The sequence below is a fragment of the Quercus lobata genome, chromosome 6, assembly GCF_001633185.2.
Source record: "Quercus lobata isolate SW786 chromosome 6, ValleyOak3.0 Primary Assembly, whole genome shotgun sequence".
In the NCBI taxonomy this organism is placed as follows: Eukaryota; Viridiplantae; Streptophyta; class Magnoliopsida; order Fagales; family Fagaceae; genus Quercus; species Quercus lobata.
The window spans coordinates 18,870,325-18,942,413 of record NC_044909.1 but is presented as its reverse complement, the minus strand read 5'-3'; the positions used below and the strand labels follow the sequence as shown (position 1 = coordinate 18,942,413).

The following is a 72,089-nucleotide window of genomic DNA, read 5'->3' as shown; positions in this document are numbered from 1 at the left end:
AAACAGGCAAGGTCAATATGGCTTCAACATATAAGTGCTTGTGTGTTAAAAACATGCAAAAAATAAAAATAATAGTTACTTATGTCATACATTGATGCTACCATTACTTTTCTTCAAAGGAATACTGAGGAAGGTCAAACTGAAAAATAAGCCAGATGCTTAAATTGTAACAGATTCAAACACTAATGCATTAAGAGAACTTATCTATCACAAACCTCAAATATCTTAACTTTGCACCACTCTTTACCTATTCTAGAAGAACTTAGATCCAAGGCATAATACAATAACAAAATTCTAGAAATTTGTGCAAAATGCACTAGCATCTAACACACCAATATGCCAGAATGTATGAAAGGGCCCTCTTATGTTCGTTGGACAGCTAAAATGGCAATTGATCTCCAAATAGGAGTACCATGGGTCATGTGCAAGCAAACCAATGCTCTTGATCTAGTGGTTAGTTTTGCTTCTCAACTAAGACTACTACTTGTACTTATTAGAAACTCACCTACTAATTTCAAACTGTTCTCTTTGCTATATTGTAAGATTCAACTAATTGCATAATGGACCATGTTTTGCTTGTTCATTTAAAAAATTAAACTTGTAGATTAATACATGCAACGGGATTAGATGTGGAGAAACTTTTGGAGGACCCAACTCACCAAATAAGCCATCATTCTAGACAGAGAATTGGACTTCTTAGTATGATCAAATTTCTACATTGTTCCATTTTTTAAGGGCAGGGGGTTTTAGTTAATTAAATTCCATTCAATTTTCTAGAGGAGTGAAAAGGAGCATTAATTCAGCTAGTGGAAACATTCTTGGGTTCAAATTTCACTAATAAGAATCAACAAAAAATCATGTTTGATACAAAAATTAAGTATGTGAAGGTTTTAGCAACTGTATAGTTAGTAAGTCTTTATAGAATAGTATCTCATAAGAAACTAATGGCTAGCTTCAAAAGTTTGGTACTAGGGAGATAATGAAAGTTAAATGGTTGCTTAGGAGTGATGATATCAATCTGAACTAGACTTAGAGGAAGGTACTGTAGCATCCTTATGGCTGTTCAATGATATGCTTCTTTTAAAAAGTAAAGTTCTTGTAGTTCAATTGTATGAAACTATGAATAAAGTACCAAATAGATTTAAGAAGAGGCTAGTGAGCTAAATCTACAGACATAAATCAACATTAGACAATATTCATTTAAAACAAAAACAAAAGCAAAAAGAGAGAGAGAGAGATTATCAAGTGACTAAACAATTTCAACAAAGGGAACCATACATGAAAACCAATTAGAGAGACTAAAAATCAAGCAAAGCTCCACTTCAACTAGAAAGATTTCTAGAAATAGAAAAACTACAAATGGCTTTTAAATCTACTAACCAGTTTCAAACAATTTTAAGGAGAAGAAACTAACCAGAGAGAGGTTTTGAAACTTTAAGACTCATCATCATTAGACTCATAAACATCATCGCTAAGCTCTTCATCATCGATAAAGTCTTGTTCAAGCAATTCATCCTCACTGATCAACGGTGTATCATAAATGGTTTCTTCTTCATTAACTCGAGCCCAAGCATGGTTGTCATTTGCATCATCGCATGCATCATCAGTAGTTATATTGTAAGGGACATTCTCAAGATAGGTACCCACTTCATCATCATCATCATGTGAAGCATTAATACCAACATTAAACATCTCCGTAGGTTTTGTTTTGACCACCACTGCCCAATCTTTATGTCTCACATCTTCCACACAAAATACTTGTGAAGCTTGAGATGCGAATACATAAGACTCGTCAATCAATCGACCACTCGTGTGTATCAATCGTGAAAAATTGACAAGGGAAAATCCAAACTCATATTTTTTGCATCCTTTCCCACTAATAACATCAACCCATTGACATTTGAATAGTACATATCGATACTTGTTAGAGTTGTTCAACTCAATAATATCGATTAGTACATTATAATAAGTAGCACCACCTTCAGTAACAACACAAACTCCACTGTTTTGAGTTTTCCTAGTTGCCTCAGAGTCTTTGGTGTGAAACTTCACACCATTTATAACATAACGGTTGAACTATTTTGCTTTATTATCTGGATATCAAGCAAGCCATATGACTTTATCAGAGAGTTTCTTTTTCTCAGATGCATCCATTGACATCACCTAATATAGACAATGACATTTATTATAAGTATGCTATCTAAAGTGCTACAACTAAGTTTTATATATAAACATTGACATCACCTATTATAAACAACAAAGTTTGATATATATGCTTTACTTAAATAGTTCCTAAACCAACTGCAGAATTTCTCCAAGTGCTGCTTTTGAATAACATCATCGGTTACATGAAAAGAGAAATCAGCCTTGATCTCTACTATGTGTACATTATGTAGACAAACGTGTTAGTGTTAAGTTAGAATATTGTACTTGAATGCCATGAAAGGATACGCAATGACATAATACTTACTCGCAAAATGGGGTGATATCTTCACAATTGAATAGCACATAACAATGTGCTTGGATCCATGAATTTGAATCTAGTGTAATGCTCACCACCGCACCCATGGATTCCTTAACATTCTGTACAGGCCGATTGAATGCAGTTTCAACAAATTTAAAATAGCGTGAGCAGAATGCTAAGTATTCCTTTACTATATACCCTTCTACAATGGAGCCTTCTGGATAAGTTTTATTATGTACGTAAGACTTAAGTCTTGACAAGTACCTGTTGGAAAACCCAAGATCAACAACGGGAAATTGGTGTGAAAAAAAATTAATTAGATAGACAAAGTTACTATACGTGTTACCTCTCTATGGGATACATCCAATGATAATGAACTGGGCCAACAACTTTGGCTTCGCTAGCTAAATGCATGACTAGATGTACCATCACTATAAAGAAAGAGGGAGGGAATATCCTTTCCAACTCACACAATGTCATTGCAATTCTCTTCTCAAGAGCTCCAAGTTCATTCACATTTAGTACTTTGGAACATATCTCCCTAAAGAAACAAGATAAGCCAATTAAAGGCCTACTCACTTTAGGGGGCAAATCCGCGTATTACTATGGGAAAAAGTTGTTGCATTAAGATGTGATTATCATGGCTCTTCATCCCACTAATCTTGCATTCTTTGAGTTTTACTCAACGTGAGATGTTTGAAGAATATCCATTTGGCATTCTTACATCCTTCAAAACTTGCAGAAAACCATCCTTTTCTATAGCATTCATATGGTAGCAGGCATGTGGCATACGTGTCTTATCATTCCCAACCTTTTCCAAGTGAAGTTCACTTCTTATACCCATATCCTTTAAGTCTTGACGTGCCTTCAAGTTATCCTTTGTCTTGCCATCCAAGTTCAACAATGTGCCAATTATATTATCGACTACATTCTTTTCAATATGCATCACGTCAAGATTGTGACACAACATATGGTCCTCCTAATAAGGCAAAGTGAAAAATATACTTCTCTTCTTCCACATAGTTAAGACTTCTTCCCCTCTTTTTCTTTTATTAGGCAAATTAACCGTTTTCTTCTCAAACACATGATCGACTACAGCATCCGTTTGTAACATGATTTCCCCTCTGAATACCGTAATAGGAGCTGATCTCGTATCAACATGCCCATCAAATGATTGTTTTTGCTTACGAAATTTATGATCACTATCTAAGAATTGCCTATGTCCAATGTAACTAAATTTCCTTCCGTATTTCAACCAACGAGACTAACTATAATAGTAACAAGGGGGACATGAAAAAGAACCTTTGGTACTCCAACCTGAGATATCACCATATGCAGGAAAATCATTTATGGTCCACAATAATGCAACATGCATTTGAAATGATTTTTTGAAAGACACATCAAACATTTTTACTCCAACATCCCATAACTCCTTCAGTTCTTCTACTAGGGGTTGTAAGTACACATCTATATCGTTCCTGGGCGAGATTGGACTGGGAATCAATAATGATAGCATGAAAGAAGACCTTTTCATGCACATCCATGGAGGGAGATTGTATGGGATCAAAATGACAAGCCATGTACTATGAGTACTACTCATATTTCCATATGGGTTGAATCCATCAACTGCTAATCCAAGCCTCACATTACAAGGCTCGGATGAAAACTCTATGTACTTAGAGTCAAATGATTTCTAAGCTTCAGAATCAGCAGGATGCCTCAGTAACCCGTCATTCACACGACCATTGGCATGTCACTTCATATGATTGGCTATTTCAAGAGAAATAAATAGTAGTTGCAATCTTGGCTTTATGGGGAACCACCGTAGGATCTTTGCAAGTTTCTTCTTTCTTTTCATGGAGGAAGCATTAGTATTTTGTTGACCTTTAGACTCATTACTTTCCCATCTTGAATGGTTACAATTCAGACAAGCTTCAAGATTGGCATTCTCCTTCCAATATAAAATACAATCTTTAGGACAAGCATGAATCTTCTCATAGCTTAAGCTCAAATCCTTAATAATCTTCCTAGCCTCATAACAATCTTTTGACAACTTAGCATTTAAAGGAAGAAAATCAAGCAAAAATTGCAGTAACATGGTAAATGATTTGTTGGTCCAACCATTAAGACACTTCATGTGGTACAAATGCAAAATGGCTGACAATTTGCTAAAATACTTACAAACTTCATAACAAGGTTGATTATCATCTTCAAGCAATTTCATAAACCGAAGTGCATCTTCATTAGGACCTTCTGCAGGACCTTTTGTGGGTTGTTGCACAATAGGGACTTCTTCCATTGGCCCAGACGTCATATCTTGTATGGGGAACATGTCATGCAACATGTCAGGAAGATCGGCATACTCTATCGGGTTTTCTTGGACATGACTATTAGGAATTTCAGAAGAAGTCTGTGCAGATGTTGATTCCCCATTAAAAACCCAAGGGTTATAACCCTTACAAATCCCTTTTGACACTAAGTGAGCCTATACGACATCTATAGGCCACGAATTTGTATGCACACATTGTTTACACGGACATGAAATCGTTCCATTCGGGTGTGCATGGTTAGATGCAAAATTCAAAAACTATTGGACTCCATCTAAATATTCTTTCGACTTTCTATTCGTAAGTTTCATCCAACTCCTATCCATTGCTATAAAGTGGTTTACAAGAAATACCTATAATGTCATTTCATGAAAGCACAAAGCAAGAGTTAACACACATTTCATTTACACAATTTCACTTTAATTTAAGAAAAAAAATCATCTTTAATCATTCACTTTCAGCTATGTTCCTAACAAAACAATGAATTTAAACACATAGAGAAGTTATCAATACATTTGGTAACTATAACATCATTACTAGCAATAGCCTAAAATGAATTAATCAAATAAAAACAACTCCATGCAAGCCACCTGCTTGTCACAATTCAACAACCCACCACAACCACACACACACACACAAAGAGAGAGAGAGAGAGAGAGAGAGAGAGAGAGAGAGAGAGAGTACCTTAATTATTTCACCAACTTTACTTACTTTGCCAACTATTAGTTGTATCTATGCGAGATCAACGGTCCAAATGTTGCAAAGTGTTAACAACAGGACATATTAGAAATCTTCTACATCAACTTAATTGAGTATGAGATTGATATATCATGCATGACCTTAGAAGGTAGAGTATCACAAATCTATATGATAATCCACTTCATATATTAAGTTACTACTAATTACACTATTAATATCAACATTAACACTTAAGTTAGAAAGATTATGATCCATAGAAGATTTTGATAAGATTGTCTTCATTTGTTTTGAAAAAGTGAAGTAAAGAAAGAGGAGAAAGTTCCATAGTTTCAAGCCCATGTCAACATTCAACTGAGAACCACACAGTAGACCAGCCACAAGATGGCATGATTAGTACACATAGTTAGTAGCTTTCATCTACGTGCAACCCATTCACTCTAGTGCAATAATTGGGCTTGTCGTTCCGTATAAATCGATCCCATAATATTTAATTCATTAACACCTCTTTCTATTTTATATAATCTTTTTATATCTATCAAATTACTATTATTATTATCTATATATATATATATATAAATATAAAACCGAAACTTTTGAAACTCTCACAATTTTCCATGTCAACATTTAATTTAATTTTTTTTCTATTTTTTAAATTTGATTTAAAAAGAAATCTAATTTCTGCCCACCAAATACACGTTAGAAAACCCAATGCCTCTTTAAAACCAAAAAACTAAAAATTCTCTCCTCTTTCTCACACGCTAACATCTCCTTCCCCTAAACCTAAAACTCACCATTTCCTTCCTCCAAAATCAAAACCCAAAACTCAGATTCTCCCACTGTCGCCGCCGCCACCACAGATTGCCGCCCTCCAAGTCTCTCGCAACTTTCAATGTCAGATGAGTACAAATTTGAAGTTAGAGTTCCAAATTTCATCAAAGTAAAGATTCTAATTTGTTTATAAATTTTCTAAGATCAGGTTTGCTATCAAATTCGATGTTGGCTTCGTTGAACCTAGGGAATCCGTTTGTTTGCTGAGAAAAAAGAAAAGGTGAAAGTGAATAGCAAGTAAGGAACTTAATTTTTTTTTTTAATTTACTTTTTCACAGTTCTTCAAAGCTACTACGAAGATAGAAGAAATCTCTTCTGAGTTGCACTTTTCACATTTGCTTATTCTCTGTTTTTCTTTCCCCTATTTGCTTATATTTGATTATCATCTGTTTGCTCGCTGAGAAAATGGAAAACAATATTTTAGTCTCAGTGATTTTGCTTTTAATCACTCAATTGCGTTAAGTTTCTTTTAATTTAATTTTTTAATTTATATTCACGAAGACATGGTAGAGACTAAAACCTTTGAAAATTGATGGCGATGATCATAGTGAGAATTATACCATCAAAAAACGTAGAAGTATTATAGGATTTTCTATATATGTATGTGCGCGTGTGAAAGTAGGGATGAAATTTATGGAGTTATAAAGTTTATTCTTCATGATAGTTACTTTGAATTCTAGATGTGAATTGTAGAAGATTATAAAATATTTAGCTTGGAATTGTTTGAACTATATATTACTTTTTCTTGCTATCTTTTTGGGTTATTATATTGCTTGATTGAATACAGAGGGAATTGGTGGAAATATAATAGAAAAAAGAATATAAATTAAAAACTGAAAATTGAAAACTATATTAGTTTATGCATTATTTTTACATTGATTATCAGCCTGGAACGCATTGAATATAACTTTGGATATTGAGTTGCAAATTTTTAGATACATAAAAATACCTGTGCCTTGCGTAATATACTAATTCTTGCGTGGATAACAAATCAGATAAATAGGTTTCATTGTTAATTCTACATGGGCTTCGTCTCTTGGCATTTTAAAGAATGGTGAGTGATGTTTTTATTTTAATTTTAGGTTTTCCCCCTTACCTATTCTCTTTATTTGGAGTAAATTTGTGGTTTTTTAAAAAAAACCAGAAGAGCCTTACATTATTATTGTTCATTGAGAGCCTTAATAAGGGGCAGAGAGAGTCAGAAAGGGAGAGAAAAATCTAAGGGACTTTATAATCAGACCAAAACTTCTTTGTAAACATTACCAGTAAGTTTTTAATTTTGTTCTATTGCTTTTGACTGTTAAGTATGATTTAGGGTTACGTTTGGAGTGTTTCTTTTGAATGATTAGCATAGATTGATGGGTTTGGAACCGGTAGTAGAGTTTGCTAATTTCAATTATTGGCCGCATTGCTCTCTCTTTAATAATCAAATTATTGCTCTCTCTTTCATATCAATTGAGGGGGTTGCTAATTTCAGTAGCATGGCTTTGTCCTCAATTTCTTGGTTATGATTTTCCATCTTTTTTTGTTAATAGGCAGGATGTGGTGTCATTGCCGAATGGTGTATTTGCCCATGTCTTATTTATATGGGAAAGATTTTTCGGTCCTATCGTGTCCATAATCCAATCTTTGAGAAAGGAGCTTTATATGGTTCCCTATCATGAGTTTTTTCTCCATTAAGCTCTCTACATTTAACTTTTACCCTTCCATACTATAATATTTTTTATTCTTCTTTCAAACTCTTGCTGTTGCACGGAAAAATAATTCAAATAATAGGTTTCAAAGATACTTCAAAATAGGAAGCACAAATACTTCAAAATAGTTGCTATATTGGATTAATTGATATTGTATAAGTAATAATGATTGCCTGAAGATTTAGAATTTTAATAAGATTTTAATCAATACTGCAGAGTTTGGTCAGGCTCCCAAGGGTCAACTTCAAACCCAATGGATGTTTTTTATAGAGGTGTTGAAACAGAGACTTTGACAGGTACAATCTCTTCCACTCCAATATGAATTGCCCATAATATTTTGTATCTATAAATATTCTTCTCTTGGCTTCAACTCAAACTTTTCTCATAAACAATACTTTACTTTTGTTAGTGGGAAAGAAAGAAAAAACAACCCAGTAATCCAATCTGTTCTGTGTTAGACAGCACCTTTAAGATAAAATACCTGATTGTTTTATTCTTATTACATAAAAAAAATGTTTTTTATGCTTAATATCTTTAGTTTGATCTGTATTTGTCTTAATTCTGCTCTTTCTTCAAGTAGCTTTTTCTTCTCAAAATTGCCTGAGTCTTATGCTTTTTTGAATCCAATAGTAGATTTTATGCCAGTAATACCTTTGCTCTTTTTTCTCTTAGCTTTTGTTTGGCAAGTTGCTGTAAGTTTTCGATGAGATCTTTAATACAGTCCTAGAAAAATTCATGATTTATTCTATATAAAAAAAAAATTAACAATTCATAAGATCAAATAAGTCTTATAGTATAACCCTTCGATTCAAATAAAGAAATTCTTGGATCGCCACAATAAGTCTGGGCTCCCCCCCGTTCCTCATTCAGACCCATTTTTTACAATGAAAGAACCTAGTAAATTCCTCTGCAATATCTAATTGTGGGTACGAAAAAGCTTTTGGTAATGAAAGACTTGACTCATATTACAAATAAATTTATGAAAATTCTTTTTTTTTTTTTTCTATAGATTTAGAAAAACAATTTTGTGGTGTCAAAATAAGGTATGTGGTATAAAAATGGAGAATCTATTATATTTTTTTCAAAAAAAATAAAAAAAGATCTTGGAGATTGTGTAATGCTTACTCTTAAACTATTTGTTTACACAATAGTGGTATTCTTTGTTTCTCTCTTTACCTTCGGATTCCTATCTAATGATCCAGGATGGAATCCTGGACGTGAAGAGTGAAGAATAAAAAATAACAATAAAGTTTCTGTGTTTCCTTTCTTGATTTTAAAATGTTCGTAGGATTTTATTTATTCCACATTTTTAACTATTAATTAATATTAATTAAAAGGAAAAAAAAAAAAAGCCTCGTTGAAAGAGAAATTGAAAGATAAAGAAAAAATACCAAGTCATTGACTAAAGCGGAAAGAGAGGGTTTCAAACCCTCGGTACGAAAAACCCGTACAACGGATTAGCAATCCGATGCTTTAGTCCACTCAGCCATCTCCCCCAATTGAAAAAGGATAATTACTAAATTATATTACACAAAAATAGTAAAAGGCTTGAAAAAGGGCCCTCTCTTTATACCTCTTTATTATTCAGTATATAATGATTATATAGATATCTAATTATAGAGACATAGAAAAATATAAAAAATATAGAAAATAAAAATCGGTGATTTCATTTAGCTAAAGTAAGGGCTCGAAAGCGATATCTCAACTCCACTATTCCAATGAATATAAATTTAGATATATAACCACCTAATGCCCCAAGAATATTATATATTATATAAACTATAAACTATAAATTATATAGCAATGAATTTCTTATATAAAAAAAATTATAGAATTAATAAATAGTAAATAGAAAGTAATAATAAATATATAAATTAAAATTAAATAAATAATAAAAAAAGAGTACCTCTTTGCTTTCGTCTGCAAGATCCTTTTTTACTTTTACTTCCACAACCCGGCCCTTGGTCCTGATTAGGCCAGGTTTTTCATTTTTGTTCCAATGAATCATAGAAAAAAATGATTGTTGTTGTTTCAAGAACAGTCATAATAAAGGCAATTTCTATTCCTATCATACATAATAGAATAGAATCCGAGTGTCATTTCTTAATTATTTTATTCTTTTTTATCCCATTTACTTTACTGGAATTAAAAAAGAAAAAGAAAAAGAAAGAGTAGAACCATATATTCTTGCACAATTTATGTTATGGCATATGTCTTTTTTTTATCGTATCCATCTCATTTAAATAACTAAAAAAAGCGTGTTTTTTTAGTTATTTAAATAAATCCTCTTTCCTCAATCTCATTAGTCTCCTTGGCCAAAGCATGTCAATGCTCTAATTTTCATGATTCTTTTCTGATCCTATCGTCTTAATTATGACCCATTTTTTTGTTCAACAAAAGATCCATTTATATACAATAATCACATTGTAGCGGGTATAGTTTAGGGTCTATTTGAATACAATAATCACATTGTACCCAAAACACCTCTAGGATAGTTTTTTGTGCGAAAAAAGTCGGACTTATTTCTCTCAAAAATACAATAGCTTCAAGTCAAGTTTTTTTGTGCAGAATATGAGGTTAGATTTGTGGTGCAAGTTTTGGAACATAAACAACTCAGGGTTAGCTTTAGTGTGAAAACAAACTACCTTATTTTGGTTGCGTTTGAAATTAGAGTTTAAAGTCAGCTTATTTTACTATTAAGCTTATTTTTTGCTACTATTCATGAGTCTCACATCACTTTTTGGTACTATTCATGGATCCTGTGGGGGCGAAAGGCCAAGAAGCCCATATCTAGGTATATGTTGGGCCCAGGGGCCATTGAGAGTGACACTCAGGACCATTCCATGGAATATGATAAGTATTAAAAAAGAACAGGACAAAGGAAGACATGGAAATTTCTAAGAGAAAGCTGCTACTATAGCATTAAATGCTCTACAACTAACTGAACCAAGCTTTTCAGCCTTTACAACCACTTCCAAAGACTTTGGGGAGGGGCTGATACGACAAGTCTCAGCACTATCAATCTAAATCTACACGTGGACAGTGGAAATGAAAGGAAGATAGTATAAAGTGGAGGAGAAGGGAAAAAGAGAAGAGGAACAAATCTGGAGACTAGACTTGTAACAAAGTCCTAAGAACAGCATTTAAGAATCAACCTCCTCGAGTAAAATCCAAGGATGTCTTTCCCTAGAAAACTTATGTTGTCTTTCTTTCTTTATCACCAAAATCTATTGATCGATCATCTAATTCGCTAAGGTCCAAGTTTCCAACCCATTCTCTATATAAATTCATTGTATTGGGCTTGTTAGACCAAGACTCCATACATTTTGGGCTTGGGCCCTAAATTGTGACTCTACAATTGGTGCCGTCTGTGGGAACCTAGTGTTTTAGCGAGTTGAACACTCAACATACCAAGGCGAGATAGCGATATATCGACCATTGGTGGAGGAGACCATTTTGGCCGTGGCGCATGCTACGTGGAGGATTGCTCTGTACGGAACAATATTGGGGGCTTTTAATATCAAGTACATATCTCGTGCCTCCGTCAAGGGCCAGGTTCTCACGGACCTGGTGGCCGAGATCGCTGAACCCTCATCAGATGAAATGACAGCAACACAGCTCATAGATGGAAAATTAGTTGACATGGTCTTGCTGCGTGGGATCCTTTGTCCAGAATGGTACATGTTGATGGCACTACAAATCAAAGATGATTCGAAGTGGGGCTAGTACTATACCATCTTTATAAAGTGCTTAAACAAAACCTAATGCATGCCTGAGTCCTCGGACTAGATGCTTGGGGGAAGTTAACACTATACCATCTTTATAAAGTGCTTAAACAGAATTTAACGCATGCCTGAGTCCTCAGACCAGATGCTTGGGGGAAATTAACACTATACCATCTTTATAAAGTGTTTAAACAGAACCTAACGCATGCCTGAGTCCTTGGACTAGATGCTTGGGGGAAATTAACACTATACTATCTTTATAAAGTACTTAAACAGAACCTAACGCATGCCTGAGTCCTCGGACCAAATGCTCGGGGGAAATTAACACTATGACATCTCTTTAAAATGCTTAAACAGAACCCAAAGATGTGCCTAGGTCCTCGGACCAGACACTCAAGGGAAATTAACATTATGACATCATCATAAATGTTGAACAGAACCTTAGTACACGATGGTCTCCTCGGATCACTTGCTTTAAATTCCACATTCTTTGATGGTTGCACTGTTCGCAGTATAGAGCACACGGTTATTTTCCTGATTATTTCTACATAGTTAACTTATTTAAAGTTAGCGGCCGGGTGCTACTGTCGGTTTTAATAAAGTCAGGGTGACAACTTTTCGTTACCGTTAACAGCATCAATTCTAAGTCCCATTTGAGGAAAAAATACCAACACACCTATTCATGAAATAATTATTGCAGAAAAATGAAAGATTCATAAAGTAAGAAGTGTAACCCTTTTTTTTTTTTTTTTTTTAAATTAAATGAAGGAAAAGTACATCATATACAAAGTGGCTTAAGTAGGCTTGTTTCAAAAGCTAACTATAAAAGAGAAAGCTCATAGGAATGGTAGATCCACAATCTTGTTCTAGCAGCAATCGAGCTAGTATGGATGGTACCGGCGATGAGAAAGAAGAAGAAGCGAAGACACATGATCCACAATCTTGTTCTAGCAGCAACTGAGCCAGTATAGATGGTACTGGCGATGAGAAAGAAGAAGAAGCGGAAACACATGATCCACAATCTTGTTCTAGCAGCAATTGAGCCAGTATGGATGGTATCGGCGATGAGAAAGAAGAAGAAGCGGAAACGCTTGATGGACCCCTCTTCTCCTAACTACAAGATGTTCTGTTATCAAGGCTGAGAAACAGGGAACTTGTCTATCCTTGTCCTTGTTGATTTACTTGATCAACCTTGGGTCGTTTTCACATCTGTGCACACATGATTTATGTCGCTAGGTGAGACCTAAACTTTGTCGCACCAAAAATCTGATACGATTTACACCTACTTTGGGTTTTGGCTGAAGGAGGAGGGACTTCTTTCTTGCTCGGTTGAAAGGAAGGAACGTCTTTGGCCTCTGCTTCCCTTGCCTTAACTGCGTCATCCTAGATCTTGGCGGAATCCTTGGTTTCTGAGGAGGGCTTGGTTTCCTTGCCCTCACCTTTATCCTTGGCCACCTCATTCCCTAGACTTTAATCACCATCACGGTAGGGTCCCTGGGAATGTCTGAAGGGTTAAGAACTTGAGATTCCTGCAGAATTCAAGGATTTGTAGATGAGGAAGAACGGTTCCCCCAAGGTGTCTTATATAGAAGGCAAAATCTAGTGGAAATTAATTCGCCCGAATTTCAAAGAAAGAGTTACGGGCGAGATGAATCCTGCTCAATTTCCAAAGAAATCCTCAACCGTTGGATCTGAGTCACTTCGTAAAGATATTAATGAAGGCGCGCCTTGTGTACCGAAACGTCAGGAATGCGACTTGGATAAACTAAAAGATATCTTGCAATCAGAAGTGGTGTAAAATGGGCGCGAAGGGACTATTATCACATCGAGATCCTTCTTTCCTCTCATGGAGAAGAAAAGAAGAATCCCAATGGGCTATTATGGGGGCGAAAAGCTAGGAAGCCCATATCTAGGTATATGTTGGGCCTAGGGCCCAGTCTGAGGAAGGACTCCTCCTCGGTCAGGCAAGGCCGAGGACAAAGGGAATGGTCTGCCATTGAGAGTGATACTCCGGACCATTCCATGGAATATGATAAGTATTAAAAAAGAACAGGACAAAGGAAGAAGTGGAAATATCTAAGAGAAAGCTGCTACTATAGCATTAAATGCTCTGCAACTAACTGAACCAAGCTTTTCAGCCTTACAACCACTTCCAAAGACTTTGGGGAAGGGTTGATGGAACAAGTATCAGTACTATCAATCTAAATCTAAATCTACACGTGGATGATGAAAATGAGAGGAAGATAGTATAAAATGGAGGAGAAGGGAAAAAGAGAAGAGGAACAAATTTAGAGACCAGACTTGTAACAAAGTCCTAAGAACGGCATTTAAGAATCAACCTCATCGGGTAAAATTCGAGGACATCTTTCCCTAGAAAACTTATGTTGTCTTTCTTTCTTTATCACCAAAACCTATTGGTCGACCATCTAATTCGCTAAGGTCCAAGTTTTCAACCCATTCTCTATATAAATTCATTGTATTGGGCTCGTTGGACTAAGACTTCATACATTTTGGGCTTGGGCCCCAAATTGTGACCCTACAGATCCTAAAACACTTTTTGGTACTATTTATGGATCTCACTATTCTATTTCAGCTAGTTTTTACCTTTATTTAAAGTACTTTCAACAAAAAGTTTTCAATATCAATTTTCAGTTTCAATAAAAAGTTTTCAATTTCAGCTAAATAAATTGTTTCTAAACGGACTCGAAGATGGGAAAATTATTATATTGGGTAACTGGGTATAAACTATTTATATAAATAGGTAATAAATTGCCAAGTATAGAACTGTATACCCAATACATTTTAAGATCTGATTCAAAGCCTGCACAACTTAGACTATAATTTGGAAGTCTCCCACAATATTGCCAAATAAATAAGTTGAGGTTTCTAATACCTCATGACATCTATGAGTAATTTTGATCAAAACTCTTAATTAGCATTTTGTGGGTCACCCCAAAGGGTTTTCTTATGGAAAATGAAAAATTGTTAGGACTTATAAAAACAATTTCTATTTTTTTTCTCTCACCTCTTTTCTTCTAACCCCCCCCCCCCCCCCCCCAAAAAAAGAAAAAAACTTTTTTTCTTTTCTTTCCCTTGTCTCCTTTGACTCAACATAATTCTTGACCTATTAGTCCATGTATTATACAGTAAGAGGTAAATTTTACACATGCAACTCTAAAATTACTCACATAAGTTCATATAAAATTGTATAAATTAAAATTATTATTATTGTAACTATATAAATTTACACAATTACTATTCACATTCACATTTATTTTTCTAATATTTGTTTATTATATAAACAAAAAAGAGAGATAGATAATTTGAGAGAGTAAAAAAAAATTGATAAAAATAAATATTTTAATAAAATATATAATATAAAATAAATAATCTAACATTAACTATTTTAAAAAATATAAAAATTATATGATTACGCTAAAATATATAAAAAATTTTAGAATAAATATTCCAATAAAAACTAATTACACCTGGCTTTCTTAGGTGTCCCAATATGATTACGCTAAAATATATAAAAAATTTTAGAATAAATATTCCAATAAAAACTAATTACACCTGGCTTTCTTAGGTGTCCCAAAAAAAAAAAAAAAACACCCCGGATGGATTGATTTAAAATTTGAAAACATAAAAAAAATGGGGGACTGTGGCACGAAATTACCAGTCGAAGCCACCGCCCTGCCTACTCCTCTCTGGTATCTCTCTCTCTTTCTCTCGTTTCTCTTATTCAGTCACACCGATTGACGGCAGAAGGGCTGTTCCGATTACCACCCGTGATCTTCACACCGATTGACCTAGTCGATTTCGAAGAAGATGATGAAATTCTCTCTGCAATCCAAAAAGCCCTCTTCTTCTGTAAAACCTAAACCCATTATCAAACCCTCCGAAGATTCCAAGCAAGTTCAATTCATTACCGAATTCGACGCCTCTTCCAAAACCACCCAACCCAAAAGACCCATTCCAGTAATCGCTCCCATCGAGAACGAATGGAGACCTCACAAACGCATGAAGAATCTCGAACTCCCGATCTCCTCTTCCGCCGCCGCCGCCGCGCAGCCACTCTCCTTCGAGGCCGCGGCACCTGACACCCTCGATGACAAGACTGCCATATCCTACGGCCTCACTATCCGCAACAACAAAACCCCAAAATCCGAATCCAATGGCGGCGGCGTCCACGAACAAGAACTGCCGCCTCCGCCTCCGCCTCCGCCTCGCTCGGGTGTGGAGAACATGATGCTACAGAAGCTGAGGGATGATTTGCAGAGGTTACCTGAAGATAATGGTTTTCAAGAGTTTGATGATACGCCGGTTGAGGGTTTCGGCAAGGCTTTGCTCGCCGGATACGGATGGAAAGAAGGGAGAGGGATTGGGAAGAACGCTAAAGAGGATGTTGAAATTGTTGTACAGAAGAGACACACTGGGAAGCACGGGTTAGGGTTTGTCGAGAAGGTGGACGAGCCATTTAGGTTTTCTGTTGGGAAAATTGTTAGAGTAATTGCAGGGAGAGATGTGGGTTTGAAGGGTCGAATCGTTAAGGTCTTGGAGAGTAAGTCTGAGGTTGTTTTGGAGCTCTCTAAGAGTGAAGAGAAAGTGCAAGTTCGACTCGAACATCTTGCTGAATTGGGGTCTAAAGAAGAGGAGATTTGCTTGAAAAAATTGAGAGAAGCAGCATCAAATTCGAAAAAGAGGAAGATGGAGACAACCACAACGACAACGACAAAGACCGCTAGCATTAAGGCTTCTTGGCTTAAGAGTCACATTCGGGTTAGGATAATTAGCAAGGATTTGAAAGGGGGAAGATTGTACTTGAAGAAAGGGGAGGTTGTGGATGTAGTTGGACCGAGAATGTGTGATGTATCGATGGATGAGAGTAGGGAGTTAATCCAAGGTGTGTCACAAGACTTTCTTGAGACTGCACTGCCTCGCCGTGGGGGACCTGTTTTGGTTTTGTATGGTAAGCATGAGGGTGTGTTTGGAAGTCTTGTTAGCAAGGATTTGGAACAAGAAACTGCTGTGGTTCAGGATGGCAATAACCATGACTATGTAAATGTGCGGCTTGATCAAATTGCTGAGTATATCGGGGATCCCACCTACCTCGGATATTGATATGTTATTAGTTCAAACAATTTTCGTTATCAAAATCCTATTCCTGTTGAAGGTAATGGTTTACTGATCAGTTGCAACAATCTAGTTAATTTAGTTGCTCTGTGTTATTGTGGCCTGTACTAAGAAAATTTTAACGTTTTCTCCACCAGGGAAATCCAAGGATGAAGCGATGATTGATTATATCACCAAGGTTAAACAGTTGCTGGAAGAAGCTGCCGCATCTGCTTGATATCTTGTTGATGTCTGTGTTCAAATGTTTAAATTGAATGGAAAATAATGTTCTGTAGTTTTCAAACTGGTAATGAGTTATTTCTGAATGGTGTGAATGAATCAGGTTTATCAGGTACTTCTACTAGATGTGGTTATGGCAATTGTACTCGTACTAAGTATGTTTCTTTTGATTATAAATTATGTCTAGTCAAATCCTTGAAACCCACTACAGTTCCTGCTTTAACAAAGCTTTGGTTTAGCTCGAGCTGTTTTGTTTCTGCTTGAATTTATATAAGTGAGTGGGCTGTTCAGGTTGGGCAGCATAGACCTCTCAGATCATTAGACTACAGTAGTCTTCTTCACTCCCACTTTGCTCTGTCCCTCAAGTTGAATATTCCAGGACGGCCTGCAAATCAGATATAAAAGGCCATGACTTTTTTTATAACGCAACATGAGTACAAAGACTAACAATGAGTTAATATGAGCGTACAATTTGGCTCAGGTACTTACTGGTGTTCACTGGTCCATAGAGAATAAGCTTGTTTTCGTTTGTCGTATTCTCTGGCAGGGTCTTGGCTTTCTCTGCATGCTCTTCAAATTCCTCCTGCAATAACCCCATTGTGATCAGATTAGTGCAGTTTGATGCATGAATGCCAAGAGATTAATGAAACAGAAGTCCACCCTTTAACAATAATAGGCATAATGGAACTAAATTCCAGACAAAAGAAAAATGTTTACCAAACCAATTCCTCCATCTTGATGTAGCCAACCACACTTTTGGACATTATCCACAGAACCCCAAAACATAAAAGATTAAAGTCCAAAGTTCCATAGGCAATTTCATAATGCAGCAACAAATGTGCTACAGTCTCACTACTACTTTTGCAAATGCAGCAATGATTAAAGCGAAGTAGATAGTTAATTAAAATATATTGTAAAAGTAAAGATCAAAAAGTACCAGAATAGTAAAAATTTTAGAAAGTCACAAACCATCATTTGGGCCCAACCACAAGAACCATTTTGTAATTTTATTTATTGCGCAACTCGTTGTTGTGTATTATATGGTTTACTTTACAGGAGGCACATTGTTGCAGTCAGTGGGCTCATGACTTTCGACCTGACTATAAGAATCTTGGCATCCTCAAGACTTAGTTTCCTAATGTTCCTTTGGTTGCTTTGACTGTATGTCTTCATTGTTTTTTTTTTTTTGTCATCATTAAAGAAAAATATCCAAAGTTTCAATTTCTAATTTCTAATATGCCGTTGTTTATGTAAGTTTATGTCTTTGTCATATGTTTTTCAGGCAACTGCGACACAGAAGGTCCAAACTGATCTGATGGATATGCTGCACATTCCTAAATGTATTAAATTTGTCAGCACTGTCAATAGGCCGAATCTCTTTTATATGGTACAGATTTTAGTGGGTGTTTGTTTATATATTGCCTTCAATATTTCTGCATTAATAATTTATGAGATATCATTTTGTCTTGAACTATAGGTGCGGCAAAATTCATCAGTTGGTAAGGTGGTGATTGATGAAATTGCTGAATTCACCCAAGAATCTTATTCAAATAATGAGTCTGGGATAGTTTATTGCTTTTCTAGAAAGGAATGTGAACAGGTCTGTGTCTTCTACCTTTTCTTCCCTTCCAGTATTGTGTTCATTAACTGTTATAACTTGATTTGAAATTGTTTCTTACCTGTTTTATATCAGATTATGAGGTGTTTTAGATAGCTTTTGTGCAAGTTGCTCATGTAAGATTTTTTATTGCCACAATTGTTAAAATAATGGTAAAACAAATATAAATAATGAAATCTTGAAAGGATTGTGTTTTCAACAAAATTTAAGCAATTTGAATTGTTTAAATTTTATTAAATGCAAGTTCAAGATACCCTTTTTTTTCCTACAGCTAACTAGTACTAGCTGATGACGTGCGGTGCATTTTGAAACATTTTGCAAGAAATTATCTTATGGTGATATGGTCCATGTATATTTAGGACAATTAGGATAGAAAATGGAAAGCAAAAGGGTAAAAACAAGGAGCCCTAGACTTCACCACCTTAGATTGATTGGAATCACCACCAAGCTTTAGAGAAACATCTTTAATAAGTAATTTTATTCAAAATGCATTTCTCAAAATTATTCCTGAAGCCTTTTTTTAATAGGTTTCAGGAGTACATAAAACCATAATTGCATTCCATAAAATCCTAAACAATATTAATGCCTAAATTTTATTATTTTATTTCAAATAATAAAATTTGAAATAAATTTTGTTGCTCTCCTTGCGTCATTAGGGTTTGATGTTTAAGGGTTTTGGTAGGTTAATCAATAAAAAAAACAAAGGATCTTGATGGGGCTATTGGTGTTAAAATGGTGAATTGAACGAGAAATAAAGAAAGATAAGTCCTAGGCAATAACACCAAGGTTTCCCAAGCAATCACACTCAGGAAGGAGCACTCAGCAAGGAGAAGGCAATGACACCGTCAAAACATAAAATATATGCTACTGAATTTTTATTAATTCAATCTCTTTATATCTCTCTTTTATTGAATACATAAAAAGACTCTTTTATAGGTTGTTTCCACTACTACTTCTAGAAGGACTAGAGCTTCTTTTTTGATAATTTGTTAGTTGGGGGAGGGAGGGATTTGAACCCTGGACGTTTCTGTTGGAACACTACAGTTGAGTTAGAAGGACTAGAACTTCTAAATAACCTTTTCCTAAAAACACTAGGACTCTTAATAATAAATAAAAGTAATTAAGAAGTTCTAAATCAATTAGGAAAAGGACACAAAACATAAAATAAGCCTCATTGGCCTTTGGCAGCCCATTAAGTAAAAATGAATTACAACCGAACAAACAACTTTCTGACCTAATGAAACTTAATACTAAGACAATAATATAATAACTAAAATAGCCTATGAAAGGTGCCAAGAAGGCCTTACATCAAAACTAGGGCACAATTCTTGATAAAAAATAAAAGCCTTTTTGCTGTAAGCATCACACTGGTTGGTCAGGTTTATGATGTTAAATTTGCCCACTCTTGTTTTGTTAGTGGAAGATATTTAGAGAATTCAAGTAAGAAGATTCAAAGAGAGGAGCTGAAAATCTTACTCAGCCCTTAGCCACTATATTCCACATATATTCGAGCTTTGATTACAAGGAATAGAGAATATTCTTGACAAAGACAGACAGTGGGGGACACCTCATAAGTGACACCTTACCAAGAGGATATGCTAGACTCTTCTAGAAGAGTATCAGACACTTCTTTAAGAAGCTTCTAGAAGAGTACAATGCAATGGTACTACTCATACAATGTTAGCTCTCTAATATTGTTTGATTGTCTAGTCTCTAGTGTTTCTCATGAGCCCACACTTTATTTGCTTTATTTACTTCGTTTGTTTTGATCAAGTCTTGCTATGGAATCAAAAGAGAGTATACAATTCAATTATTTATCCTCTGCTAATATGCTCTCTATTACTTCAATTTGTCTCAATGGAAGGAACTATGCACAGTGGGCTTAAGCTATTGAGGCCTTTCTACTTGGAAGGAAAATTTTCACCATCTGACTAACGATCTACCTTCTACTACAAATATTAAGTAGCTTATTAGAAAGTTGAGAATGCACAGATTAGGAGTTCTTTATGGAACGACAGAGTTTAAGATAAGTTGTTGTATATTCATTCACTGCAAAAAATTGTGTGGAAACAGGCTTAGGAACTGCATTCTAGTGTCAATAATTTTTTTTTTTTTTTTTTTTAAAGTAAGAAAGATGTTAATTGAAAAAGCTACTTTATGCAAAAAGTGCACAAAGCAGTCCAAAAATTACAAGGAAAAATAAAAAAGAATAAAGAAGAAAATTAATTGCAAAAAAGGAGAGAACTTAGGAACAAAGGGAAGGAGTCACCAAATGTGAGTCCCCAATAATCTTAAATGCATTTATGATCTTCATTAGAATTACTTCTCCCATGCTCTAAATTATTTCTCTTTGGAAGATTATTGCGTTTAATTTAAGGATATATGAGAAGAGTTCAATCTTTACAAGCTTATCTTTGCTGATGTTAAAACCATGTAAAAACAAAGAGATCATATGCATGTAGCTCAATTTTTTATTTTTTTCTAGTTTGTCTCTGGCCTTTGATCTAGTGAAGTCACAGATTATGGTAAGGACCTTCTTTGAGTGAAGCATTTGGTTGACTTAAGTAGACCTCCTTATGTGATTTTAATACAGTTACACTGACTCGTAACAAACCTGCCTTTGTCTCTATGGGGTGTGTTAGATTTTCTAGGTGTGGTCTTGGAGGACGTGGGGTCATGAGTAAGGGGAAGAAGGTTGTGGTAGAAGACTTGGTTCCCTAAAATGCACTTACTATCATTCTGAGCATCAGATGGTAGACTTCTGTTGGGATCTTTATGGGAAACCACTACTAACCAAGTTACTCTTGAAGAGGAGGAGAATGCTTAAGTGTCTCCTATACTGACCTCAACCACCAGCATACTTTCCATTCTTGGGGAAGAGTAGTCACATTTTGTCTCTGCAATTTCATTTTTTTGTGTCTTTTGCTACTACTCCAGTTCAGATAAATACTCCCATTGCTTGTCTTGCCACCCAAGAACCCTATGTCATTGAATTGGGTGAGATTAATCATATGACTGGGATTTTTTATATCTTGAGCATCTAACTAGTCTTTTTTGCACTACTTTGGTAGATGGCTCTGCCAGTTATGTTTCTGGTTTGGAAATATTAACCTTACTTCCACTTTTTCACGATCTTCAGTCCTATATTTTCCTTAATTTACATTTAGTCTCATTTTTGTAAGTAAACTGGTGTTGCAATATTCTTACCTTTGTATTGCATCTTTTATGATCTCTCACGGTTAGATGACGGTTAGATTGGTGGCGGACTTTATTATCTTGATTTATGCAACTCTTCCTGTTCAAGTACCCTTTATTCATCCGTTTCTTCCCTTTAGCATCATTGTCTTCTCAGTCATCCTTCTCTTTAGATCCTGAAGCTGTTAGTTCCTTCATGTCATCAAGTTGTGTCCATGCAATGTGAAGCGTTTTAATTGAGGAAGCATCATAGATTGTCCTTTGTGTCTAAGAGTGAGTTGTGTCAATAATTTTTTTCACTTAGTACATCAGATATTTGGGTTCCAAAAAGGCAATGAGGGTGCCATCATATTCTCTTTGTATACGTCTTGTGCACTTGGGCTATGCCTGTTTTTCTTTAATGAAATTTAGTTTTACTTATATATATAAAAGAAATAAAAACATCAAAAAGAAATAAAAACATCAAAAATAAATAAAAGATTTCCATCATATTTGGGCTTTAGGTATTTTGTAATTTTTTTTGATACTTCAATTTGTATCTTTATATTTGATAATGCGCGTTTATATTTGATGCAATTTTTTTTCTCAATTTCTTGATGGTCACGGCATGCAATGCATAATTCATTTATATGTTTACATACAATGAAATGGTGTGCAAAAGTGTAAGTTGAGACATTTTTTGGAGAATACCTGTGCACTTTTATTCCATGGTAGTTTTCCAAAATCATATTGGAGTGATGCAGTGCCAACAGCCTCTTATCTTATCAATTGCATGCCTTCCGTTGGCCTTGGTGCTTATATCCCTCGTATTATCTTGTCTCCTGGTAAACTAAAGTCTTGTTCCATTTATCTCCTAAGCTTTTTGGGTGTATTTTCTATTTTCACATCTTAGGTCCAGGAGATGATAAACTTGATCCTAGATCTCTTAGTGTATTTTTCCTAGGTACTCTTGTACTTAGAAGGGATACAAGTGTTATTCCCTTACTCTTTGCCATCATTTTTTAGTGTTGATATCACCTTCCTAGAACTATTCCCAAAAAACTATTTCTAGTGTATAGTCCTTAGTGACCAAGTCCCATTGAGAATTTTCCCTAATTTGGAATCCACTTCTTGATTGCGATTCTCTTCCTACTATGCTGCATAAAGATAACTTTACTTGTACTTGTCATCCGATTTCCTGGATTGTAATATTTGTCTCCACCTTTTGGTGCTTTTATTTCATGGGTAAATTATAGGGTCGATTTTGGTCTCAAATTTAACAAATTTTGATTTGGTCTTTGAAATTTAAAAAAAGGGTACAATATCCAAAAAAGAAGAAGAAAAGAATAATGTCTTATAAAAATTAACACATCATTCATATTATATTTTATTATATTATTTTTCTTTATTATTACATTTTAAAGGTGAAAGCCACCACTTGTTAAAAAAGAAAAAAACCCAGCGTTGATTAACAAAAGAAAAAAAAGACACTATTTGATTCAAAGAAGAAAAAAAACAAAAAAAAAAAAACACATTGAAAGATGTTGAAACCCTTCCTTGAGATACACGTGGAAAAAAAGGAAAAGAAAAAGGAACAACGTTAAGTACACAGACAAGTGGAGAGGGAGTGGCAGATTTGGTGTTTTCTCTCTTACCCTACTCCTCATTTTCTCTCCTAAAATCACCCCAAATTGGGGAGATAAGATTTTGGTGGGTCTGGAGAGAAAATACCTAAGCCTAGCCAAAATCTCTCCAATTTTCCACCCCAACCAAACAACCCAAAAAACCCTTTTCTCTCCCCCATTTTCTATCCTCCCTGTTTTCACCCCAACCAAATGGACCCTAAGTCTATCCAAGAGTCTTTATCATCTATTCCAGGCTGGAGGAAAACATTCCATTAGAATGATACATGGGACATAGTTCCTCTTCCATCCAGAAAAAAAAAACTATTGTTGGTTATCACTGGATGTATACTGTGAAGAACTGCTGGACAGTTCTCTTGTGCATTTGAAGGCTCAATGTGTTCCTCCCATTCTTGAGTTTTTGAAATTTTAATTTTATTGCTTCCCTTTCTATGTTGTTAAATATATGTATGTCTCACAATTGATGATTATAGGTTTCTATATTAATATGAGCATTGTTTCTTTGCTGCAACTTATGGTCATGCACAACTTATGGTTTCTTTGCTGCAAGATATGCAAGAGAGTGATCAAAGAATGACGATGTTACAATTGAAAGACAAAATGAAAATAAAGCACAAGGAACTAGGTTGGTTTATGCCTTTAATTCATTGTCCACTGTTGAATATGAATAAGCTGGATATCATGTATAAGCAGGCCAAGGCAACCATAGATATCATGTATATGTTAGTATTACCAGTATACGATACTGCTGCTATTTGCTCATGGCTGATTTTTATTCAAAGACTTTGCCCATAACATACTTATTGATTACTTAGTGAAGTGGGAAAAAAAAAAAAAGATGAAATACTTATTGGTTTCATCTTTTGAAGATCTGTGCAAGAGTCAGATTTCCAGCTGGGTTGAAGTGTGGTTTGAATTATCTAAAAGGCAAAGGATTAAAGATCATCAGTAAGGTAATTTTTACTGCTACTATCTATCAGATTTGGCTCCAAAGAAATAATAGAATTAATAATAGTAGGATTCTCTTAGAGAGGACTGTACTGTCAAGAATATTAGGGATGTTGTAAGGTTTAGAATTAGTGGTAATGGTAACTGGTAAATTCAAAAACTCCCTGCAGAATAGGGTGTTAGGTGCTGTGTTGACGGTGGAGGATTCCTAGATCTATTCTTTGTTAGGCACTTAGGGATGAGGACGGCTCCTCTTGCACTATACCTATAAAAATATGCAGTAGCCAGCAGGTATGTGCGCAGCAACTAGATGGGCTTCTCGGAAAAGATTCTCTGCAATCTACATGATGGGCTGGTTTTATTGCTAATGCCTAACACTATGTTCCTTCTATAGTTTTAGGTATTAGTAACAATATTTTGAAAGATGTCTTATAAAGCAATGGTCAATGCTCCTAATATTTCTTTCAGGATTGTTTTGACTAATCATAACCAATACATGAAGCTCTCCTCCTTTTGTTTGAAATTCATGTCATTTTATTAATCCTTACATTGTATCTTTTTTCTTTCTTTCTTATTTTAATGCACTGCTTGAAGCCAATACCTTTCTGTCTATCATATGGTAATTTTATTGTATTACAAATTCCCTAGGTTCTGAACTGAAGCGAGAGGAAACAGAACAACTTGTCATAAAGCTTATATTAGATCGTATATTGGTAAGAATCTTCTCTTTTGATCTTATAATTTTTTTAAAAAAAATCTAGATAACTTTTCTTGGTGAACTGCTAAAAGCCATGCAAAAAGTTTTGTAAATTTTATTTGTTAATTACATTCAATGTGCTACATAATGTGGAAAATTACTATGTTCTGAAAAGAGGAAAAAAAAAAGTTTGAACAAAGTAGACCTACTAGTTGATTATGGCATTATGCTACATTCCTTTCTGCACAAATTGTGACATAACTGATAGGATTTTCAATAAGCGAAGGGAATTTCACATTTTTCTAATGAAAATAATTTTACATTAGATTTTGAAGTAGTAGTGACTAACCATTTTTTTTTTTTTTAAGTAAAAAAAGGGAGCTAACAGGTGAGCTCACTGCCCCAGGCCCACTTGAACCCTACTCATGAATGGCGTGGGACCATCCACGCAATTAATGGGGAGTGCCAATACTTGAACTTTCAACCTTGGACTCACAAGTTGAAGAGTTGGAGGGCTTCCTACCACTAAAGCACCTCCGCGGGTGGTGTCTAGCAAATTCATTAGTTTGCCCAACATGGCGAATTTTTATCATGCTAGATGTCAAAGTCTATAAATGTCACCCTAATAGCTCTGCATGTTTTAATTATTGAGCATAAACTATCGGGAATTTTAATGTTCATTTCATACTTCCAAATTTGTTCTATAAACAGAAAGCTAGCCACGACATGAAAAAAATAAAATAAAATAAAAATAAAAATAAAATTTCACTAACAGACACATATGAACCCACAAAGATGAGCAGAGAGTGTAACACACAAAAAGACCCTGCCTACTTTCTTAAGACACACTCATGTGAGCACAAATACACAGAAACATGCAAAAAGAAATGCGTTTCAATGATACCTGGGTTTGTGAGCTTTTGAGTTGAACCTTGGTTAGGTTGGGCTACTTCTATACTAAACAAGCTTACCTTCAGGCTTTAGCTCTGCTTATTAGAAGCAAGTCTAGCAGAGAGTCAAGCCAAGTGTTTGTGACAAGCTTGTGAGCGCTTTGCATTTTTAACCAGATTCTTCCTACCTTGGTCTTTTAAAAATCAAAGTGGTGTGGAATGCTCACTTGTAACTGGGCTTTTTTTGGTAATGCCGTCTAATTGGATGTCCATTGTAGAAAGACATTCTATTTTTCCAATCTATGATTTAATGTATTTTTGTAACTTATGTACTTGATTGTTATGATCCCCAGCTGTATATGTGTCGTGTATACTTGGGTGATACTTTTTTTTTATGATTTGAATAAAATTTACATTACTTACCCAAAAAAAAAATTGGGCTATTTTTGGTCAATAAAATACAGAATCGTTGTCCAGTTATCCATATCTAAAAGATCTGTAATGTGATAAAATCTGCCTTTAAAACCCTGTTCTTTCAGTTAACCAATTGAAACTTTGCCCTTATTTCAACTCTGCATTTATCAGTATTTTATATGGAACCAATGTATTCTTGATGTAGAAAGAAGAATTTCAGCATACAGCTTATGCCACAAATGCTTATGTAACATTGGGCCATTTGCCAAGCAAGTCTTACGCGGTAAGGGTTCTTCATTTTGAAAGAAAATGCTTGCTTATAAGCAGTTAAATTTCTGGAATTGATAGTCTATGAATTCTGTTACTTCAAACCCCTTTCATGTTATTTACAACAGTTATTTGCAGAAGGTAGACATATGTTCAACCAGGGTATTCTTGTTATAAACCTCACCTGTTAGTATCTTTTTCTTGTACCCCATGTGGTACTTCCACTCTCTCTTGATGTTTTTAAATCAGCAGGACTTACCTGAACTAATAGGATATTCCATGGCAGTAGGTTCCTTTTCTAATGGTTCAAATCATAAATCTTCTGATTGAGTTGTTATATTTTTCATTCTTGGATTGATTCTTCAATGTGTGAGAAACATACAGCTAGGTAGACTCTTGAAAATATAATAATTAGATCAGATTGCTCCCTGCCTGAGCTGTTTATGGACGTATTCCCTTAAAATGATACATCTTGAACATATATATACATTGCTGTTTCTCCTTAGATTCCTGAATGAGCTCAATTTAGATTCCTGAATGAGCTCAATTGGATGACTTCTGTTGTTTATTTTAACTTATTTCCTCTTTCAGTCCACCATTATCTAATTGTCCCATTAATATTTTTCAAAAAATAATTTTTTTATTTTTTTTTAGTAGGCCTAAATTTGGGCATTGCTTACTTTTTGTCAAATGCTTGTAGGAAAGAAAAATGTGAAACACGACATTTCTAGCGGAGAGAAGAATACGGCTAGTCTGAAATCAGCCAAATGCAGTCTTGCATCCTCTGTTTTGGAGTTCAAGCTTGATGGGCTACGGAAAGAAGTGTCGTTGATCCTTGGAAAAATATCCCCTCATTCTGTCTTGTCTACTTAACAAATCAGTATGATATTTAAAAAACTCTATATACTACTTTTGTGTTCGTGTATTATAATAAGTATTACTATTTCTTCAAAAAAAAAAATAGGAATGTTTATCCCACCTTGGCTGTGTGTGTTAGAGTTTATTACAAAAATTAGGCCCTTTTATAGTGATACTCTAGTTATGTAATATATTATAAGCAGCCAAATTCATTAGCACAGGCAAGTTCACTAGTCCAATTGGTTTTGAGTACTAATCCTTCAATGAGTTTGTTTCAATAATGTCTTGGTTTGTTGATCTTGTGGCTTGTGCATCTAATATGGTTCCGAAAGCCACAATAACATATTCATTTGAACTCAAGAAAAGGGGGGTGGGGTTCAAACGCATTGTGCGAAATGTAAATATGTAGTATCAGAAATATCATGTAAATGCAATTTTCACAATATTTTTGTTCAGAGATCTTTCAAAATTTGATCACCACCCTTGATTGTGAAAATTTAGTATAAATATGATGACTGATATGACACAAATGTGAAAATTAAGGTCTGGGGAAAATATTTGTGAATCTAAAGTTTTTGGATGAATGTGAATCTAAACTTTTAAAAATACAATTATGTTTGTGTATTAATAGGGAACCTTTAGCAATTTTGAATTCTCAAGCTTCGGAACTGAACTGTTCATTTCTTTTCTTCTACTGAAACCAATCATAACATATCAAATTATTCTTACAGTTGGAGAAAATCATTGGGAAATTGAAGACAGGAAGTATGGAAGTATAATTCTTGAACAAATTGTGAAGTACCGCGATTGTGTTCAGGGAAGTCTGAAATAGAGGCACCAAACGGCGGAAACCAAAAAAGGATCTCGTTCTTATTGGAAGCAGTGATGACGAAGCATGAGAGGAACAGTAATTTATAAATTGAAAGAGGATCGGTAATTTAGAAATTAAAGAGGCGATTTTTCATCATTATTAATATAATTCTTATTACCTATATATCAAAAAAAAAAGGACTATGAACACTCTCATATATGTTTATAACTTGAATATTTATTTGAGACAGTTAGGTGATCTTGATTGTTGTTAAAGTTGAGTTCCTTGGTGGAAATTAATTTAAATTTTAATTTAGAAAGGGAGTAGATGGGTGTCTGGTGTCGGGTTTGGCAAACTATATGAAAAAAAAAAAGAAAAAAAACTTTTGTTCATTTTCAAATGAAAAAACGCTGTTATATACTTTCCAGTTTTTAAAATAGATTTTCTAGAGCCATTGGAACTTTTTACTTTTTCTTTTTTGATTGTTTTCAGCCAATTGTGTGACAGGTCTAACGATCTAAAATATGGAGAAATAGCTTTATTTTATTTTATTATTTTGCAATTACGGGAAAATCATGACTTATAAGCTCAAAATTACAATGGGGTTTGAGGAATTTAAATCATGAATGTCTTCAATGAAAACTTCTAGAGGTGTTAGTTAAACTACAAGACTCTCAGTAACTCAAAGTAGTTGTTGCTTTTGCAAATATGTGAGAATAACTGAAATTCTTTAAATTATGAAGACAATTACATAAATATTAGTTTCTAATCAGTTTAAAAAATAGATTTATATTATTATGTTTTAATGTGATTACTCATAAGTTGATATATCTTGTTAAAGTTATTTAAAAGGGGCTTCAAGTTCTTAAATTAGTGAAAATATTTGGTCTAATGATGTATAATATTTGGTATTTATCGTTATGTATCCCTTTTTTTTTTCCCAAAATTAATAATTCTCACTACAATTTTTAATAGTAAAATGTATTGCTACGTAGATACGTCATTATGCAACATTTGTTTAACCTCATTGAGGGCAAAATTGTAGTTGCACATCTCGATGGTAAAATTTTCATTTTGATTGTCAAATATCCTAAAATTCACATAAAATAAATTTAGAAGTACATAATAATAAAAACTGTGTCAATGTGCTTCATTCGAACCATTAGATTAAAAGTTACAGACAAATCAAGTTTAAACGATTAACATGCATCCCTATGATTAGGAATAGGCACATGCAATTATGGTTAATTGAACATGATTAGGGTTGTACAAGAATCCATCCGGACTGACAAGCCGAATCAGATTCATACCCATCGAATTGCACAACGGGGTTTCCAATGATGAACAGGGCGGTGGTCAATGGCATTTTTGAGTTTTCGATGTTAGTCAGTATGGTTGTTGATGATGGATTTAGGATTGCAGAAATACCGAATTGATCGACATGTATGTATAAACATGCGCATGTATGCACACCAAATTTTCAAGAACTTTCTTTCTCTCTCTCTCTCTCTCTTCCCCAAATCCCCAAAACTCACCTACCACTATTTCCTCCGTTGATCTGTCAATTTTTGCCATTTCTTTGACCTAGATCTCAAATCTTCAGTCCAGTTCAAAATTTCCTCAATCTACCGTTGTTGAAGGTTAGTTCCAGTCATATCTTTGAGCTCGGTTGGTTTAATTTGTCATGAGTTTTGATCTATAGGAGATTTTATTATTTTTCTTTTTGAATCATTGTGAGATTTTGTGGGTTTGTGGTGAGAATTCTGAATCTCTCTCTCATGTTACAGTACTCGGTGGCAATTGAACACCGCGTCGATGGAAATTGCCATCAATGTTACTAGAAAACTCATCCAATGGCATTTTCAAGAGGTCAACAACTCCAATATGGCCTGAAAACCCCTCCCAAAATAGACCACACTAACTAATTAACACCATTGTGATTGGTTATTTAAAGAATTAATTATGTGTCATTATCACATTGGTCCATGCCTAGGAAAAGGGTGGTACTATTGCACATGGGATAATGTGATTTTAGTAGATAACTAATTTTAATTCTGAATTTTAATTAAATGCCTTAACATGTAAATGTTTAATTAAAATAAATTATTTTCTAAATATCCATTATCCCTAATTGATCCCAATTGGCTAAATTTAATTCAAAATTTGGATGAAATTCAAAAACTTATAAGAAAATCATTAAAAACGTAGAAAATTGCAACAATTTTTAGGTTCACATTACAGGACAATTTTAGTATAGTAAACATTGGAATTTGGATTTGAGTCAAAATTGTTGCATTTTTAATTATCTTTCAAATGGCCCTTGTTTAAACTTAATCTGATTTTTCTTTTTTCTTTTTTATAGCAAAAACTTATGACCAAAATATCGACAATTGTTCAAACATGAAAATTTAGTAGTGTAATTCAATTTTTCTGACTTGTTTTATAAGTTTTTTGAATTAAAAATTCGCATTTATCATCTTCAAGAGTCTCAGTCATCCAAATATAATCACAAGGCCTTTATCTCCCTCTATATATAAAAGGAGATTCACAGTTTAAAGCATGGTTGTCAAAATCCTGATCTGGATCCTACGATCCTACGATTTTACGACCCTACTTGTCCAAAACGATCTGAATCTTATAAGAATCTTTGCAATCGTTCAAGATCGGTAGGATCGTACGATTCTGACAATCCCAAATGATCCTAGTTTTTTGTAATTTTCTTGAACTTGATAGAAGGTTCAGTTGGACCCAAATGAAAAAATAACATCTTAATAGACCAAGTTTTGCTATTCTAATATAGAGAGATAGAGTGTCAATTGGATCCAAATAAAAAATAACATCTTAATAGAGTGTCACATTTTGAGATTTTTGGTCTCTTTAAATAATGCTTACAAATGGATGTATGATAATTACATCAAATGGATGCAAATTTTTTGGTTTTTTTTATTTATTTATGAATGAATGTTTATTTTATGTGATTATTTAACATACTAATGTGTATTTTTTGTTTTTAAATAATGTAGGATCTTACGATCCACGATTCAATCCTACGATTTATGATCCCACCTACCTCCCACGATAGGATCCCAATTTTGACAACCTTAGTTCAAAGTACCTCATTCCACTAGAGCTCTAGAAGAAGAAATTGAGCATAATCACCATGCAACTGGTGTTCCTTCATTCGGTATGCAATCAAAATTTTCATTTTTTCCTCTTTAGAATTCTAGAGAGCTTTCTTCCCTTTTTATGCAGGTGTTATTTTGTTAATTGAATGTATGATACATTTTGTTTGTTTGGTAGTTTAATAAACATGTTTTGTCATGATGGTATAGTGTGATTTGAGATTGAAACATGTCTAATTTATTGTTTCTAAAAATAAATTGCATCAAGCTCTTTTCACATGTTAATCTTCTGAAATTCTTGATGCACATGATTACATGAAGTTGATGAAGAAATTCATATGAAATCTCATGCTTTTCTTATAATTACACATGTTCATATGATGTTCTTGAGATGCTCATGTTTTAATTTTGTTATTGATTCAAATGATTACATTAAGATGAAGAGATATATCATATTAAAATTCATGATTTTCTTAGAATTGCACAATATGCTCATATAATGTACAGCTCCAGGAATTTTTCCGAGGGTATTCCTTAAAAATCATAAATTACACAATCTAATAAAAAGAGAAATTCATATATTGACAACAACAACAATAAAAAAACACGCAAATACATAAAGTTTACAATTTTCTTCTACTAGTTTTCATATTTTGAAATCGTTGTATGATAATCTCATTATCAATGCTACAAGCTACATCTCTTTCAATGTACACAAGCAAACAATCACTCATCCACTGATCTCCCATTCAATTGCGCAGTTTATTCTTTATATATTTCATTGTTGAAAAACTTCAGAAAGGGTCGAAACTAACTTTATAAGCAAATAGACTAATGGATAAGTGTCATACTTCCCTATCTTCACTAACTTTTCAGCAAGTTCACCAACTCCTTGAAGCTCTAAAAACAAGTCATTGTTGCGCATATCAAAAATGTAATTTTGAAATTGAGGGCCAAGTGCCAGGATATCTGTACCAGGAAAATCAGATGGATAGAACTTTGCTAAATGTATCAACTTTTCCTTATCAAAAGCCTCAAACGAATTACTTGGATTCAAGCAAGCCATACAAAGTAGCAACTCAATATTCACCTCTAAAAAACGATTGTTAAGCTCTTGAAGTTGCAAATCTATGACTGTGTAGAATAGGTCAACATGATAATGATGTAAATTTGTATTTTGTTTGGTGTTGTGTCGCGGCCTTCCACTAACTACAAATATTTCATCTTATTCAAGATAGGAATGTCATGTGTGGTACAAAATGAAGACACTTCAATCAATAAAGATTTCTATTCATTATCTCTCATCACTTGCAATTGTTGCTTAGACACTTTAACAAGATCCATAACATTTACTATATCTTGATTTTTTTTTTTGGTAATGCTATTGACAACTCATTTGTGATCCCTAAAATGTTTTTCATCAAGTGTAGAGCAAAGACAAATTCAAAAGATAGAATTGACCTCATAATAGATCGAGCTTCAACTTTTTGGTCGGAGATGTCATCTTCTTCAATAATCTCAAGTACATCAACAACAACAAAGAACATCAAAAACAAGTTGAGAATAGTCTCATAATATGATCCCTAACGTGTATCACTAGGATGTTTAAGATTTTTCTTTTGATTCAAACCTTGCCCATTTCTACGTACACCCTTCTCTAATTCTTCTTTAATTTTGGCAAATTATGCAACTAGAAGAGCATCTCGTCTCTTACAAGAGCCTCCAACAATAGTTACTAAATTACTAATCACATAAAAAATTCAGCAATGTTAATGTGATTTTTAGCAACGAAAATAAGAGTCAATTTAAGTTAATGAGCAAAACAATGGACATAAAATGTTGACATATTCTCTTTCAAAATTAAAGTTTTGAGATCATTGATATCACCTTGCATATTACTTGCGCCATCATAACCTTGCTCATGTAGTCTCGATAAACTCAAATTATGTTCACAAAGTAAAGATTCAACTGCATATTTGAGTGATAAAGCAGTGGTACTTGCTACATGTACAATATCAAGGAATCACTTTATAATAATTCATTTTTTGTTCACATAATGAAGAACGAGGGCCATTTTCTCTTTCACTAAGATATCATGCGACTCATCAACTAATATTGAAAAGAACCCATTGTCAAGATCCTTGATAATGGGTTTGGATGTTTCTCGTGCAACTGCATTTATAATGTCTTTTTGAATTTCATGGTGGGTAAGCTTGCAATTTTTCAGAGCTTTTTGCAACACTTCATTGATAGATTCATTGTGATTTGCCAAAAATTATAGAAGCTCAAGGAAATTTCCTTTATCACTTGAATCTTGAGATTCATCGTGACCACGAAAAGCTAACCCCTGGCATAAAAGGAATCTTATGCAATCAACTATTGCATTTAATTGAACCCGATATTCAATTTATCTTGATTTGATTGCTTAACGAAAACACTTTGAATGTGTTGCTTTTCCTTCATTAGATCTTCACTCTTCTTGATAGCTTGGTTATGAGCACTATCAACTCTTCTAACATGAGATAATAACTTCTATTTTTGATTCCAATGTTTGAATCCCTTCGTTACAAAAGTCTCTCCTCCTTCTTGCTTGACAACATCTTTCCCAAATAGGTAGCAATATAAACAAAATACTGTATCCTTGTCTATACTATATTCCAACCAGTTTCTATTTACATACCAATCGAAATTAAATTGACAAGGCTTTCCAAAAAAATTTGTTGGAGAGAATTTATGGAGAAAAGATTGACAAGGGCCTTGTTGTAAATAAAATCTTCTTATTTCATCATGATTATTAAAATGATAAGATGATATCTTTTCTCGTAGCCCAAAATCTGAACAAAGATTTTCCAAGTTAAAGTTAACACGAATTTGCTTAGAAGATGAAGATGAAGATGAATCTTGCACCGGAAATGAATCTTGGGTACGTCGTTTTCTTATCTAATATTTGTCCATAATTCTAGCAAAAGAATAAACAATAAACTATAAGTTCATTGGAAATATTAATAAAATTATTAAATATTGTTGTTTAGTTATTTCATTATTTTTCTTTACTGACTACTAGTAGTCTAGCACACACCCCACTATGCATCATCCACCCGGCTCAATCCACTGTCTAACATAATTTAATTGTTTTTCTTTTAAAATGTCTTGTTCAGATACTTTTAATTCCTTTACTACCTGTCCACTTCACCAATCCAAATATCCAACCCTACGGCCCCATGGCTGATGGCCCCCATCAACCCCCCACTTAAGAGACAATAGCTAATCAACAATATTACATACTCTTATACAGTTACACAAAACATTAAAAAAAATATAAAACATTCACAATACACAAAACGACAAACTCACAAACCGATAAAATCAAAATGTCAAATAAAGGCAATTAGACATTAGGCAAAGCTATTCAATTCCAAAGACTAAGAGAATCTCATTTTTCAGTTCAAAGAGAAATAGAAAGAGCTCCGCTCTCACTCTCAAAGCACAGCAGAGATGAGATAGAGAAAAAGAGAGACAATTGAAATACCTTGAGGGGCAGCGCCGTGGCAGCAAGTTGAGGCCAAGGCAATCTTCGATCTCGCTGTCGTCGATGTGTGCTGGGACCAAGGGCGGGGTCTTGTTGAGTTACTGTTGCTAAGTCTGAAGTGGAGCCGTGGAGGCGCTACTCGCTAAGACGCTGACTATTGAAGGCTGAGGATAAGGTTTTATTTTCCCTTTAGGTTAGGATCTCAATGGTTTAAGATTTGATCAATTGGTGGATTAGGTATTTAGTTTATAAAAATTTAATTATTATTATTTTTGTTGATTTAAAAATCTATTTGAGTAGTGAGTGAGGATTGATCTTGGGCTTTTTTCCCTGGGGTCTATAGTCTATTGGGCATTTGGGCTTGCTATATTATATATATATATATATATATATATATATTTTTAGATTTTAGTTCAATTTTATTTTGGGCTTTTTCTTTTTGTTTGAAAGGCCCCATTATATTGTTAAGGAGAAAAATTATGGAGCAAAGTTTAATTTTATTGGTATTAAAAAAAAAAAAAAAAACCTGAGGGAGTTCACAAAATTTTTTTTTTTTGAATCGCAAACAAATATAAAATTTTAAATTATTATATATAAATTTTTTTTTTCCAGGTCAGGGTGGTCCTATGACCACCCTGGCCTTAACGTGCCGCCGCTTCTGTTCTTGAGATTCTAATGCAAATGTAATGAATTCTATTTTTAATCATATAGTAATCATGTTCAAATGTTTTCTTTGATCCACAACATGCAATGTGACATATTGATTGTTTGAGTGATGTGACACGATGTTGGCCATTGTTGTCTAAAAGATCAAATTTTTAGGTGAATTGGGTGCTTAACACATTTCCCACCTTGTAAGTTAACTTCCAAAATTAGATTAAGGATTCATAAACTAGGTTTATCTAATGTAATTTTACATTTTTTAGAATGTAACTAGGATCCAAGGCCTTGTAAGACTAATTAATAGATCCAAGACCAAGCGCTGGAGTCTTCCTCCTAAAGGAACATACAAGATCAATACAGATGCAGCAGTCTTCAACAACAAGGGCTGCTGTGGTTTCGGGGTGGTTATTAGAAATGACCAAGGGGAGATGATGGGAGCTTTGTGCAAGAAAGTTGAATTTCCGTTGGGGGCTATTGAAGCAGAAGCAAAAGCTACGGAAGCGGGTATTTATTTAGCTTGGGACCTTGGACTGAAAGATATTGTGGTGGAAGGAGACTCCCAACAAGTTATACAAGCTCTAAATGGATGCAAGCCTCCTGCTCTGCCCATTTTGAAGATTGTCGAAGGTCTGAAATGTTTTCTGCTGCAGTTCAACTCTTGGAAGGCTGTGCATACTAGAAGAAACACTAACGAAGTGGCGCACTTGCTAGCTAGGAATGCAATGAATGTGAAAGATAGTGAAATATGGGTAGAGGATACTCCTCCCTTAATAGAACATCAGATTCTGTTTGATGTAAGTTCCTTAGACAGTTGTCTGTAGTAATGAAATTCTGTTATATGTTTCCAATCAAAAAAAAAAAAAAAAATATATATATATGTTAAATATTAGCAACGCGTTGTGTTATACCATGTTGAATATGCTAGAGTGGATGTGAAAGGGGAAGCATAGCAGAGGAACATCGAGAACACGAGGGTTACGTGGTTCAGCCTTGACGGCTTACATCCACGGAGGAATCCCTTAAGGGCTACATCTTTATTATGTATAAGAGTGTAGTACAATAACCTGTATTATAATGAACCCTAACATGAGTATATATAGGCGACTAAACCCTAGACTACTAGTACAAGCAAGACTGGGTTTGAGCCTATTATATTGAGCTAATATATGTTTAATATATATCTCTAACACCCTCCCTCAAACTCAAGGTGGAAGCTCGATGAAGGCTTGAGGTTGGATAAATATGAGAAGATCACTTGGAAATGCCTTTAAGAATGCCTTTAAAGAAACCACAATGAAGAATATGCCAAATATCCAATTTCGGAGCTTCAAATGAAGAAACGGAGGCCAAAATCGGAATTTATGCAAAAAACTGAGCAAGATAGGCCCTTTTGGAAATTTTGACTTTTGGTCAAAAGTCAACGCAAAAAGTCAAAGTCAACTGGTCCAGAGTCAAAGTCAACAGTCAAAGTGCTCACGGGTCAGATCCGGGTGGTCCGGGTCGGGTTGGTCTGGTCAACGGTTAGCTAGGTGACGTGGTGCTGACGAGACGACACTGTTGACGTGTCTGATGACATGTCGCTGACGTGGATTAGGGCTGATGTGGAGGTGCTGACATGGCTGCTGACGTGGAATGATGACGTCATCCGGTGACGTCAGATGACAACAGCGGAAGTCTTCGGCGTGTGGGTGTTCCACCAGTGCGTGAAGGAGAAGCCAGAAACTAGGAAGGCGCGTGAAGGCGCGTGTGAGCTCGGTTGAGGCCCAGAATTTCAGGTTCTCTAGATCGGTGGACGAGGAGGCCTTCATGGCAGTGCGTGTACCAAGAACACTATCCAGAAGTCAGAATCTGAGGCAACGCGTGGATGATTTTCCGAAGACAATTGAGGCGTGTGGAGGCACGTGGTAGGGCTTCGGGTGACCGAATTTCTAGGTTTTCCTCACGGGAGGCCGAGGAGCATGTCTGTGGTGTCGGTTTCGATAGGCGAAGGCTTGATGTGCACAGATCTGAAAAGTTAAGTCACAGTTTTGCTTGAGTTTGTGGATCTTGGACACAGCAGTGAGCCGTGGCGGCTGCGAGATGCCGTGGAGTCTAGATCCAGCAGCAAGCATATGTGACTTCTGATGGTGATGTGCACGTGAGAATCTTCTTTGTTGTGTAGAGATGTTTGTTTGATGTCAAGAACGAAGTTTGGCTCTGATACCATATTAAATATTAGCAACGCGATGTGTTATACCATGTTAAATATTGGCGGAGGCCACTGATGGGTTGGTTACTCTAATTGGACTAGGGGAATCCTTTCATTCCAACCCAACTGTCATTGGAGGTCTCCTAGGTTTAGGACCAAGTTTCCATCTACTCACCAGCATCCAAGGCCCATAGCCGTCATCTTCCCCATAGGATGATTTGGCTTCCACCTGCTTCTCTACAACAATATCACCAACCATGACTGTGTCAATCTTGATTGGAGCTTGTGTCACATAAGGGCAAGAAGGTTTTGGTGATCAGGCCTTCCACAACCAAAGCACAAGGATCCAATCCCTTCATATGTAACTGGCTGAGAAAACCACCCAATGAGAATAGTCCGAATGAGAGGTTTTTTTTTTTTTTTTTTTTTTTTTTTTTTTTTTTTTAAATTATTTTTTTATTATTTTTTTTAATATCTATCTGCACACATATTCGCATATGTTCCCCTTGATTCCGTCGTTGTGTTCACATCCACCTTAAGGATTGGACCGATAGCCCTGCCTATCTCCCTGAGGACCGATGGGTCATAGAACTCCACAGGTAGCTCATTTAATCTAACCCAAATAGCTATGGTAGAAACCTCTACTGAAGAGGGCCTAAAATAGGGCTCCCATACACAGATGGCAATGTAATGACCTCCAATAAACCATGGACCACCAGCCAGCATGTTATCCATGTCTTGTTTGGACTCAAACCTGAACAAGAAGAAGTCCTTGCCCAAGTCCAACCAATCCACTCTCGCAGATGGCCTCCATATGCTCAATACTCTTCCACGAAGGAAGTGGTAGCCTACAGTGCAACCTAAAACTTTGACAATCAGGGCATTTGTCCATGCACTAAGTATCCTAGATTTGATGTCCTTTGAAAGTTTCATTGCTGCAAACCCTTCAGCAAGTTCATTCACTTCATTATCTGATTCAGTAACGTCCTCAAAAAGATCATTGAAGGAGCACATCTGTGCATAGGCACCCGAAACAACTCCCACGAGTTTATCCTTGTAGGACCTAGAGGAGGCATAGCATCCTCACCACTACCATAATAATCTGAGCCATCCTTGACTCTCTTAGTGCTATGTTGAAGTTTGTCTTCTTCTTCTCTAGAGCGTTCCCTTCTATCATTTGATTTTCTTCTACTTAAATTCTCAAATATCTTTTCATTCTTCCAATTAAAACTCTAAAACAAGGAAATAGAATAAATATTCTAAAATTATTCTCTTTAATCCATTAAATTCTCCAAAACGGAGTGTAAGTGAAAGATTGAAAAAAAAAAAAAAGGAGAGGAAATTACTTTCTCTTTTTTTCATCTTAAACTACATCTCATTTCACACTTTCTCCCTAAACGACAAAAATGAACCATTGGCCCCTTAAACTAAAACTTGTGTAACATGTTGCTCCCTCCCATCACTTTCTCAGTTAAGTCTAACAAAATGTAGTATTAAAAAACCAATTTACATTCTGTTTTGGAGGAAATAGATTGGTTTTATAATACTAAATTTTGTTAGATTTAACCCAAAATAAAATGTAGAGGTTAAGTGTAAAATAAAATATAATTTACAATGAAAAATAATTATTTCTCCATTAAAAAAAACCACTATTTGAAGATTAAAAAAAAAAAAGGAAAATGCTAAAGCTACAAGTTTAGTGGATGATTATTAGTAAATAAAAAAGTAATGTTAGGATTGTATAGCATAAGAATTTGGCATAAAAATGTTATAAAGCAAAATGTGGCGGTGGTATGATTAAAAAAATAAATAAATGAAAGAGTCATGGAAGAAATAGAAGATTGGCTCTCTTCCGAATCAAGGAAGAAATAGTTGGCTGCAGAAGGGGTGTTCTAAATTCCGATTACCCACCAGTCATCTTCATAGTTGACACTGATTGATTTCGAAGAAGATGATGAAATTCTCTATGCAATCCAAAAAGCCATCTTCTTTTTCAAAACCTAAATCCTTTATCAAACCCTCCGAAGATAGAAAATAGCTTTACATCATCGTTGGTATGAGTGTGATTTTTGGAATGGTTATTATAGCTCAAGCAACCAAAATTTTCAAGGTAGGCTTTGAGGTTATGGATGCCTTTGACCTTTCTCCCTTGTGACATCCTTGAAGATCTTTGAGAAACTCAAAGGGTGACGATTTCTTGTTGTGGGAGTTTTGTGAAGTTGCATGAGAATGGAAAGGAAGGAGGATGAGCAGAGTGAATGAAAACAGAGAAAAAGCTTTATTATAAGCCATAACTAATGGTATGTTTGGTAGACTATAATAAGTACGGTAATATAATAGTTATTCTTGTGGTTTAGCTATTTAATAGTTTGGTTATGTTTATATTACATGGAATAGTCATTCTTTATGAATAGTCATTCTTTAAAATAAGGAATAATTGTCAAAGGCTTTGTAGCTGAATTGACACCTTTCCATGCACAAAGTGCTTGGGGGTCTAGGGGGGAAAGGGTTCGAGTTGCGGGGTTAGCAGCATGTTATAATTATTTATCAAAAAAAAAAAAAGGAATAATTATTCATATCTAAAAGGGTTGTAATAGTTATTCCTTAGTAGGTGTATTAATTTCTAAAATTAATATATTTCAAAATAAACAAACTTTCCATATGCACATAACAATTATGAAAATAAAAAATCATAAAAAATAACTAATCTATTTTTTAACTTTAAAAAATATTATTTCTTAAGAAATATAATTACATGCGTAAGATATTTCTTAAAATATATCTTAAGTTTGATTTAAAATACTTTCATTCCATTATCTTTAGGGTTCTATTATTATGTTGTCATCAAACAAATGAATAGTAATAAGTATTACATTACATCATCTTTTATTCATTGTAATATTTATTCATATTCCTATGTAATTACCATTATTGTCTACCAAATGTGCCTTAAGAAAGTTAGAAGTTAAGCCAGAAATTGATGTTGCAAAAATGTTACAGTTTGGTTGCTATTTATAGATTATCAAGTAGAATCTATAACTGTATGTGATCATGTGAAAGCAGGTTGATTATTCTTTTGCAAAGTCAGTCTTATATTAATTAGTATGACTTGCTAAAATTTAAGATTGTAAGACTTCCAATTCTTCGGTCAGACTTTCAGAATAAATAAAAATTATAAAAGGAGACCAGTTCTGTAATATTTGGGTCTTAACGAATACCCTTGGACCAGACTCGGTGCCGTACAGTACATTTTTGGACAAAAAGTGATTAGCGTAAACTGCGGGTTCGCAGAGAGTGTTAAATGAGAAACTATTGTGTATTTTCAGAATATCATAAATGTATATTTTTTTCTCTCATATAAATGGTGGGTCCTATTAATTAAATTTATGGTAGGACCCACCATTTATGTAAGAGGAGAGAATATGCATTTAGGGTACTCCGAGAGTATCTAATAATTTTCTAGCGCAGTTGACTATGGGAAAGGTTTCTTAAAATTCCCTTTTTTTTTTTTTAAATTATATATATTTTTTCTTTACAAAATTCTAGTTATATTGACAGGAAATTGCTACAAGAAACTAAAAACAAATTGGAAAACCAGAGCTGTAATATTGTAATCTAACTTTATACTATGACTGAGCACTAATTTCTATTCTTAAGCTTTAGATAGGCCAATGGCGGTTTCAAGAATCTAATAAAAAGAGAATATATATTAACAAAAAAAACACACAATTACATAAAGTTTTGCAATTTCCTTTTATAAATTTTCTTATTTTGAAATCGTTGTCTCATTATTAATGTTGCAAGTTACATTTCTTTTAGAAGCTTAGTTAAATAAAAATTTTCTTGGGCCTTTTTTTTTGTTTGTAAAGACCTTATATGTTGTTAAGGGGACCAAAGTTTAAGGACAAAGTTCTACTACAACTTTGGTCCTCTTAACAATATATAAGGTCCCCTTAACAATATGTTTTGAAAATCTAATTAACTTTGCTACAACAACAAGTTTACAACTCTTACTAAATAAATTAACATAACTACATATTTTGAAAATCTAACCATTGAATTGCATGTTCTTTATGTTCTTAAAACACATATCAAATATCATGCCAATCGGATGTTATTTACTATTCGATTTATAAACTTATTTTTATGAATAATTTTAGACTCCAAAAACTTGAAATTTAAATATTTGATGGATGACATAACTATTGGTTTTTGATTTTCTTGAAATTCTGCAAGTATGAAGGATTAAGAAAAAGAAATGTAATCCAATAGTAGATTTAAAAAAAAAAAATCCATATCCAATAAAAAATATATATTGAGTAGAGTTGCAACCTTAGTTTACAAGGCTACAATCAAGTTTGTTTTGTCCAAAGTTTAATTATGTTGGGCCTAAAAAAATTTTGGATGGTCACAAATTTTTTTAAGAATAAAAAAATCATAAAATTTTTAAAATTTATATATAATAATAAATTTTTTTTCCAAATCAGTGTGGTCTTGTGACAACCTTAGTCACAGTGTGGAGCTGCTCTTGAGACAACCTAACAATCACGAATGTAGTGAAAATGCGGTTTAAACCAAGAAATTTGCTACCCAAAAGAAGAATTGGAAAAAAGAAAAGAAAAAAGAAAAAGACACTAAATCATTTTAAAGAAAATTCTATTTTCTTCAATCTGAGCTCGAATTTATTTTAAAGGAACAATAAGATATTAGTCAAATTGCGGTCAAGCCTAGGTTGGTGATAGTCAAATTTGGTCCAAGTTGGTAAAATCATTTGAAAATGTTATTAGGCCACCGGCCAACTCCTAGGTTGATATAAAAAGGTAGAAAATTAGTATTTTGGTGAAACATTGCACTTATTTAGGCCACCGGCCAACCTGATTAAAGTCTGGTCGACTAGGAGCATTTTAGTTATTTTAACTCGTAGACCGAAAATTTAAATGATCCGACGTTTAAATGAGATAAATCTATTTATTCTTGACATTCCCATGGTCCATGGATAAAAACATATTTTTTGAGAATTTATGGGGCCAGAGATGTAAATCAAAGGGGGACAAAATACAAGTGCTATTGTGTGTTCACATAAAATGGTTAGACACATAATCTAAATATTATGTAAAACAAAACATCAAATGGCACCTACATTAATATGCATGAACATGTTCATCTAAATATTAGAATTAACAAACTAATCATAAGTTTGCAATTAAATTCTAGCCCAATCATGCATATATCCGAAACCTGCTCAATACATTAATCAGACAAACATGCATTTATTTAAGCAACTAGGAGCACGAAAACATTGAAAAATAAAGATTCCCTTGCATATCTTGATTTTGATTCTAGGACATTTCTTTATGAATTTACTAAAGAAATTTGGGACTAGTTTGGGCAATTTTATGGGTTTGTTGCTTGCATTTTTTAGTGGGAGTGGTGCTGTTTTTTAATTTTTTTATAGCTATTAAGTAACAAACTTTCTCACACTTACCTAAGAAACAGGGCCCATGCGCTTGGTTTCAATTTTTCCACTATCCCAGTTTGATTTTTGATATATATATATATATATATATATATATTTTTTGGAGGTAATAACTTCGCGTGCTTGATTGGGGAGGCCTTACCAAACTTTGTTTTAGGCATTTTTTTTGGTATAGGTTGGAAAGCTTGTACAGCAGTCTTTATAAAGGTATCAACTTTGTGTAGTTTGGTAAGGTTATTTAGCCAAGAAGTAGGGTGGTTCACATGGGAAATCTTCGAAGTTGGTTTTTTATTGTTCTTGTACAAGCAATATATAAATAAAGAGATGATCTTGAGATGCCATTTTATTTCTTTTAAGATGTAGATAATTGCTCCTAGTTTATGAGATTATCAACTTTTTGGATCAACCAAGGGTGAATTGTGACAAATTTGTGCACAAAGAGGGCACCCCAACTTGATTTGGACCAAATTTTGTGGGTTTGGCATGATTTCCCCCCCCATATTTAGCTCAAACAAGGTGTTGTTGGAAAGCTTGTGACATCTTCTTTCTAAAGATACCAACTTTGTAGCTTTTCTTTTCAAATTTTATGAGCTAGAAGTTTGGGAAAGTAGCATTGAACTCAAGTTTTTGTCCAAAAATTTCCACTTTGGTATTTTCTCAAATTCTTTTTGTTTGAGTGGAAATTTTGTGATTTGAACTTTCTAAATCAGGTCCCAAGACCTTTTCAATGACCCCTTGCACCAAGCCAAGGTTGTTTGATCATGGTTTAATTGAGATTTAACCTCGTTTAATCATAATCAAGTTTTATGTCACTCTATCCAAAATTGACCACGTATATGGTTAATTTTCAATACCTTGCTCATTTTACTTCCAATGTGGGCTTGCAAGTAATCATTTTTAAAAAAATTACTTAATATTTTATATGAGCATGAATTTTATCCTGATTGAACGATAAATATTTTTTGTCAATTTTCGGTCAAATTTTGGTTTCTCATGGTTAAACTTAGTGAATGATAGGAAACATGTTGTGGGAGATGTATTTTGGTGTGATGTGATAGAATTTGGTGGTCAGATAATTTTTTCTTGTCTGTTTGACCATTGGTCAAGGTTTGATCAACGAGGGGTATTTTGGTCATATTGGCTTTTAATTCTTGGATCTGGTTAATTTGACATTCAATTGGGTCAAATCAACTTAATTTTTTCAACTTCTTTGATATGAAGGAACAAATTTTTATTTATTTATTTTTTAATTTTATGGGCTCAATTAATCGAGAACAAATAAAATGAGGTATCAATAGAGGACACTTATGGTGCACTAGTGGGTGAGATTTTAGGCTTGTTTTCATAAGTGGCCTAGATCTAGGTTTATGATCGTTACTCTTGTAAATTTAGGAAATATGTTTCAAGAATCACATTTATTTATCAGGATGTCTTCCTGGTCTTAGGGGTAGTCTATCCCACAAACTTATCTTTTGACTCTTTTGTTTTTACAGTCATTGAGTTTTACATGAGGTTTTCCGTTCACAATGGTTCACTGGATGAGGATCTTTGACAAATACATTTTATCCATAGTAATTTTAAAAACTTTGTTAGTAAGATGACTATTTTAACTATTTTCCTTTTTTGAAAGTACCAAATTTATAAGACATCTATATTGAAAGTCAATATAAAAAGTCCTAAAAAAATTATTATTTTTGCTTATTATAGTTAAAAAGAAATTAAAATTTTTTATCTATCTCAATACAAATTTCCAAGCTGTATAATTCCACGATAGTATAAAAATGAAGTATTATTATTTTACTTTATTTTTATGATTTGATAATTGGGATTGAAGGATTTGAACATTGTTCACCTTCGATGTAAACATTAAAAGATCTCAGTTGAAATACAAAACTATTGAAAAAATGAAATAGTATTATTACAATATGAAGTAAAATGCAATCAAGCGTCACTTTCTACCATGAGTAGGTTAAAACTTTACTTTCTCTCTTCATGTTTCATAGTCCCAGTGCCATGTATTTGCACTATGCTTTATTCTCTACCCGCTAATAAATGCATATTGCAAATCCTTGAACACTTAAAAATTATATAAGGCTTTAATGCCATCAATATCGTCCCTATGCAAACCTTGGGTCACTCCTGAACGTATGGCAGGCCACATGATGGCCCCTTCAACTTCGCTATGCCCTAACCCAAGAAGGTGCCCAATTTCATGCAAGGCAACTGTCTCCAAGTCATATGAACCTGGGACTGCTCCCACACTCCATTTTTCATCTGCATCATAATGAAATCGCCCATTAGTCGGTGAAAAAGCATGGGCTAGGGTTCCACCAGCTCCATCGAAAGGGGCCCCATCTCCATGGTCCCCCCTATGGAAACCAATTTTGAGATCTGCATTGGTTTGATCTTGAGCCCTTGAGAACTTGAAGTGTGTGTTTGCAGCCCACGTTTCAAAAGCTTTTGCGATGGGACTTATTGCTTCAGTTGGGGTGCCAGGGAGAAATCCATAGGTTAGATGGTACTTAGAAGTTGGCCACTTGGGATTTCCTCGGAAAAAAGAATAGTGAGAGACAGTATGAAAAGAGCCATGGTGGTGGTGATGTTTCTTCTTGCCTGAGCGCATCCAATTTGTACCATTGGTGATATCTGCCACCCCACAACGAGGCATCATCATTGTTGATACTGTGTTGGCATCCATTGACCCTGTGGCGTTGAGATGGTAATTAAGTTGGTAAGTTTTAATGGCGGATTCCAAGAGTTCATCAAAATCATCATCATTGGTATGAGTTTGATTTTGAGAATGGTTATAGCTCAAATAACCAAATTTCTCAAGGTAGGCTTTGAGGTTGTGGATGCCTTTGACCTTCTCTCCCTTGTGACATCCTTGAAGATGTTTGAGAAACTCAAACGGTGATAATTTTTTATCATGGATGTTTCTTGAAGTTGCATGGGAATGGAGAGGAAGAAGGAGAAGAAGGAGGAGAGTGAATGAAAACAGAGAAAAAACTTTATAAGACATTGCTGAGAAGGTTTCAAATTAAGCTAGAAGCTAGAACTATATGGTGCAAAAGTGTGTTAGTTTGGTTGCTATTTATAGGTTATTCGGTAGACGGGGCAAATTGGTAAATCTCTTGCCAAGTCAGTCGTATCACTATCACGTATGTACAATTGTACATGACTTTTACTAGCAAAATGAAAGACTTCATAGAAGTAATGCTATTGACCATTTAATTAAAGACCGTTACAATGAGCAATTTTTTTTTAACAAGGAGCTTTTTTTTTTTTTTTTGAGAATGAAACAAGGAGCATTAGAATATTAAAAGGAGACCAATTCTGTAATATTCGGTCTTAGCATATACTCTTGGACTGGCTTCGATCGGTCCAACACATTAGTCTCCAAACTTATAACTTGGGATAAAATGATTAGCGGAAATTGCGGGTTTGGGAGGGCAGACATTCTAGAAATTCCAGAAAATCATAGACAGAAGGGAATCATTTTTTTAATAATTTTAAATTATTTAATAGATCATATATATAATTTAGTACACGTGACGTGAATGGTCTTATATTGACGGCCACGTAATAGACCAATTTATAAGAAAAACTTTGAAAATTTTTTATTATTATTATTATATCTGTTTTCTCCTTTTAGCTGTTAAGAGTTAAGACATTTGACCCTTTGGAATCTAAAAGGAATAAGTTGGAGAGAAAGAGAAAGAGAAAGAGAGTATACCGAATAAATAGAATTTATACTACATTTTGGGGTTGTGACAGTTAAATATTAACACAATGACTTGGTATTTTAACTTATAAATCTAAGGTTCAAATCTTCTGTCCCTCAACTATCGAATTATAAAAATAAAAAATAAAAAACAAAACAAAACAAAAAAACAAAACTATTGGAGGAGTTTCTTTGTGAGAAATTTATACTATGTTGAGATTCTACTTAACTCACAAGCTGAATAACATAATAATGAGTTTACGCTTAACATTGTCATATTAATTGCAATCACTTTTGTCATCATTGTTCAATGTCCGATACCATCACTTAACTAGTCGACCACGTGGGTTCTAGCTAGACTTCTAATTAGCTCAACTGAAAAAGTTTCTGATGGTTGAATAAGAGATCTGGGGTTAAATCCTCACTTACACAAAAAATTGATTGATATCTTAGTTTGATGATAAAAAGCACAATGATCAAAAGAGGATGCCATAGGTTGATACTCTATTAAAAAAATAAAACTAGTCAACCATTCACATTTTTATATTCTAATAATACACTTAAGGATATTACTGCTACATAGGAAAACTTTGAATATGATGTGATATTATGAGTTTGGCTAAAATACACTTTACATCCTTTGAGTTTAGAGTTGATTCTTCATTGGTGCGTCAACTTTCAAAACTTATAATTTACACTATTAATTTCCAAAACTTGCATCTTACCTCCTTTATAATTATGAAATGTCAATTTTTTGTTCAAACCAACATTTTTGGATGAGCAAATGACAATAGGTGATAGTTGAGGGTGTGAATTATATGTTTTGAAAGTTGAATGACTGATTTATAAGAAACCCCAAATAGAAGTGTAATGCGAGTGTATTTTTACTATTAATCTTCCCTCAAAAAAAAATTTATATATATATATATATATATATGTTATCTCTGTCTCTCGCAAAAAAAAAAAAAAGAAAAAAAAGAAAAAACTCTTCTACTACCCTTGCTAAGAAAGGAGAAGAAAATTGGTTTGTTTGTTTAGATCTCTTTAAAACAGATTGTTTAACCTAATGAATTAGCCAAATAGTTACTTAAGTTAATTATGAGATCTAGGTTAAATAGTAGTATATCATATCATGTAGTGCGGGAAAATAAATAAGACAACGATATGATTATCCAAGAAAACTAATAAAACCAATCTATTTCAAGGTAAAAACCTGGAGAGGATTTGACCTAACTATCCTCAAGGTAAATAAATCCACTAGAAAGAATTGAAGTTTACAAAAGATTTAACTCCTAAACCTAATGCTTCCTCCAATAGAACTAACTAGCATGACCACGTGCAACTTCGACTCCATAGACTCTTCTCTCTTGGATTTGCTGAACGTAAGCTCCCATGCTTATGACTTTGAGATCCCACTCAAAGGTTTCAAATCACCAGTCGTTGTTGATCTTGTAGCAGCAACTTGATTCCACCAATTCTTCACTGTAGATCTCTTGATCTAGCAAAAGCTTGTGGAGTTAGAAGGTACAGAACCATTCAGATCCCACAGGAGTAACTCACAAGTCTTTCAAGAACCTCTAAAATGTAGTTAGGGTTATCCTTTTATACCAAGAAGTGTTTCACTTAAAACCCAAAACGTTTTTGTAGAGTTTGGATTAAAATAGAATTCTGTAGAAAAAATCTTAACTACAATTTCCGATCAGTTGAACCTCACTGAAATTAACTTCTCTTTTTTGTAGCTTGTAAGTTCTTGAATCCTGATTTGTATTATCATGAGCAATGTCTAATACATAATCTAGACATGTTTTGATTTCGGTTTGCCAACATACATAAAAATAGAAATTTAAATATTTAATCCTAAACATTTAGAACCTAACAAAAATAATTGCAAGAATGCAAGGTGCGTTTACCACTTTGATTATCTCTTTTTAATCGTAGTAAGTTCTAAAAGAAAAGTGTTCTTCCCGTTATAACAAGCACTACAAAAAATTGGTTCTAGAGCCTTTTTATTTTAAATTTTTTTTTTTTTTTGGTCCAGAAGTTTTAAAAACCACCACTAAGGAGACCTAATACGGCCTTTTACTGTTACAATAGGTTGACCTATTAGGGCACTTTAAAAATGCTGCTATATGTCCAGTTTTTTGTAGTGAAGCATTTCATATAATCAAAGATTCTAAGAAAGTGTGCCTAGCTCATACAAGAAGGCTACGAAACACCCCTTAAACTTTGTCTTGTTTTAGGAATTGAATCAATTAATTTTTCTTTTGGAGAAGGAATTGAATCAATTAATATGATAAATGAGACTTCAGAATAACGCTAGGAGTCTCTTATAAATGCCGGTCTATTGGCTAATCAAAGTCATACAGGATAAAGCCATAACGAACGACTCAAAAGGAAAATCAAGGGTTTTTGTTTTTTGAGAAACAAAAGGAATCAAGATGCTTTCACAAGATAAGAGCACGTCGCATAATATGTTCTCATTTGTATAGTCTATAAATGGCACACAAACTTTTAGACTTTTACACCGTCCAACGACTGCTTAATTTCAAATTTCCGTAACCATGGCTTCAAAGTATAGAAGCTTTTTTTACCTCACTTGGTAGACTAAACACAATTTGAGGCTAAGCCGAAAACTTTTGATGGGCTTTTATGTATTTAAATATTAATTATTAATAATTAATTTCTTAAGAATCAATTTAGTTGTTCCTACTACAGTCCTCCACTCTACCAACTGAGCTAAGGTTGAACTTTGTGAGAAAATGTATTTAAGTAGGCATGTTTAGTGGTTAGTTTGTTTCTAAAAAAAAAAAAAAATTTTAATTAAAATTAATTATTTAAAATAATTTATTTCTTAATTTTTAATATGACTAATTTACTTGACCAATGCTAACTAGAGATGCTACAAATTTTACTATATATGCCTTACGAACTAGTGTTAATATTCTATAATAATATTTGTAATAGTTTTAAATTTTTTTATTTACTTAGTGGTGATTTGGTTGGATTTAAATTAATTTACATTTTTTTTTTTTGTGGAAGAATACTAACGCTATTATAAATTTTACTATAAAAAACTTACAAACTAATGTGAAAAATGATATGATTGGTGACACTTTAATAAGATAATAATTAAATAAGTCTTTGAATTATTTCTTATGATGGGTATAACATAACAATTTGTAAGACTTATATAATAAAATTTGTAATATTTCTATTATCAATTAATTTTTTTGGACTTTGTTAAAAGTTTAGGAAAAATATATATAACTTACTTCATTTTTCCTGTATTATTATATGCTTTCTGTGGGATAATAGCTAATAGAATGCTCGTGTGAATTTGTGTTGGCCATTTGTCATATCCTTTTTATGTTTTAGAGGGAAAACACTATCAAAGAGTTGGATAATAACTAAAATTCACTGGGTAACAAGTACCTGACCCGATAGTATTGGGTTTTACCCAGTTTATCATGGGTAAAGAGAACCGGGATGGATTGTTGCCCGAATCCAAAATTCTTAGGTCGGGTTGGGATATTTCCCCGAATCCGATCCATACTTAAAAAAAATAATAAATTAAATAAAAATATAAAAAATCCCTTAGCCAATCTAATAAGGGGTTATAGGCCACTTTCTTAGTTTTTTTTTTCCATTACTTTTTTTCTTCGGCGGAGAGGTTTTGAACATTGGAAAAATGAAATTTTCTTAAGTCATAGTTTTAAAATTAAACAATGAATCAGCTGGCATCAGTCTGAACAGAACAATATAAGTTGTGGGATCTTGATATTGGAAACAATGACACAATTAAGCACGGTGGATGTCCAGGAAGCCATAGAGCCACTTAAAGTCTTTAACATAGGCAAAAAGCAGTTACAAAGTCGATGATATTGATATAGATATGGGTCATTATTTTCATTGCATAGCCGCACGTATAGTCAATTCCTACTCGAACTTCCAGCAGACACTAGCTGATCCAATGTTGCTAACATCAATTTTGTGTATGAATATTTGAGGAGGCTCTTCTCTGCTGCAGGCAAAGTCATGGTTTTGAAAACCAATACGGTGAAAGAACCGGAAAAGGGATTGATTATCGGTTTTCTGGTCGGACCAGGGTCCAATCGATGGTCGAACCGGTGATTTCATAAATAATTTAATTAATAATTATAAAAATAAATAAATAAATAATTTTATAAAACTTGTCATTTTAACTAAAAAATTAAATAATAGTAAAACATTAAACTTTAGCTTACCATTATTCAACCCAAAAAAAAAAAAACATATACAAGCACCCACAAGCCCAATATATAATATTTTAATTATTTTTAACCTTTCAAATAACAAAAAATAAGTGTACCAATGGGTAGCAATATCATTACCCACTTGATATTTTTTTCTCTACACATTCTACTAAGTGCACCAATAAGTAATAATATCATTGTCCACTTGATATTATTTTTCCCCCCCACACATTCTACACGTTAACATCCTAATGACCACACATTTTGAAATCCATTCATCTCACCTTTTGCTTTTTATCTCTCTCTCTCTCTCTCTCTCTCGTGGATATGTTGATGTGCAAGAGGCAAGACTCAAGAGCAGCAAAAACAAGCCTCAACTGAAGGCTGAAGTAGATTTTACAAATTTTTTTTTTTTTTTCCTCTAAATTTGAGCAAAAGGTAAGTAAAGTAAATCTGATTTTTTGGGTCACTATGGGTGTCTTAGGCTTCACCACTTCATACTTGAGAGAACATTTTCAAAATCAAAATGTCTCTTATTAAATCTGAAACAAGATCTCTCTTTTTAATTTTTTAATTTTTTTTTTGGGTTAAAAAACACAACAATTGAAGTATTTATGAAAAAAAATGCTAAAACTGGTTTAACCACACGTGAGTCATGACGTGAATGGTCTTATATTGACGGCCACGTAATAGACCAATTTATAAGAAAAACTTTGAAAATTTATTATTATTATTATTATTATATCTGTTTTCTCCTTTTAGTTGTGAAGAGTTAAGACCTTTGACCCTTTGGAATCTAAAAGGAATAAACTGGAGAGAAAGAGAGTACCAAATAAATAGAATTTATACTACATTTTGGGGTTGTGACAGTTAAATATTAACACAATCACTTGGTATTTCAACTTATAAATCTAAGGTTCAAATCTTCTATCCCTTAACTATCGAATTATCAAAAAAAGAAAAAACTATTGGAGGAGTTTCTTTGTGAGAAATTTATACTATGTTGAGATTCTACTTAACTCACAAGCTAAATAACCTAATAATGAGTTTACGCTTAACATTAATATATTAACCGCAATCACTTTTGTCATTAGTGTTCAATGTCCAATACCATCACTTAACTAGTCAATCACGTGGGTTCTAGTTAGCTCAACTGGAAATGTTTCTGATGGTTGAATAAAAAATCTGGGGTTAAATCCTCAATTACACAAAAAAAAAAAAAAAAAAAAAAAAACTGATTAATGTCTTAGTTTGATAATAAAAAACCCAATGATCAAAAGAGGATGCCATAAGTTGAAACTCTATCAAAAAAAAAAAAAAAACCTAGTCAACCACTCAAATTTTTTATATTCTAATAACACACTTAAGTATATTACTACTACATAGGAAAACTTTGAATATGATGTGATATTATGAGTTTGGATAAAATACACTTTACGTCCGTTGAGTTTAGGGTTGATTCTTCATCGGTGCATCAACTTTTAAAACTTATAATTTACACTATTGATTTCCAAAACTTGCATCTTTCCTCCTTTATTATTATAACAATGTCAATTTTTTGTCCAAAACAACATTTTTGGATGAGCAAATGACAGTAGGTGATAGTCTAGGGTGTGAATTATATGTTTTGAAAGTTGAATGACTGATTTATAAGAAACCCCAAATAGAAGTGTAAGTGAGTGTATTTTAACTATCAATCTTCCCTCAAAACAAAATTAATTTTTTTTTTGGTTATCTCTCTCTCTTTTTATAACTAGATTTGAAATTTATAAATTAAAAAATTTACAAAAAAAAAAAAAATAAAGGGCAAGACTTAGTTGTTCCTTAGGTTCCCTTCTTAAGATTTTGCCATGTGGATTTTTTTCTCATGGATGGAAATGTATTTTTTAGTTTAGTAGCCGCATGATTGGATCTTAAGATGGAAATGTATTTTTTTGTCCTAAAATATATATTACATACAATATTATATATATCTCTCTCTCCCACCCCCCTCCCCCCCCCCCCCCCCCAAAAAAAAAAACTCTTCTTCTACCCTTTCTAAGAAAGGAGAAGAAAAATAATTGCAAGAATGACACTTTGATTATATCTTTTTAATCGTAGTAAGTACTAAAAGAAATGTGTTCTTCCCATTATAACAAGCACTACAAAAAACTGGTTTTATAGTCGTTTTTTTTTTTTTTAGTGGATTTAAAAACCACCACTAAGTAGACCTAATACGGTGCTTTTGGAAACTGCTACAATACCTATTACAACATTTTAAAAACATTGCTATAGGTCTAGATTCTAAGAAAGTGTGCCTAGCTCATACAAGAAGGCTACGAAACACCCCCTAAACTTTGTCTTGTTTTAGGAATTGAATCAATTAATTTTCCTTTTGGAGAAGGAATTGAATCAATTAATATGATAAATGAGACTCATGCTAGGAGTCTCTTATAAATGCCGGTCTATTGGCTAATCAAAGTCATACAGGATATAGCCATAACGAACAACTCAAAAAGGAAAATCAAGGTTCTTTTTTTTTTTGAGAAACAAAAGGAATCGAGGTGCTTTCACAAGATAAGAGCACGTCGCACAATATATTCTCATTCGTATAGTCTATAAATGGCACATAAACTTTAAGACTTTTACACCATCCAACGATTGCTTAATTTGAAATCTCCGTAACCATGGCTTCAAAGTTCAGAAGCTTTTTTTTCCTCACGTGGTGGACTAAACACAATTTGAAGCTAAGCCGAAAACTTTTGATGGGCTTTTATGTATTTAAATATCAATTATTAATATTTAATTTATTAAGAATTAATTTAATTGTTCCTACTACAGTCCTCCACTCTACCAACGGAGCTAAGGTTGGACTTTGTGAGAGAGTGTAATTAAGTATGTGCATTTATCGGTTAGTTTGTTTCTAAAAAAAAAAATTAATTTAAATTTTTTATTTAAAATCAATTATTTCTTAATTTTTAATATGACTAATTTACTTGACCGATGCTAACTAGAGATGCAACAAATTTTACTACATATGCCTTACGAACTAGTGTGTTAATATTCTATGGTAATATTTGTAATAGTTTTAGCATTTTTTATTTACTTAGTGGTGATTTGGTTGGATTTAAATTAATTTATGCCGAACAAACTGTGGGCATACTGAACAACTCCTAGGAGGTTGACGGGTGAGATGCCTTTTTCCATGACCTACGGGGCCGAAGCAGTTATACCGGTTGAAGTTAGTTTGTCAAGCTCAAAGGTTGCAGGCTTTACGCAGGGTCATAACGATGAGTGTATGGTCGGGAATCTGGATGCCTTGGGAGAGTGGAGAGACATGGTAGCCATGCGACTTGCTGATTGTCAACAGAGGTTAGCTCGATGGTACAACAGAAGGGTCAGGCCTCAGGAGTTTGTGCAAGGAGATCTCGTTTTGCGAAAGGCCATCGAGAGTGCGAAAGATCAAAGTGCTAGAAAGTTAGCCCTTAATTGGGAAGGACCCTACCGAGTAACAGCTACGGTTGAGATTTGGAAGAAAAACCCTTACCCTGACCATGGAATGTCTACAATCTAAAGAAGTATTACCAGTGAATGTAATATGATGTATGGAATTAGTGTTTTAATTTGTAAGCTGATAAGGACAATGAAAGTAGATGAATTTCAGTTAACTAATCCTGTGTAAAGTAGGAGTGAATGCTAAAGCGTCTGTACATGTACTTGATATTTATCCATAAGGACAGAAATTTGGCCTTGGCCTGACTCTAGTCACTGACTAGATGGAAACCTTTATGTCTTCACAGGACTGAAATCTGGCCTTGGCCTGACTCCAGTCACCGACCAGATGGAAACCTTAATGTCTTCACAAGGATAGAAATCTGGCCTTGGCCTGACTCCGGTCACCGACCAAATGGAAACCTTAATATCTCCCTAAGGATAAAGATGTGACCTTGGCCCAATCCCAACCGCTAGCCACGGATAAACATCGACAGCTATATTCAAATCGGAATACAAGTTATGACATAAACTCATTCTTCAATCGCCAAACATCCTTGTTTTTGACTAATGATCGGGGAATACCCCTACTTTTAGATGCGTGCCTAATATTAACTAGTAAAGGTGCATGAGGAGCAGTGTACCGTAAGTGATTGAAGTTACATACTACATTATCGAGGGATAACACTTAAGCAAATCACGGATGTTTCCACCAAACGCATAAATTATCTGTTGCTTTACCGAATGATAATACCCAATCAAGTTTTTAACGATTACTCTTGAATTTAATTCTGTTATTGAACACTCAAATTAGTGTGCCATTCAACATTGACACTTAAGCAACTTTTGGTATGAATGTTAATAAGAGTTGGATGAAGGCAAGTGAATGGCATTGTCCTTTATCATACAATTACAATAGAATAAGGTGAAAGTTAAAACCATCCATCTTATATAAATTCAGAAAAGGGAAGATAGTTCAATACACGGGTACTTGCCCACATAGGGAAGCATAAAAAAAAAAATATATATATATATATATATATATATAAAATAAAATAAAAAGAGACAGAAGAAAAAGAAAAACTAAATAATAGTTTTGTTTTTAATAAGTCTAAGCTCCGAGAGTATCGGTGATCAGAGGAGTTAGTGCAAGGGCTCCTTGATCAGCTGGAGGATTGTTAGGCAAAGGTTCCTTGGGGAGCCCAATGGCGTTGATTGCTGCCATCTAGCCTTCCATGAACCGGAACTTTTGGGCCTGAAAGATCATAGGGCTAGCTAAGTTTTCAGCATCCTTGAAGCCCCTATTGTAAGTTTGCTTTCGAGCCTTTTCTTCGCCTTTGTAGTCGGTGAATTCCTTGTCCCGAGCAGAAAGGATGCTCGCATTCTCTATGAGCTTAAGCTCAGTCTCTCCGAGCTTGCCCTAAGCCTCACTAGCCTTCTGCTCGGCTAGCTCCAGCGCTTTCTCGGTAGTTGTTGCTCGTTGCTCCATAACATTCAGCCCCAGGGTCTTCTCTTTCAACTAGTCTCGGCTACCTGTTTTAGGGCTTTTTCTTTATTGATCTCCTCCTACGCATCCTTCAACCGACCCTCCACAACATGGGTCAATTGGGCGGCTTGAATTAGTAGAAAGCTAGAACTGGGTTATTCTTGTCCGATTGGTAACACTTGCGAATTGAGGGACATAAAAATTTAAAAAATAATAATAATAAGTATATATATTGATAATTGAAATCTGGTGGACGTAAAATATACCGCTATAATGTGCCATTTCAGCTTAAGCACCAAATCATCGTCTTGGCAGCTGGAATAATGCTCCATGTTAGCAGGAATCAACAAAGCCTGCCCAAGGTAGTTCGATACATGGCCCCTCTCGCCACTCCTCCATGTCCAAAGGTAAGAGTTGGCGGGTAGGACCTTATCCCCTAGTTGGAAAGTGCACTCCCACCTGGCAATAGAGTCCGAGGAAGAAGCCGCTACCTATGAGCCAATTATGATAGGTTGGCTCGGCGGTTGTGTTTCCTGGGGGGTGTTATTGGTTAGTGGAACAGTCAACCAACCCAAAACTTGAGTGGGTAGGTGGGTAACAAAAAGGGTGCTGTCCCTGACCACAGCACCACCGATACCATTTTGGCACTTCCTTTGCTGTTGGGGCACGGGAGGAGTTGTTTGTTGAGTGGTGGACTGGGCAGAAGCTTGGCCCCCCGAAACTTGTGCGGCTGGACACCAGCGATCCAGGGCCATTGACTGTTTTTTGACCATCCCTTTTGCTGGATCTGAAAGCACGAGATTTGTCTCTTCGGTGTTCGGACCCTTTTCATCAGAATCTCCTAAGATGAGAGCCTCCACAGGAATGTGTTCTGCTCAGTTTTGGAAGACAGTGTCGCCTAAACTATCTTGGATAGGTTTGAGAGAGTCTTGTCTGACCAATCGAGGACCTAAATCCTTGGCTTCCCTGGAAGTGAGTCCCTTAGGCAAGAACCCAGGCAACCGAACATCCAAATACGATAACAATGAGCTGCCAACCGTCATAGCACTTGATGAATTCTGGTAGCTTGTGTAGGAGGGAATGCAACCTAAGATCAGGTGAAAGGCTCTTAGCTGACTGTCGTAATGCACGAATATCTCTAAGTGAAGGATGAAGTTGAGCTCTATGACACGCACCACCCTTATGTCCAGCTGGAACTTCTTAGAAACTATGGTCGGGAAAGGAGTATGTGTAAGTGAGAAACCAAGAATGTAGTGAAATGGATGAGAAGCAAATAACAAAAAAGAAAAAAAATATAATAATAATAATAATAATTAAAATTAAAAAAAAAAAAAAAACATTTCGAGAGAGAAAGGGGAAGGGGAACACGGTTGGTGAATATTAGGAATCGGTAAAAGAAAGTACCAACCTATCTGTCGAAGAGAGGTCGGGCAAGTCATCTCTTCGTTCAGCCAGTTACCACTCACTCTCACATATTCCCTTGTCAAGTTCCTATTGGAATCGGGGAAGCAAGATATCAACCTAACTGTGGTATTATGGGTTTGAAGGTAGTACCCATTCTTTAGACTTCCCCAAATGGCGTACAAAAAGTTGATGTCATGATGGGTAAGGCTCAGGCCATACAAGCAGATGAGACGCCCTACGTAATAATTGGGCAAACACTAATCGAGGCTAAGGCCATAAAAACTGAGGGTCCTAAGTAATTAGGGGTCTATAGGGAACCTAACCCCGCCTTTAAGAATGGACATTAAGGGAAAAAACACGACTTGGGGAAGCCTCTGGTCTACTATCTCTCCTTCGTGACAGTATGAAATTTCAACATCACAAGGGATATTGTATCTAACTTTGAAGGATTCTATATCTTCCCTAGTTTTCAATAAGTATGCAAAAGGCATATTATCGAATCTAACTAAGTTATAAGGAGATAGTCAAAGGGAAGAAGACTTACAAAGTGGTCTCTTGTGGAGGAGAGTGATCTTGTAGGGAGATTGAGGGCTTGGGAGCAAAGGAAGGCAATGTCTAGAACTTAACAGAAACTAAAGAAGATGGAAATGCAGATTGTGGGTGGTATTTATAGAAACAAGGGTCATTAATTGTAACTATCCAACTGTAATAAATGCATACCATCATTTTGATTCACGCGCCTCAATAAACGAAGTGTCAAATCACCTATGGCGTCTGATATCTTAGATCCTGCTACGTCTTTCGAATGGAGCAAGCTGTCCTACCTGTTGCCTTAAAAGGTGGACTGTTGGCCTTCCCAAGGTACAACCATCAATCCTCTTGGGTGGGATAGAAGTAAATGCACCGATGACGGGGTAGCAGGACCTCGATCCTATCTCCACTATGTGGAAACAGGATTGTGGGGGGCTATTATGGGGGGCTGGGCCCAGGTGGCCATGTCAACCCAATTAAATAAAGCCTAGCGCGAAACCCGAGGCCTATCAAGAAATTTAAGCTTGATACGCACGTGGGGAGTTAGCCTCGGGCCTTATCACAGTGGGCCCAACCTCGAGATAGGGACCATGGTTTAGGGGACAACACTTAAGATGTTCATAGGGGGTCGGTTAGACATTAACCGAGAACAAAGGTGGTCAGAGTGAGACACGACCCCCGACGAGATCGATAGCCAAAGACTAATAGTTCCAATGGGGATCCACTCCCGAACACTATTTGACGTCTAGAACAAGTTCCAAGAGAATCCTCTAAATTCGTGAGGATCCCTTAGGATTCTAATGAACATAGGAATATGTGTATAAGTAGGGAGATAATGATGACAACCCTACTAAGAGGAGACTATAATAAGGAGTAGAAGGCAAAGGAATGGGGTTTGGAAAAAAATCTGGGGGGGAGGGGGGTAAGACTGTTAGAGTGTGAGAGAGGGAAAATACTGGGGGAACACAGAGGAATCAAGGCATGTTTTGGGCCTAAGTCATATGATTGAGAGTGATCACACCAATAAATAAATTGTGACCCCATTACTTTGGTGAAGACCAGTTTGGGTGCACACATCGACTATATAGGTCAGCACTAACTTGGCATGTTTATTAAACGGGTCAAGATTTCTCAACCCTAAAAAAGACCATCTATTAAACAGGTCAGTTGTATAAACCTATTTATCAGATTTTATCAACAACAAAAGAAATTAGTATTAACCCAATTGATATGAATTATGAAAAACCAAACAAACAAATATTTTTAATATAAAATTCAGAACTAACGAGTAACTGCATCACAAATAATCATTCAAAACTAAATCATATCTCAATATCACAAATAATCAATCATAATATGTCAAAGAAAATAAACCACAATAACTAATAAATTTATATACCTAGTGTTTGAAGGGTATATTAGTAAAATGTCATTTAATTAAACGGTTCAGACGGGTCAAACGGGTTCCATGTAATGGATACTAACCCAACCCGTTTATTAAACGGGTCAGTCATGTAAACCCAAATATGACACAAACTAGGGATAGAGTTATTATTAGACATGGGGGGCAGTGCCCTCCTACCCCCCCCCCCCCCCCACCTCAAAAAAAAAAAAAGATCTTATATATATTTATGTATTAATTTTACCGATTTAGTTCAATAAAATTACACTTAACCCTCTTAACAATATTATTGGCACTCTAAAAGGCCATGGAAAAAAAATTTATGGATCTAACCTAAAATAAAATTTAGAAAAACAAAAAAAAAAAAATCATAAATATCAAAGCTAAAGAAAATTTAACCCAATCAACCAAATTTTATCAAAAGAAATAGCCCGACCTTTCAAAATTTTAAAACAAAACTAATCTGTCATTCCTAGTCAATTTTGTTCCGCTTAATCCCTATTTCATGGCCACATATCTTTCTGGCTAAGGAAAAACCAAAAAAACAACAACAAAACAAAAACCACACAAACAAACAAAACCCTAAGCCTAACCAAGAGACTCAGAGGTTGAACAGCTGAACTGAAGCAATGAAGGGAGAGGTAGCAACAGGCAGCAACATGGCAACAGCAGCAGAGTAGCCAACCCTGTCCCTAGCCTAGACTCACCAAATCTCTCTCTCTCTCTCTCTCTCTCTCTCTCTCTCTCTCTCTCTCTCTCCTCTCTCTCTCTCTCTCTCTCTCTCTCTCTCTCTCTCTCTCATATGAGCAAGTGAGCAACAAGCAAAAAAAAGAGTCTCTTAAATTGTTTGAAACAAAAGACACAGAGAGAGAGACAGAGAGTTCTTTCTCTTTTTAAGAGACTTCAAAAGTAACTCTAAAAAAAAAAAAAAATAGTAGAGTGGTGAATTGATAACTTGATATCCACCCACGTGTTATCCTCTGTGAATTGAATTTTGTCTTTATGTGCTTATATGAATTGAAATTTGTTTAATAGTTAATAATTAGGTTTGTCTTGTTAGTGTCTTTTTTAAAAGTAAAAGTTGAGTTTGTTTGAAACTTTAAAATTAATTGGGACATGAGACATAATAAAGTTTTTTTTTGGAAAAACAAACACACACACAAGGGAGAGAGAAAGGAGTTCTAATATAAAGACACACCACAATTTCACTCAATAGCCATGGTTAGATATAATAAAGTTAGTAAATTGTATTTTGTTGTGTACATAGTGCGACGATGAATATATTTTTTTTTCCTGTATGTGCATTTATTTCTTTGTTCACTATATATATATATATATATATATATATATATAAAGAAATAATGATTTTGTGATTTGTGTCTATATTCTTGTTGACCATTTATTAATATTAAATAGAAAATTTATCTAGAGTTTCATAATAATTTTTTTTTTTTTTTTTTTGTTATACTTTGCCCCCCTTTATACCAAGCTCTAGCTCAGTCCCTAACATGAACTCATTAAGTCTCAACCTATAATTTATTAATTCCATGTTGAGTTCACAAGTTATGTCTAATTTTTCCACTCCTATAATATAGGAAAAAAAGGAGTATTTTTGCCAAATAAAAAAATCACACAAATTAGGAAAGGAGAAAAGAATAGAGTAAGAAAACTGAATGAGGAAAAAAATAGGTATGGGTTTTGATAGGAAAACAACAAGGAGGCTCTACTTCCAATATTGGATTTTGACCGTCCATTGTTGCCTTTCTATTGCCGTGGTGAGCCCACAGTTGTGCACGTAGCCGCTTACTTCCAACCCTGCAAAACCATTACTACTGTGGATCAACAAGTGGATTTTCGGAAGGTCAAAACCCAATCACCTACGTGACTTTACCTCTTCAGGTACAAACTCAGTCTCCTACTTCATTCTCGTTTCTCATTTCAATTTCACATAAGTTCTATTTAAGAAGTCAAATTATGAGGGATTAACTTCTGTATAGCTTCCATAAAAATCTAAGTAATGTGAGTTTGAACAATTTTGTTTTGAAAGCCTACAGTTATATTTTAGAACAAAATTTTGTTCCAAACATATTTGAAACTATCCTTTTCACTCTTGTTTCTCGTTTCAATTTCACATAAGTTCTATTTAAGAAGTCAAACTATATTTTAGAACAAAATTTTGTTCCAAACATATTTGAAACTATCCTTTTCACTCTTGTTTCTTGTTTCAATTTCACATAAGTTCTATTTAAGAAGTCAAATTATGAGGGATTAACTTCTGTATAGCTTCCATAATAATCTAAGTAATGTGAGTTTGAACAATTTTGTTTTGAAAGCCTACAGTTATATTTTAGAACAAGATTTTGTTCCAAACATATTTGAAACTATCATTTTCAACTCATTACGTAGCAATTTATAAAACTATCCATGTATATTATTTACAAATTACATGACCCATTAAAAAAGCCATATAACTATTATTACACATGGATAATATGTTCAATTGCCACATTATAGGTTAAAGTAAAGTAATTTAAACATTTTTAGACCCAAACGTTTTCCAATATTATATCATCTTTGAATAAGAATAAATCACCGTACCTCTTACAATGATTAAGGTATATAAAAAATTTGCTAAAAAAAATGTATATAAAACATCGGTAAAACCAAATTATAGTACACGTTCACAATTAACTACAACATAAATGTATATCTATTTTTCCTTTTTCTTTTTCTCAATCTCTTCCTTCTTTTTTTTAGAACTTTTGTTTTTTGGATATACTTTAATTGATTCACTCATAAAATGGCCACTTTTGTTGTTTTCATTGGATATTATTGGTACTTGTATGTGTCACATATTTTGTTAGATGCACATGCACAGTCGAAATCTAGTTCTACTCCCCAACCCCACCCCCCATCCCACACCCAACCTGCCCCCCAAAAAAAGATTGAAATAAATTGATGTCCATCTCCAATTTAGTTGAAGTTTTCCACGCATAATTTTGAATTGCTTTTGTGTACAAGATATGATTAGATATGCTAAAAACCAGCTGCAAAATATGGTTAAAAGAGTGAAGAAATTCTATACTTGTGTTGTCCAAGATGTACTTCCTCTAGTAGATCTCGTAAAGCATGGAAGCTCAAGTTGTGTACTACAACTTTAATATTGCCCTTAGTGCAAGATTGTTGAGAAAGGTCGAATCCACAGGAAAATGGAGATGATTATCAAACCAAAAGATGAAATAAAATTCAAAATTATAAAATTTAATTGAAGAGAAACTATTACTGAGCTAGCTAGTGATGGAAATCTTTCTTGACTCATTGATAAGGGATGTATGATTCCCAAACCTTAACAAAAAGGATTGAGCTCCGTGCATCCCTTGATCTCCACCTAACCGAGGCTAGGCTAAGAAAAATTATATTGAGGGAAATAACAATATTTTAAAACACTGAGATTTATGGACCCCCATGCAACACCTCGGTTGGTAATACTAATCATTGTATTTTATAACTCAACTAAAATTCATATGAAAGATGATCTTAGTCAGATGATTTAGCAATATGAACTCAAGAATTAATTTCCCAAAGTAGTTTTAAGAATTTGATTGATTTTAGACAAGACAAAGCTAGTGAAATAATTTGTAGGGAATCCTAAGCGTTTAACATGCCTAGAGTTTACACTAAATCAAATTATTATACAAAACTAAAAAAATTTCTAGATAAGTTAATCAATCAAAAAGAAAATAACTTGAACATTAAAATTATAAAAGTATTGTTAAGAACATATCAATAGAAGGTTGGGTTTCACTGATGGTTTTAAAAATTGGAATGGTCAAAGGACCAAAAAGGGTTTGGTTCTTAGTTTTTACTGGTTTTAGCTGCTTTTTCTGGACCAATTTAAAGTCTGTCACCCAATTTCTTGGTCAATTGAACCAGCCACTTCAAACCGGTTTTTAAAATCATGGTTTCACACCTTACCTTACCAGGACTTTTAGCAAGTCATTACACCAAAGAAAACTCTAAAAATTGGAAAGAAACTATAACAAAACCTAATTTTCATTTCAAAGCTATCACACCCTTGAATTTTGACCAAAGAACCTTTAAATTGACCAAGAAATCCTATTACAAGTAGAATTCCCATTTGGAAAAAATCTCTGATTTTCAAGCTTCACTTAACTAAATTTTTTTGGCCAATTAAAAATCAAATTTTGAAATTTTAGTAAACTACAATGTTGTAACATTTAAAGTTAGCTTTTCATTCCAACTTGAATTATCACAATGATATATGAGCTGAAAGTTATGCCTAAATTACTAACCAATTTAGTGTGACTTTCCTTAATTCTTCTCATGCCCTTCTTACAAGAACCAATTTTTTATTCTCCTACCAAAGACATATTCATGCATTAAATTTAATTTTTAAGAACAAAATTAATTATTGAACATCATTCAAAAACCAAATATAATAAAATAAGTATGAAAAATTAAGAATGATAATGCGTTCTAATAATAATATAAATATGAAAAATTAAGCTACTATCATTGTGGCTCTAGAAAGTAATGATGCTATTAGACCCTATGAAAAGTCAATTGCCTATGTGATAGGGATGGCAATGGGGCAGGGCGTGGCTGAAGGATGGGGTCTTTGCCCCCACCCCTCATGGTTTTGTCTTGCCCCATCCTCGCCCTGCCCCATCCTTAATTGCCCCACCCCACATGACGGAAAAATTTTTCTTACCCCATTCCCACTCCTTAGGGCCCCACGAAGCCCTGCCCTACCTTATAAAACTCTACTTCTTGTTAATTTGCCCCACAGCTATTACAATTTAAAAAAAAATAAAATTACCTGTTTCATTAATAAAAATATACTTTAAATTATAAATAAATTTATCCCATCAAGTCAAACTAACTTTTAGTAAAAACTTAATAATATTATCTAAGTATTTATCTAAATCTTTCTAAAATCTAATCTGGAAGTCCTTTTTTCATTTTTTCTTAAAATATCCTTTTTCTTTTATATTTTATAATATATATATATATATATATATATGTGTGTGTGTGTGTGTGTGTGTGTGTGTGTGTGTGTGTGTGTGTGTGTGTGTGTTGACGAGAATCCGAGAACAAAGGACAAATAAGAGGAGGCCAATATCAAAAGAACAAACCTCAAAAAGTACTGACAGCAAACCCTCGAGGCGAATATAACAACTCACCACAAGGCCAAAGAGACTATAATACCTAAGGATCCTAAGGATACAAGCACATCCTCGGGAGGGCCGAGGCCCAATTCTGAAGACCATTAGGCACCAACCAAGGAAGAAAAGGAAGAATTGTCGTCAAGCAAGAAAAGGAAGAATGCAAATAAAGAATCCATCACCTCCACATTCAATGCTCTGAACCCACTTAGCTGGTCGCATTAATGAGGAAATGACCCCTGAATAGTATCATCACAGCTCGTAACCTAGTGTAGAAACCTTCTAGTAAGGCCCTAATGGGACAAGTATCAAGGGAAATGAACTCTACCCCTCTAAATGGAAGGCCAAGATATAACTTGGGTGACTATATAAGGCAGAGAGGCCTCTGTGAAAGGTGGATGGGAAATCTGAACAAAAAGGAAAAGAAACATCATTGTAAACTAAGAACAAGTGTAAATTTGTACCTCAGACTAAACCTGAGGAACATAATACAAGCAATCCGAGATTATTGTTAATCAATTCCCTTGTCTCATACTCATTCCTAGTACTCATCCTTTCATTTCAAGCTTAACTCGCTTAAACAAGGGTAACAAAGGTTGATTGGCATCCCATCTCTATAAATTAATTATGTGAGGTAAAAAGTAAGCTTGGCTTATTTTTCCCTGACACAATATATATGTATGTGTATATATATTATTTTTATGAAAGAACTTTTATTTGTGAGTCATATATATATCTACAAATACCCGTATTTTTATTTGTGAAACTAATCTGAAAATTTCATTTTTTCTAACATATATATATATATATATATATCTACAAAACATGCTATTATGTTGTTCCAATTTGTTCATGATAGAAAGAACTACAAATAACATGCTATGATGCTGGGAAAGAAATACAAATAACAGCCACACACAATAACACAAACACAAACCTACAAACCTGTACCTAATAAAAATAGAAAACATTCTATTATGTTCATGATGAAATCTATGTTGAGAAAGACATTGAATGGAATGAATAATTCAATAATATATAAATTTGTTTCTAATAAAGACAAAAGAAAATGTTAAAATTGGTACCTTATTTTCTAACTTTGCTAGGGAGAAAAAAGAGGCAGAGAGCCACATTGGGTAGAATAAAATAAGCTAATGATATATTTGTTTAAATAGTAGGGTTTTAGAGTATGTAAAAATTACAATTTAACCCTTATCAACGCGGGGTGGGGATGAGGCAAGGTGGGTCTAAAAAGTGTAAACCCATCCCCGCCCTGCCCCATAGTATGTATCTAAAATCTCACCCCATCCCCACTCCACCACCTTTGCAGGATGGGGAAAACCCATGCAAGGCGAAGCGGGGAATGGCGAGTCAAGCGAGATGAGGCAAAATTGCCATCCCTACTATGTGACTCTACCTCTTTAGGGATAAATAGGACTAAGTTACCACGTGCTAGATTGGAGGAATTTTCATTATTATTATTATTATTTTTTTGTATAATAGATGGACTAAGAATGAAAAAATACCTCAAAAAAAGAACCCTAATAACAATGGCTTGTATTATTTTGTTAGAATGAAACACAAGTCAGTCAAAATTTTATAAAACGATTGCAATATTTTTTCCCATATATATATATATATATATATATATATGAATATATGATAAATAAGGGTATTTAAATCTTTTCGAGTATCTGATTATTTCCTTTGGCATGTGCAGTCCCCCCATCCCATACACACCAGGTTATTACAGGGAGGAACGTCATGGAGGTGGCCCCAAGATGCTAGCAAGAAGTTTTGAATCTAAGATCTCAAGAATATTTTGAAGTTTTAAGAACCACTAAGCCAACCCCTTTGGGTTATAAATAAATATATTTTTGAAAACTCTAACATACCAAATAATTATTTCGAGCTTGAAAGCCTCCTAAATCGATTAGAGGGATTTAATTTACAATACAACCACTCCAAAGTTATAGCGAAGACTACTCCTAACCTAATTACATTTCAACTACTCCTAAAGAACAGAAAAGGTTGTTAATTGTTATTTTTCAATTGTTTGCAACTTTACATAGATTTTTCATGCTCTCTTTAATTAGATTTAAATTTAAAAGGGTCTTTCAGGTTCCAAAACTCTTTTTCTTTCTATTGGTACAATGAATTCCTTCTGTCTGTGATCTTCACATATTATTTGAAACAATACTAAGAAAAGAATAAGAAAGAAGCTAGAAAATGCTATGCAGTTGACGCTATTTATGTTTTTCGAAAAACAATGCAATTGATTTAAAGTTTGATTACAATATAGGGGCTCTTTTGCTATTGGAATATCTAGAAAGTCTGCCCATAGTCAACTGCACTGCAAACGTAAGTCACACAATCTTTTCCATTCCGTAGTTTCCGCCAAATAATTTGGAGACTACAATGTATGGCACCGTGTATAGACCATAGGTATATACTAAGAAGTAGGTCAAAATGGCAAAATACCCCTTTCGCCCAAAACAAGTAACAAAATGATCATGTTCTGAAACTATTTAGATATATATACATGTTTTAAACTCGATTCACCCAAAATCGAGTTATAGGCAAAAAAGTTACATGGAACTCGAGTTCAATGTAAGTTTTTGCAAGTAACTCAATTTTGGGCAAATCGAGTTTTCCATTGAAACTCAATTTTTAAAAGACCGAGTTTCAAAACAGGTGTATATCCCTAAATAGTTTTAAAACAGGGGCATTTTGCTGAAACTTTTGAGCGAAAAGGGTATTTTGCCATTTTGGCCCTAAGAAGTAAGACCTAAGTAGAGAATTGTTGAAAGCACATTCTTTTGACTCACTTTTTGTACTCTACATTATGTTCCACCAATTATGGTATACAATTAAAAGAAATCACAATTACATGGTTCAAATTATACATTTTTATATTTATATATTAAAAATGTTGAAATTATACATGGTATAGCTTACATATTATTTAAACCATAGATTTTCAAAATATGTAATGGTTTGTCATACTATATATATATATATATATATAATTTATAATTTAATTAGACTTAGATTCTTCGGTTTTTGCACCCAAATGAAATTCAATTTAGAATTTAATTGGATTTGAACTCCAAATGAAATCCAATTTAGAATACAATTGAATTTGATTTTTCAATTTTTACACTCAATAATTCACTTGAAACATAAATTAAAAATTAAATGGGGCACATGGTGCACAATTGGACTCCAATTAAAATTCAATTTGGATTCTAATTTGATTTTCTTTGAGCTTTGGCTTTTAATATATATAGATGATAGCATACATTTGAATTGTTTTTCTATTTTAAAATTTAGTTATTTTATATTGGTAGAACATAACATAGAACACAAGAAGTGGTATCAAGAATTTGTTTTGGAATATAAAATCTAAGATTAACTTATACGCCAAGTGAAGAATTGATCTATTGCCCTACTTCTAGGAAGTTTGTCAATCTTAAATTATGGGCTAAAATATACTTTACACTCTTTTAAGTTTTGGTTACTTATAAATCTATCCTTCAACTTTTGAAACATACAATTTACACCCTTGACTATTACTTCTTGCCATTTGCCGAAGAAAAAACATCATTCTGGATAGAAAATTGACATCTTTGTAATAATAGAGCATGTAAATTGCAAGTTTGAAAGTCAATGTTGTAAATTACAAGTTTTGAAAATAGATGCACCAATTTAGAAGTGACCCTAGACTTAGAGGGTGTAACGTGATGGTATTGCACATCAAGCAATGATTGGTTAATTTAATAAAATTAAGCTTAAACTCATTAGGTTAAGCTTGTGTTTTAAGGGGTGTCCCAACATGGTGAATAAATCTCCCACAAAGAAACTCCTCCAATTGTTAATATTTAAACTCTCCCAATCCCAAAATATAATACAAATTCTATATGTGTACTTCCATTTATTTATCTCAAATTTATTCCTTTTAGATCCTAAAAGGGCAGAGGTTTTGGTAGCAAAAGGAGAAAAAAGAAGAAAGAAAAAATAATAATAATAGATGGACAAAACTTTCTTGTAAACTGGTTTGGAGATAAATATAAGTCATATGAATATAAAATAGATATGTGATTAAAAGTACATGTAGATAGTCTTTTAACACTCCTTTTGTTGTGCAGTAAAATGTTATTTGGAAAAATGTTTGACAATTTTAGGTGTTTGTTTGCTTGTAAAATGTGGTCAATAAACTTGCAAAATGTTTTTCATTGACCGAAAGTCTATGTAAAAACTTGTAAATTGTTTTACTAAATTTTATGGTTGTAAAATGTTTTCCATTTGTTTCTAATTGAAGGATTTTTTTTTTTTATTTATTTATTTTTTTTATTTTTACAACAAAACAAACACCAAAAAGTGATTTCCAAAGCATTTTTAGGTATCCAACCAAACACTAGAAAAGAAAATGTTTTCATTGAAAGTGTTTCTAGTTGAAAACATTTTACAACTAAATATTTTATAGCAAAACAAACAAAGCTAAGTTACCACATGGTGGATTGGAGGAATTTTCATTTTTTGGATTTTAATCTTTATTAAAACAATGAATTCCTTCTGTCTATGATTTTCACATATTGTTGGCTTAAGATAGCTTAACCCTGGTTAATTAATTCAATTACCCAAGTTGATTAATTAGGTCAAATTACATGCAAATCATGGAGGCCTCAACAAATCACCAAATAAACTAAATGCAGTAGAAAATTAATTGACACGGTGATTTTTTAACAAATGGAAAAAAACTTTTCGCAAGGTAAAAACCCCACCAAGTGAATTTAAGGTCACCACTCTTAAGAATCCACTAATCTATAATCAAGTAATTACAAGTATGAGAAATCTTACCACTACCCTATAGCATACAAACTCAGTAGCTTCTCACAAAAAAAAAAAAAAAAAAAACTTTTTGTCTCTATATCCGTGTATGATGGCTCTTAAAAAAAGTTTTATATATGTCTAGGGTTGTGAAAAAAGAAATCCTAATCAAATACATCAGCATGGGCCAAATTTCAGATCTGGAAATTCTAAAATTGTAATTCTCGATAGATCAAGCTTGTGTCGAGCTTCCCCTTTAGTCTCAATGGTAGCTATCTGTCGAGCTATCTATCGAACTTTAATAAAATAGTTTTTCTTCACTTGTTTCTTGAATCAATCTTCATGTCTCTAATACTAACACTTGATATGTTTGAATAACATATTTCTTGATGTATTAAACCCAATTTAAATTTACCCAATTACAAATAAAGTGTGTTTTATCAAAAAATCAGTCAATTACATAAAAAATATGACCCTAACACATAATATTTGAAATAATGCTAAGAAAATAATAAGATAGATTCACGTTTTTCGGAAAACAATATATGTAGGAGGTATAAAGTTAGATTACAATATTGCAGCTTTGTTTTCCGAATTTGTTTTTAATTTCATGTAGCAATTTCCTATCAATATAACTAGAATTTTGTAAGGAAGAAAAAATATATAATAATTAACAAAAACAATGGAATTTCAAGAAAGTTTTCCCGTAATCAACTGCACTGCATATTTTACACACTCTCCCAACCCGCAGTTTACACTAATCATTTTTTGTCCCAATCAATTTGGAGACTATGTAATGTATGGCAGAGAGTCCAGTCCAAGGGTATTCGTTAAGACCCAAATATTAGAGAATTGGTCTCCTTTTATTATTTTTATATAACGCTGATCAACGTATGCTTGCGTGGAGACTTGGCCTGTAATTAATATATGTAAGATCAACTTATACTTGACCGACGAATTGGAAGTCTTTCAATCTTAGGTGTGGATAGCTGAAACGCTTTCATCTGCGTTTCAGCCTTCTTTTTTTTCTTTTCTTTTTTCAGCGTATGAACAGTGCATTTAGCTTAAAAACAGCAAACGTGCATTTAACTTATAAACAGTAAACTGTACTGTTCATACATGCATACTACACTGTGCAGGAGATATTGTGCACTGTTTACGCACTGTTCACAGGATTCACAACTACTTTATTTAGAAAAAATATATATATATATATATATATATATTAAAAATGAGACTCATGGTACTATTTACACATTTAAAAATTATTTTACTATAATGTTTTCGGTTTTCAATTTTCAACGGTATCTAAATGGATCCTTAAATTTAATTAGCAAGTACAAGTCATACTGGTTAATACACGACTGACTTAGCAAAAGATTTATCAACCTGCATTCACACGATTACACACCGTCTTAGATTCCACTTGATAATCTATAAATAGCAACCAAACTATGACACTTTTGCAACATCAAGTTCTAGCTTAACATCTGCTCAAAAAAAAAGTTCTAGCTTAACTTCAAACTTTCTTAGTTATGGCTTATAATAAAGCTTTTTCTCTGTTTTCATTCACTCTCCTCCTCCTCCTCCTTCCTCTCCACTCGCATGCAACTTCACGAAACATCCATGACAAAAAATCATCACCCTTTGAGTTTCTCAAACATCTTCAGGGATGTCACAAGGGAGAACAGGTCAAAGGCATCCATAACCTCAAAGCCTACCTCGAAAATTTTGGTTATTTGAGCTATAACCATTCCAAAAATCACACTCATACCAATGATGATGATTTCGATGAACTCTTGGAATCTGCCATTAAAACATACCAACTAAACTACCATCTCAATGCCACTGGAACTTTGGATGCCAAAACAGTATCAACAATGATGATGCCTCGTTGTGGGGTGGCAGATATCTCCAATGGTACGAATTGGATGCGCTCAGGCAAGAAGAAACATCATCACCGCCATGGCTCTTTACATACCGTCTCTCACTATACTTTCTTCCAAGGAAATCCCAAGTGGCCATCTTCTAAGTACCATCTCACCTATGGATTTTTTCCTGGCACTCCAACTGAAGCAATGAGTCCCGTCGCAAAAGCTTTCGAAACATGGGCTGCCAACACACACTTCAAGTTCTCAAGAGCTCTGGACCACACAAATGCAAATATCAAAGTTAGTTTCCACAGGAGGGATCATGGAGATGGGCACGCTTTTGATGGAGCTGGTGGAATCTTAGCACATGCTTGGGCGCCTACTGATGGGAGATTCCATTATGATGCAGATGAGCAGTGGAGTGTTGGAGCTGCCCCAAATGCGTTTGACTTGGAGACTGTTGCATTGCATGAAATTGGGCATCTTCTTGGACTCGATCATAGCTCTGTTGAAGGGGCCATTATGTGGCCTAACATACGTCCAGGAGTGACCCAAGGTTTGCATAGGG

General features: G+C 34.1%; 4 protein-coding genes across 4 annotated transcripts in view; 3 read left to right on the top strand and 1 right to left on the bottom strand.

Annotated features, from left to right (window-relative positions):
- The first annotated feature begins 15,391 nt into the window (after positions 1-15,391).
- LOC115994531 (protein MOS2-like) lies at positions 15,392-17,294 on the top strand. Its single transcript, XM_031118730.1, has 2 exons — positions 15,392-16,910; positions 17,008-17,294. Exon 1 carries the CDS (start codon positions 15,566-15,568, stop codon positions 16,856-16,858), a length of 1,293 nt encoding a protein of 430 aa, XP_030974590.1. The 5' UTR covers positions 15,392-15,565; the 3' UTR covers positions 16,859-16,910; positions 17,008-17,294.
- Positions 17,295-23,419: 6,125 nt separating this feature from the next.
- On the top strand, positions 23,420-36,544 carry LOC115949938. The gene is made up of 4 exons (XM_031067196.1): positions 23,420-24,149; positions 25,121-25,185; positions 26,679-26,762; positions 35,987-36,544. The coding sequence occupies exons 1-4, from the start codon at positions 24,056-24,058 to the stop codon at positions 36,542-36,544; spliced, it is 801 nt and encodes a 266-aa protein (XP_030923056.1). The 5' UTR covers positions 23,420-24,055.
- Positions 36,545-45,339: 8,795 nt separating this feature from the next.
- LOC115993546 (metalloendoproteinase 2-MMP-like) lies at positions 45,340-46,423 on the bottom strand. Its single transcript, XM_031117485.1, has one exon. The coding sequence runs from the start codon at positions 46,404-46,406 to the stop codon at positions 45,465-45,467; it is 942 nt and encodes a 313-aa protein (XP_030973345.1). The 5' UTR covers positions 46,407-46,423; the 3' UTR covers positions 45,340-45,464.
- A 24,670-nt stretch (positions 46,424-71,093) lies between these two features.
- LOC115993674 (metalloendoproteinase 2-MMP-like) overlaps positions 71,094-72,089 on the top strand; it is a 1,053-nt gene continuing 57 nt past the window's right edge. Inside the window, exon 1 of the mRNA XM_031117619.1 lies at positions 71,094-72,089. This exon is cut by the window's right edge and continues 57 nt beyond it. Within this exon, the coding sequence (XP_030973479.1) occupies positions 71,186-72,089 (904 nt within the window). The 5' untranslated portion in view covers positions 71,094-71,185.

Coding starts and splice junctions, on each gene's coding strand:
- LOC115949938 (XM_031067196.1), top strand. CDS start 24,056: ATGGTTTCTTTGCTGCAAGATATGCAAGAGAGTGATCAAAGAATGACG. Junction 24,150..25,120: donor AATAAAGCACAAGGAACTAG/GTTGGTTTATGC, acceptor CAAATTCCCTAG/GTTCTGAACTGAAGCGAGAG. Junction 25,186..26,678: donor TTATATTAGATCGTATATTG/GTAAGAATCTTC, acceptor TTCTTGATGTAG/AAAGAAGAATTTCAGCATAC.
- LOC115994531 (XM_031118730.1), top strand. CDS start 15,566: ATGATGAAATTCTCTCTGCAATCCAAAAAGCCCTCTTCTTCTGTAAAA.
- LOC115993546 (XM_031117485.1), bottom strand. CDS start 46,406: ATGTCTTATAAAGTTTTTTCTCTGTTTTCATTCACTCTCCTCCTTCTT.